This window comes from Phyllopteryx taeniolatus, chromosome 16, assembly GCF_024500385.1.
Source record: "Phyllopteryx taeniolatus isolate TA_2022b chromosome 16, UOR_Ptae_1.2, whole genome shotgun sequence".
Lineage (NCBI taxonomy): Eukaryota > Metazoa > Chordata > Actinopteri > Syngnathiformes > Syngnathidae > Phyllopteryx > Phyllopteryx taeniolatus.
The window spans coordinates 11,328,909-11,400,997 of NC_084517.1; the positions used below are offsets into that span (position 1 = coordinate 11,328,909).

The following is a 72,089-nucleotide window of genomic DNA, read 5'->3' on the forward strand; positions in this document are numbered from 1 at the left end:
AATTCCTGACATTGGCATAACATATGCTTTATTTCATAGTTGCTGATGCTGCTCTTTGTTCGGAACTGAAACTAAACAGGTTAAACAACGCAGACCAGGAAGTACTGTATGTCATTTGCAATGAGAGCAACAATGGTGGTGGTAAAAGCATGCACTTTGTACTTAAAATTACAGATACTTCAATTTAAAAAAAATTATTAAAAAAGACAAGTAAAAGTGGCGGCACGGTGGGCGACTGGTTAGAGCGTCAGCCTCTCAGTTCTGAGGTGCGGGGTTCAATCCCCGTCGCCGCCTGTGTGGAGTTTGCATGTTCTCCCCGTACCTGCGTGGGTTTTCTCCGGGCACTCCGGTTTCCTCCCACATCCCAAAAACATGCATTAATTGGAGACTCTAAATTGCCAGTAGGCATGACTGTGAGTGCGAATGGTTGTTTGTTTCTATGTGCCCTGCAATTGGCTGGCAACCAGTTCAGGGTGTACCCCGCCTCCTGCCCGATGACAGCTGGGATAGGCTCTAGCACGCCCGCGACCCTAGTGAGAAGCGGCTCAGAAAATGGATGGATGGATGGACAAGTAAAAGTAGTACAAATCATAGTTTTTTGTTTCAGTAAAATTTATAAAAGTACAGACTGAATTGTAAGCACAAATATAAAAATGATTTTTATTACTGTCAATTATACATATATATTTGGAAAAAATGCCCCTCTGCACACAAAATAGTTTACCTCATCATTTTTCCACCGTGCTTGTGATGAAAAGAAATTGTTGCCTCATGCTTTTTATGTTGTCAAAACAACAACAATATGGTTCCATAGCTTTGCCCATGACACAAAATGCTAAATTAGCTAATAATAAACTGAAAATATAATAACTGAAAAAATACACCTTACCCATGTTTTTTTCAGATTGATAAAACACATTTTATCACAGATATATTTTAAATAGTTGTAATTAAGCTCGGAAGTTGTCTCTCAACATACACACAACTCAGTTATTCAAATTATTTTTTATCCATCTAGAGGAAGAAAAAAAAAGTGAGCTGCATGACTCAGCAGAAATGACATCATCGAGCTATTTGCTCTGACCATGGTGAGACCTAACGTAAGTTCTCTTCTATTTTTCCACATTTGTATATATTACTAGAATTGGTGGCATAAAGTGACTGACCGGTGAGCACATCCCCCTCACAGTTCTGACTGAGGTTTGCAGTGCAAATCTGGGCTCCAGGCTTCCTTTGTGGGGTTTACATGATTTCCGTCACACTCCTTTTGCTTGTGTGGGTTGTCTTCCTCCCTACTTTCAAAAACATGCATTTTAGGTTAACTGAAGACTGTAAATTGTCCACAGCTCTGACTGTGAGTGTGAATGGTTGTATGTCTATATGTGCCCTGAGATTGGCTGGCGACCAGTCCTGGGTGTGCCCCGGCTATCACCCAAAGTCAGTTGGGAGAATCTCCAGCTCACCCGCAATCCTAGTGAGGACAAGCAGTACCAATAATAATAATAATAATAATAATAGTAACAACAATTATTATAACTATTATATATATATATATCAGTTTTTATTGTTTAACATACCGCATAGCTTAAATTTGATCTTGACCAGTTAGAGTGGCAGCTAAAACTTTAACATAACTGCAAATGTTAATGTTTGCAACTCTGTTGATGAGAATGAGCCAAAATTGAAAAGTCTTCAGAAAACGATACCTGAAAAATCTACTTACGTACAGTAACTAAGTATTTGTACTTTGTTGCTTCCAACTCCTGTCAAAAATTGCATTTTTTTTTTTTTTTTTTTAGTAATGTAGAGGCTGTACTCTGAAGAACAATGTTAAGTGTTACCGTGATTGTGTGTGTGTTTGTCCTCTTTAAACAAGCTGCCTCTGCTCATGTACTGTAGTGTTTGATTGAAGACTTTCTGGGTGACATGGTTTGCAAGGAAGGGAGGAAGGTCTTTGTGTGAGTCAGGCCGCGTCGGTCACACCCATACCCGGCTCTCCCCCTCCTACACCGCCCGCCATGTTCTGGAGGAGGGGAAACCTTTAGCCTGACGTTAGCATTAGCAATACTTTAGCTAGGCGGAGGCGCAACAAGCTCTTTGAACGCTGCAATAAGTACATTATCGTGATTTTAAAATTTTTAATTTTTAAAAATTATTACAACTCTAATTGGGGAATACATTTAGAGGTTTATAGCCCTGGACTCTCATTTAAATCTGGTCAAGTTCCGATATATACGGTAAGATACCGCCTGTCTTCAATACGTAGAGGAATTATTTAGATGTTTTCCAGAGTCCCTTAATCCAGTTTTCAGTGGCGATGTCTCCACCGAGCACCCGTCTCAGCTATTAGTAGATTTGCTACATAGCTTAGCATGCTAGTTTACTGATTTAGTACAGTTTAGAATGTGTAAAGATGTAGGGATGGGTATTATTTTAGTAAACACAAAGCAAGCAGTGCGATTAGACCCTGACTTGGGTACATTTGACGTTGTTAAATCGACCATAAAGAGAGAGAAGCCCTTCGGATGGCTAGCTTTGCTACCAACTTTTTCTTTTTTTTTTCCGTCAAAGTGTTCCCACACTTGGCGTGAATAAAATATCACTTGGCTCCACTTTCTTGTTTACCGAGGTGAGGAAAAAAGTAAATCCACCTTAAGCTTCCATAGGAGTACATTGCGAATAAAGTTAACTCGAGCAAGTTTACTCACAAGTTTGCTCGCATCTTGCTAACGTTAGCCTAACCGTCAGTTCGCCTCTAGGCTGTTTCGACTGAGATTTCAAAAACTTTGAACTTTTCTACGACTTTTTAAAAAAACAAAAAGCATTTTTTTTTTTGGGTCATCTCAAAACTCGCTATGGGAAAACAGAACGGGTGTATGTGAGTGAGCAAGCTACGTCAATGGTTTGTGAAAGCTCAGTCACGTCAGTTCAAGGAAACGTTGTGATTTGTCCTTTATTTAACAGCATCGCGTTTTTTAAAATTATTGTTTACGTTGTTATAGACTCCTACGGGTTGTAATGATGAATGAGCCCACATTTTCTTTGCTTTGTTGCTGTTTTGGGTCATTTAGCATTACGTTGCCAGGGCGCTGTCTCTGTACAGAATTGGCTGGGTTTCCTTAACTGAAATTGTAGGTAGGCACACAAGACTCTTTATCAGAGAAACTAATCTTGTGGCTGTGGACTGAGACATTGTGTATGTGTCACAAAGAAGGGTGGAAGAATGATGATGATGATGGTGGTGATCGTCATTGTTGTCATCTCTTGCATGACCAGGCAGTGGGTAGGGAGGATCAAAGCTGGACCTATTAGGACGTATCTTACCTATATTTCTAACTGCCATTGAGTATTATTAATCATACAGCACTGCCTTTCTTTATTATCTTTAATTGTTAATGATCATACCACACCGCAGAATGTCTATGACCCGAAGCCTGGTATACTGGAACTTCACCACACTGATAAGTGGTTGACAGTTGATATATTAATGCCATCATTGTAAAGGAAAATTGTTGCTCAAGTGTGCATGTCTTCAGTTTTGTACTCCGTCGACAAAGACAATCATTTACTGTCAGTTTCATCCGGGATGTATAGACAAGCATTCTCCCTATCTAACCACCCTAGCTTTCCATCGCTATGCTTTGTGGCTCTGTCAATGAACACCTCTTTTCGGTGTGCTGTATGTACCATTACGGGATAAGGAGTTGGTAGTTTCAACAAAGTTTTAATTCATAAACATAATCATAAAGAATACATCTTTCTAAAAGGAAATCAGTGAGAGATCTTTCGTTGTTCAGATTTCAAGTGTTGCAGTTTTTACAAACATCACTAACAAATTAAGTGTTTCCCAACTGAATAACTGGTATATAAAGGTTTATTCTCTCCTATACTGAATACTGACTTATTGAGTGATGACTAGGGATGCGCATTAGTTTAAATGTTCTTGTTGGATTATGGTGGAATTGCTAGTGAATCAAGTAAAAAAATAAAAATTATTTTGTGCTAATGTTCTGATCTGTTGTGTTGAGCAAAACAATGGTATGAGTTGTGCCATAGCTTTGGTATGCATGGGTTAGAGATGAAATGGTATGAAAATTTCATATCACAGTTTTGGTGACTAAATTATCACAGTTTTAACTATCATCACAATTTGGCTAAAATAGAAAAACAAGCAAAAAACAAAACTCAGATACCTGCATTGAAAATAGGGATGCACCGATACTAGTATTGGTGCAGATACTGTATGTCTGCACTTATACTCACTTGAAAAAAAATGCTCCGATACTATGACACGATACCACTTTACCAGCCTCCCATATACCTCCCAGGCATGTGGAGTAAGAGCCATATCAGTTGTGTGGAGATACTTTAAGGTAAACCAAATGAGAGCAATAGGTACCGCGGAACCAAATTTTTAGTCACCCTGCGAAATGGATGATGAACTGCTCTCTGTGGTGGCGGGACATCTGGCATGCATTAAGTTTTTTAATCTCTGCTCCGCGTTGCGAGCCAGCCGTGCTCCTGTCACAAAGCTGCGGTGGAGGAGGCCCAGCTGGCTGGGTAGAGCAAAGCAATGGATGGTGTGATAAAGTGTCACTTCACTTGTCCTGCTAATAGTTTTATTTTAGACCAAAAAAGGCCTTGTGTTACCTGCTACTTTTAAGTAAAATCTGTGGCAAGACTGTTGTTTTGAAAAACACACAGTTAACATGTCAGTTGTTACTCATAAAAGTTACATTTTACTAAAACTTATGCCCTGCTCAAGAAAAGTTTTGGTTTGTTTCTCAACAATATTTGATTAGAATAAAAAACATTTTCATCACAATTGCAATACATCAAGTATCAGTACTTTGTGTCAGCGAGTGCTCAAATATAAGTACTTGTACTCGTACTCCTGAAAAAAAGAGTGGTATTGATGCATCACCAATAGGTTTATTTACTTAGTTTATTTTTTGTAAAAGTATTTAGTTAGTTTATTTTTTGTAAAAGTAAAATGCGCCCCATCAGTCGGTTGAGCCAAAGTGGACTTCATGGGAGACGACCAAGGAGGACACCACTGTTGAAAATAAATCATAAAAAAAGCGAGATTGCAATTTACCAAACTGCATGTTGACAAGCCACAAAACTTCTAGGATAATGTCCTATGGCCACACGAGACAAAACTGGAACTTTTAGGCAAGGCACATGAGCTCTATGAGAACACCTACTGTATAACATGGAGGCTCTGGGGCTGCTTTGGTACATCTGGCACAGGGTGTCTTGAATCTGTGCAGGGTACAATGAAATCTCAAGACTATCAAGGTATTCTAGAAAGAAATGTGCTGCCCATGGTCAGAAAGCTTGTTCTCAGTCACAGGTCATGGATCATGCAACAGGATAATGACCCAAAACACAGCTAAAAACACGAAGAATGGCTAAGAGCAAAACATTGGACTATTCTAAAGTGGCCCTCTATGAGCCCTGATCTAAATCCTGTTGAACATCTTTGGAAGGAGTTGAAACATGCCGTCTGGAGAAAGCACCCTTCAAACCTGAGACAACTGGAGCATTTTGCTCATGAAGAGTGGGCCAAAATTCCCTCTGAGAGGTGCAGAAGTCTCATTGAAAGTTACAAAAATCATTTGATTGCAGTGTTTTCCCCAAAAGCTAAAAAATATCCATCCATCCATCCATCCATTTTCTGAGCCGCTTCTCCTCACTAGGGTCGCGGGCGTGCTGGAGCCTATCCCAGCTGTCATCGGACAGGAGGCGGGGTACACCCTGAACTTGTTGCCAGCCAATCGCAGGGCACATACAAACAAACAACCATTCGCACTCACAGTCACGCCTACGGACAATTTAGAGTCTCCAATTCATGCATGTTTTGGGGATGTGGGAGGAAACCGGAGTGCCCGGAGAAAACCCACGCAGGCACGGGGAGAACATGCAAACTCCACACAGGCGGGGCCGGGGATTGAACCCGGGTCCTCAGAACTGTGAGGCTGACGCTCTAAAGCTAGAAAATAGCCCAGTTTAATTAGTTTGTTTTTTTAAAAATAATTTTGTTGAACCACAAAGCAGAAGCAGCCCAGTCCCAGCTATTTTGGGACGAGAGGCGGGGTACACCCTGAACTGGTCGCCAGCCAATCGCAGAGCACATATAAACAAACAACCATTCGCACTCACGGGCAATTTAAAGTCTAAAACCAACCTACCACACATGTTTATGGGATGTGGGAGGAAACCGGGGTACCCAGATAAAAACCATGCAGGCATGGGGAGAACATGCAAACTCCACACAGGCGGGGCCGGGATTTGAACCCCGGTCCTCAGAACTGTGCAGCAGATGTCCTAACCAGTCGCCCACCTTCCTGCCGCCTATATTTTAATTAAAATTTAAAAGCGTCAGTTTTTTTTCTTACCACTTACTTATACCACTGTCATTTTGTCTACGCTTATCTTTTTCATGTCATGCTTCATATGAAGATAGGTGCCTTGACCTTTTTTAAGAAGATTGCTGTGTTTTGTTTGGTAAGGTCTCAGGCTTTGAAGACCAAAGAGCGTATGGCCCAGGTGTCCACAGGGAGCAGTCAGATGGGCTTTGGTCGAGGCTCATCCCAGCCCAACCTCTCTTTTCTTTCAATAACAGAGGGGTACCAACAATTTTGTCCACGTGTGTATCCTGAATTAGGTTGGACTTGAATGTTGCTTCATGGGTGCTGCACTTCCACACTTCCAAGTGCCGGCGTTTTTGTTTCTCCAGCATTCCTTTATTACCTTTTATAATCCATTATTGACATTTTGAATCGATTGAGAGATGCTTACAGCTGCACTGCGATCTAAGATTAATTTTTCTTTCTCCCACCCCGTGTCAAGTATTTTTAAATTAATGTTACATGTTTATCTTTACTTAATTTGCTGGTTCACTGCAGCCTTTCCAACTTGGTTCCAGCTTTGTTGAAGGTCTGACCGGCAGAATGTGCCTCTTAGCGCTGGATTGTGTTAACTTGTAAAAAATGTCCAGAGGCAAGTCTTAGTAAATGTATGCATGTTTGATGGAGCTGTTCCATTTTGCTGTCCAGAGAAAGAAAAATGACCATAAAATGTATACTCGTACTTTTTTGCCCGACCATAGGTTTAGTTCACTATAATGTAAAACTCAACACGTTAACTCAGTGTCTGCCAGGCAGAGCCAAATGGGCAAGTGGAGCAGTGTCTTGAAAGGGTGGGAGCACATGATGAATGTGTGTGTTCCTCCTCAACTGCAACCTGCTGTTGGTTTATGGTTGTCCTATTATTTTAATGGCAGGAGGTTGACTTGAGTCATGTAGTCTTTTGTTTTGATGATCCTCTATTGACACATTTTCACACTTCTTTTCTGCACAGACTTGTGGCTCTAGTGAGTGTGGCACAAAAAGGACTTAAGGAAAGGGGTCCAGCTGTGTTTTGTGGTGGGAGTTGTTCCGGTGTGTGTGCTCGCATGCGCATTTGTGTATTTGGGGTGGGGGTAATAGTGGGGGTTACGAATGGACAAGACAGACTCTCTTCTCTTCCTCCTGTCTGCAGTGAGTGAATAGGTGATTCTTGCAGCAGATGTGTAATTAGGCTTCAGTCGTATTCATGGGGATGCAGGGTGATGAGGGAAAGTTTGTGGGGTAGCGGGGGCATGCTCCACAGGAATCACATTTCACTGGCATTAAGTGAATTTACGGGATGTGCCAAGTTGTTTTCTTATTCCCTAAGCACTCTCACTCATCCTAGTTTCCTCTCCAGCTGTCCCTTCATGGCATGGATAGGCCGGAAGCAGCCCTCACAATGAAACATTCAAGTAGTGTCTTTGCAAATGAAATGTACAACTCTGTACACTCCCTACCTAAACTGTTTGCACCATCACTTAGTTGTAGGCATGCTGGTACATGCTTCGTGCACAATATGATATTACTGAATAGGACATGTCCACAACCCCCCCCCCCCTTGGGATGTTAGGTAGTAATGGTGTTGAGTCATAAAACCTAGTGTTCTCTTCATTATTGAGACCAACAGTAACAGTGATTCACATATTCAGTTAAAAGTGATTCACTTGCATATTATAGTTTATCAATTATTTTAGTTTTTTAAATTTATTTTAATTATTAGGATTAAGAGTGGCCATTGCTGAATACGGATGCTCTAGGTCAGGTGTGTCAAACTCATTTTTGTCTCGGGCCGCATTGTAGTTATGATTTCCCTCAGAGGGCGGTTAGAACAGTGAAATGTTTAATCACCAAATCATATTATTACCATTACACAACAAATTTAGGGATAACTAGTTTTGAAATCAGAAGACAAGGATAATAGTTTGTTCAAGTATTGTTTAAGTTACTGTAGAAGAAGGGTTTGGTAACAGAAAAATGCAATATCTCAACATTATTGTTTATTATTATGACAATTTGGAATTTGGGTACAGATTTGAGCAAAAATCACGGAAGTTGACGAGCATGAGTTGCTTTCGCGGGCCACATAAAATGATGTTGCGGGCTGCATCTGGGCCCCGGGCCTTGAGTTTGACACCATGCTCTAGGTGCACAAGATGAAGTTAATATTTTTAACCTAGCTATGATTAATATTCACCTCAGAACTAAATGACTTTAATTTGTTCTATTCTGCTTTTGAAATGTATCAAACATTACAGTCAGCAGAACTTGACCTAAAAAAAACAATCTGTATTTTTAAGTCTTAATTTGATCTTGTTCATCTTTTTTTTTTACCTTTAAACAAACAATTTCCGTGCCACAGACTTGACTCTCTTGACAATAACCGTTTACATCATGATCCTTAAGACCCTCTATCATTTGGAGTCTGCTATAGAAGAATCGAGATTTAAAATTTAACACGTAGTTCCAAGCCTTTCTTGGCTCTAAAGTTATCACTGTTCTAGTAAGGCAGTGTCTTTGAATGAAATCGTTTTTTAATCATTTAGATTCAGCAAATATCAGATCATATGCCATCCTCTTATGATTTTTATTTCACTTGATCTGTAATGATTTGTATGTTGAACATATGCTTCTAGTTAGGCCAAGAAAATCTGACAAGTTTGTTGTGACTGATTCTTAATGCGTCACTGTAACATGACATCTGTCACCTGTTTTTCATTAACTTTTATTTTGTACATCCTAGGTAATGGCACTGCCGTACTTTGTGTGTGGAGATGGTTTTAACAGACGTTGTTCTGGGGGACTCGGGAACACTGCACTGGCCTGAAGAAGCCTCATAAACTCTTATCCAGCACAAACGTTTTTCGACAAGGAGACTTCTTACTGAACACTCCTATGTGAAAGACAACACACCCGTTGCCTAAATACACAAATCTTTTGAAAGCTCCTATCCTCGCGAGAGTTCAAATTGTATTTATCCTCTTGGTGTCCCATCTCAGCATCTCAACGCCACAATGCCAAGCTCTACCATCCGTCGCCAAATGAAGAACATGGTGAACAACTACTCTGATGCAGAAAAGAAAGTCAGAGAGGCCACCTCCAATGACCCCTGGGGGCCCTCATCTTCACTCATGTCTGAAATCGCTGATTTAACTTACAATGTGGTGGCCTTTAGTGAGATCATGAGTATGATCTGGAGACGGCTCAATGACCATGGCAAGAACTGGCGCCATGTTTACAAAGCGCTCACCCTGCTTGACTACCTTATCAAGACCGGCTCGGAGCGAGTGGCGTTGCAATGCAAGGAGAACATCTTTGCCATCCAGACTCTGAAAGACTTCCAGTACATTGACAGAGATGGTAAGGACCAGGGCATCAACGTCAGAGAGAAGAGCAAGCAGCTAGTGGTCCTTCTTAAAGACGAAGACCGTCTCAAAGCAGAGCGGTAAGATACTCATCATCAGATTCAAGCATAGCAGGTGTTGAAGGATTTGTGTATGTCCTTACTTTAAAGTCTTAATTTTGTAAGCAGCCTACCCCAGAGTTATTGACTTTAACTAGTTTACCAGACATATTAATGAAAGAGAGGTATGAAAAATCTGTCATAAATAATTGATTGGATTATTAGTAGGCCTGTTAACTGTTTGTTGTTGCGAGCTAGCTTGCAAGCTAACAAGCTAGCCTGGGAGCTAACGAGCTTGCGAGAACACGGGAACATTAACTGTATATTAAGCATAACCTCAGTGGCACACATTCAGCCAGTAGTTAACAACAGTTAATGTCAAAGTATATTTGCTTGACAGGTGAAGGGCTCGTTTTCAGCAGACCAACCACACAGTCGCCAAAGGAGATTTTTTTGCCATTCTGATTGAAGATCTCTGGGCAACTGTTTACATGTGACGTGATATATTCCGATCGTCTGTATAGATGATGTGCACTACATTTAATCGGAACAGCTTAATAGATCATTAACTTTCAGTCAGTTTCAGTAAACTAAGGAAATACAGACTGTCTTCAAATGCGCAGTTTCCTCAATGCCCTGGGATTAAACCATGAAATTACTATTATTATTATTATTATTATTATGGTGATTGCTTTATGGCTTATTTATATAACTGACAGTTATTTTTTTGTATTTACCATTGTTGCTTTAGTGTTGTAGCTGTAAATAAATGCCATTTATTTACATTCATCCATTTTTAAGGGTCAGTTGGACTGAGCTAGTATTAGTAACAGCCTACATTTTATCCATTTTCTGTACCGCTTATCCTCACTAGGGCCGCGGATGTGCCTATCCCAGCTATCTTCGGGCGAGAGGCAGGGTACATCCTGAACTGGTCTCCAGCCAATCGCAGGGCACATATAAACAACCATTCCCACTCACATTCACACCTATGGGCAATTTAGAGTCTTCAATCAACCTACCATGCATGTTTTTGCGATGTGGGAGGAAAACCGGAGTACCGGGAGAAAACCCACGGGGAGAACATGCAAACTCCACACAGGCCGGGCCAGGATTTGAACCCCGGTCCTCGAAAACTGTGAGGCACATGTGCTAATCAGTCGCCCACCTTCCCGCCGCCTATATTTTAATCAAAATTTAAAAGCATCGCAGTTTTTTTTCCCCCTGGTTTTCCCCACATACTTATACCACTGTCATTTTGTCTACGCTGATCTTTTTCATGTCATGCTTCATATGAAGATAGGAACCTTGACCTTTTTTAAGAAGATTGCTGTGTTTTGTCTGGTAAGGTCTCAGGCTTTGAAGACCAAAGAGCGTATGGCCCAGGTGTCCACAGGGAGCAGTCAGATGGGCTTTGGTCGAGGCTCATCCCAGCCCAACCTCTCCACTTCCTACAGTGAAGAGTATGGCAGGTCAGAGGGCTCACCTGCCTCCTACCATGGCTGTGAGTACCATTAAAGCACACCATGTGCTCATCCCGTATGTTTTCTTTTTCTGTTTATGTATGTATGTATATATTTTTTCCCGATTTTCCATACCGCTTATCCTCACTAGGGTCGCGGACGTGCTGTAGCCTAGCCCAGCTTTTTTTCCCCCCTTCTTCTTATTCTTATTATTTATAATAATTTCTATAATACGCAAATACCCCAGTTACAGTGCTGTAAATAGTATTGGTCCCCTTCTGAAATTCTTATATTTTTGCATAGTTTACCCATTTTAATGTTTCAGCTCATCAAAGAAATGTCAATATCAGACAGCTATAACCCAAGTGAATTTAATTGGTGATTTCATTTATTAAGGAAAAAAACCTATTCAAAGTTACATGGGCCTGTGTGAAATATATCCCCCCACCCCCCTTGTAATTGTGGCTAATCACAATGTTAATGTTCACTAATCACACCTAAGCCTGATTACCACTAGACCTGTTCAATCAAGAAATCACTTAAATATAATCTGTTGTTACAAAATTAAGTTGGACAAAAGATCTAAAAAGCTGCACCGAAATGACACGATCCAGAAAAATTCCAGAACAGTCCAGACATAAAGTAACTGACATCTGTCTGGAAAGGGTTACAAAAAGCCATTTCTAAAGGTTTAGGATTCCAATGAACCATAAGGAGGCCATTATCCTCACATGGAGAAAACATGGAACAGTGGTGAACCTTCCAAGGAGTGGCCGGCCTACAAAGATTATCCCAAGGAACAGCAATAGCTCATCCAGGAGGCCACAAAAGAACTCAGGACAACTTCTTAAGAACTGCTGGCCTCCCTTGCCTCAGTTAAGGTCAGTGTTCATGACCCAACAATAAAGAAGAGACCAGGCAAAAATGGCATCCATTCCGACGCCAAAACCAGTGCTGACCAAAAAGGACATAAAGGCTCGTCTTACTTTTGCAAAAAAACATCTGAATGATTCTTAAGACTTTTGGGAGAATATTATATGGACTGACGAGATGAAAGTTGAGCTTTTTGTAAGGTGTGTGTCTTGTAGCACAGCATTTCAGAAAAAGAACATCATACGAACAGTCAAACATGGTGGTGGTAGCATGATGGTCTTGGGCTGCCTGCTCCTTCAGGACCTGGACAACTTGTTGTGATTGACGGAACCATGAATTCTGCTCTTTCACTGAAACTCCTGAAGGATAATGTTCAGCCATCAGTTTGTGACCTCAAGCTGAAGCACACACAGGTTCTACAGCGGGATAACAGTCCAAAACACACCGGCAAGTCAACTTCTGAATGGCTTAAAAAAACAAAATGAATGTATTGGAATGGCCTAGACAAAGTCCAGCCTTGACTCTGATTGAAATGCAGTGGCATGACCTTAAGGCTGTTTATGCTCGAACACCCTCCTTTTTTGCTGAATTCAAACAATTCTGCAAGGAAGAGTGAGCCAAAATATCTCCATAGAGATGTGGAAGACTCATTGCCAGATATGGAAAATGCTTGATTTCAGTTGTTGCTGCTGAGGATGACCCCACCTGTTATTAGATTTAGGTTTATTTTTCACACAGGGCCAGGTAACGGAATAGTTTTTTTTCTTTAATAAATGAAATCACCATTTAAAAACAGCATTTTAAGTTCACTTCGGTTGTAGTTGTCTATTTAAATTTGTTTTATGATCTTAAACATTCAAGTGGGGAAACTGAAAAAATATAAGAATTTGAGTATACTTGAGTAATTTAAGTATTGAGCCAATACTTTTTCACGGTACTGTATTTAACTCCTTAAATGCAACCCCAAATCTGCTTTATCACATATTCTCGCTCCCTGGCTTTTCATTGTAGAAGTTGAACCCTTTTTCTTTGGACTATGCTCTTTTAATGATATGCTCATTAGGGATGTCCCAATCCAACTTTTTCACTTCCGATCCGATCCTGATATTGCAGCCTTTAATTTTGGCCGATACTGATATCGGTCCGATCTGATATCAGTAATAATCATACATACTTTACTTATTTTTTAGAAAATGTTAGAAAAGGGTTGATGAAATGATATTACTCAGAGAACAATAATCAGCAACAGTAGGTATGAGAAAAACTGACCCATTTATTATTATTAACCAGTGGGTTAACTTTAAAAATAAGTGTGCTAAAATTGAATAAAATAAATACAAATTAGGAAATCCTGAAAAATAACTTCAATAAAACCAATAACAAAAATATACATTTAAATTGCAACGTATCCAATGCTTAACTTACACATCAGCATATTCTACATTTGAATAGATCAAATGCAATGTTAGGTCCTTAGCAACCTGTTATTGTGATCACGTGGGCTCTGCATGCCATCCGGGCGCTGCTGGATAGACGTGCTGGAGCGGAGCATGCAATGGACTGCTTGTATAAGAGTTGTAAAATAGGAGATTTTAGATCAAGTCCAATCCGATCCGATACTCGTTTTTTGTTAACATCGGACCGATTTCCGATCTCAAAGATCGGATCGGGACACCCCTAAGGCTCATATCTATTAAAATTAGTTTGGGTAGACTAGCTACTAAATATTGTGAGTGTGTAAAAAGAGAAGCAAGTACGGACATGCAAAGAAGAAAATTAAAATAAAGATACAGATCGAATCCATTTCTCTGTGAAGACAGTGTCTTGATGATAATTACAATACTTTTTGTTTCCGGTGAGTTTGTGATTCAGTGTTCTACAATACGCAAGTGACCAAAACACCCCACAATGGCATCTATGAAATTGAGTTAAAAATAATCCAAAATCACAGTCACGAAATTGGTTAACACACAGAGGTAAAGGCGGGCACACAGGAGAATTTGAAATGAAAGCGTGAACCTTAGCCTGTTTTCTTTATACCTTTTGACACCCAGCCGTTTGTACACAGCACCATGCTGCATGTGTGAGTCTGTGTGCGTTTGTATACATTTGGTTTGAGCCTGCACGGATTATGTGTGTTGCATGGAGTGCGTGCTCGACCTTAGTGTGTGGCCCACATTACTTCATGTAAGTAAGCTGCAGTATGTAGCTCTCAGGCGGAAGGTCCAACAGCTGAGTCATCATTTGAGAAAACGGAACTACACTCTGGCCAATAGGAATAAGACTGAGCTGTCGCTGTCGAGAGATTTTCGAGATTCCACTTGAGGTTCTGGGCTATTGTGTGTTGGCAGAGTGTCACTGAAAACAATGCAACTGTGGAGTTGACCTATCATAGGCCCCTTGTTCCCAAAGGGTCTAAAGTAGGGCAGAAACCTACAGTATTTGCAGAATAGAATAATGTACTGACTAATTGCATGCCATTTTATTTTCATTTGCATAAGGCTCTAAACACAGTACACAATTGCTAATTCTGTGTCAGCGAGTACACGAATGAAAGTATTTGTACTTGTTCTTAGTCTAAAAAAAAAAAAAAAGGTATCGATGCCTCCCTAATACTTAATTTGGCACACAATAATTTTTCAAATATCTCTGCAAGCATTAACAGTGTGCATATACAAACTACAAGTTGCTGGACTCATGCTGTGATGGATCATATGTTCCATCCTTGTAACGTTATCTAATTCAATATCTTTAAAAAAGAGTCGCCGAAGTTCTGAAGATACACCTACAGACACTTACATGGTATCTTCTGTATTGTTCAAGTATGATGTCTATAAATGTCTCTGTGTGTGATTTTGTCCATCAGCCACTTCTCCCAATGCGGGATCAGAATTAGAGCAAGCCAGACCTCAGACGAGCGGTGAGGAGGAGCTACAGTTGCAACTGGCTCTGGCCATGAGCCGAGAGGCAGCAGAGCAGGTACTAAACGTGTGCTATGTGGCAGATCATGAATACACATCTGGGTAGTTACTTCGTTTTATCAAATCAGTCTCATGTTTGACAAATGGCTTTGATTGGGCTTTGATTGGACTGGAGTTTCAGATTAGATGAAAATGTCTGAATGGAGCCCATGTATTTATTTGACAAAAAAGATAGAAATAAAAAATATAAAATAACAAAATAAATATTGTGTGTAGTTTTAGGTTTACAGGTACATGAATTATAATCCACAGTATACCATATTTTCTATACAATGACAAACCTAAGATGACGTTTAAGACTACCGTATTAAAAGTCTCAGTTACGGGGTCTATTTCTGAATTTAACACATACATAAGGCACACTGTATTATTGGTAAAACACACACTATCTTGAAACATACGGTAGCATGCATGCACGCTAAAACAATGTTTTTAAAAAGGGGGCAGGAGCAAAACTGAGTTTGGTTGTACTTTATTGAAGTATTTAACAATGTACTCACATTATTTTTTGATCAATCCTCATCCACAAATTCATCAAAGTCCTCATCTTCTGTATCTGAAATGAACAGCTGGGCAAGTACTGCATCAAACACGCCAGGTTCCCTCTCGTCATTGTCGGAGTCAGTCTCGTTGCCGTGCGGCTCCTCAGAAATGATGCCGGGTTTTACGAAAGCTCGAACAACAGTGCAAGCAGACACGTTAGCCCAAGCATCCACAGTCCATTCACAATTTGTGGCGTAACTCGCCAGGCGCTGCCTCCTCGTCTTAGTAAAGCTGTGTTCGCCATCTGTCATCCATGGCTCCCACACCGCTCTCAACTTCACTTTGAACGCCCTGTTTACACGGATGTCCAGCGGTTGGAGTTCCTTCGTCAAGCCTCCCGGAATGATGGCAAGCTCCGAGTTATTGCACTCAGTTGAATGGTGACTGTAGAGACGCTTCTCCCGGCTGTTCTTTGATCATTAATCCATTCCTCGAGTTGGTCTGCCACCTCGCCTTGTTTCCGCGGAAGCTCAGCTTTATCTTCTTGACTTGGGGAAGCTCGTTTTTCTGCTTCCTCCAATTGCGAACCATGGGTTCGTTGATCTTGAATTCTCTCGCGGCTGCTTGATTCCCATGTTCCTCCGCGTTCCTCTTAGCCAAACTGATGCACATACCGGAACTATATACCTACTGGGGGCGTGTCTTTAGCGTCCTCTATCACACGCACCCTTCCCCCTTTAACGTCCGCATGCTGTCCTCAGTCACGTCCGCCTTTCCTCTATATAAGCAGCGTGTCGGCAGGAAATGCTCCCAGTCAGTCAAGCGCAGCGCTCAATAAAGTCACATAACAACATTTACAGATTTTGGAACTCGGTGCACACACAAGGCGCGCCGCATTATAAGGCGCCCTGTCCATTTTGGAGAAAATGTAAGACTTTTAAGTGTGCATTATGGTCGTGAAAATAGGTAAGTAGCATGGGTGCAGTTTTTTTTCTCACTGGTGCCCATTTACAGGAGGAGCGGATACGCAGAGGGGACGATTTAAGACTACAGATGGCTTTAGAGGAGAGTAAGAAAGGAGGTCCAGACTCTGGCAAACTGGCACGCAAGAAAAAGGAGGTAAGTAACCATCAATAGCATGCACATGACTCATCACCATAATCCTAATTTAGTCCCTTATTTTGCCTGACCTGAACTCCCCCTAAAGCAGCAATGATTCCACAATGTAGCAGAAGATGGCCTAGTTAGCCCAACAATTTTGTGCCTCAGTAGATGGCTGACAGAGCAAGGCCAACATGACTGTTCATTTTATGAGATGACTCCAAATACGGCTTAGCAGTCGTATATTAAATGAACAGTTCAGAAAATCATTTTCCCTCATGTTGCTTATGTTGTCTCCCACCACAGTATTTTTCCTCTAACTATTTTCAAATTGACATTGTCTCATTTTAAGCCGCAATCATCGCTGATGGATTTGATGAACGTTCCACAGCCGGGTCCTGGTGGTGATCCCTGGGCCGCAGGAGCTCTGGCCAAAGGAGACCCCTGGAAACATTACGGTATACAGATTTGGATTTTCATGATGTTGACATACTGGCTATGGAGACTGAGTCTGGCCCATCACATAATTTGTTTTCTGGTCCACTAAAGCAAATAGTGTGTTTACAACATGTTATTTTAATTTTTGCAGAACGTCTGTCCCCAAATTACAGTGTTTCTTAAATCTTTTATGTATAATATAAGCATTTTTTTTCACCAACTCTCTTCTTAAAATAGTGCTGTGAAAATGTATTGACCCGCTGCACAAATGTCTATATTTTTGCATAGTTTCACCACACTGTTTAAGCTCATCAGACAAATGTAAACATCAGACAAATATAACCCAAGTGAACTGTTTTTAAATGGTGATTTCATTTATTATACACACGCACACACACACACACACACACACACACACACACACACACACACACACAGAGTGGAACCTCGATAAAAACGGACCATCAGGACTGAACAATGTGTCAAAAATTGTTTTCATTTGTCACTTAAAATGCCATTGACAATGTCTGTTAGTTCCAGAATTAGCCGGTGTTGTTTACTGGCGCTGTGGTGCAATTAAGGCAGAGAATGGGAGTGACGTATTTCCGGGTCACAGATGTACAATAATAATAGATCCTCCCATAACTACGAGGTGGCCATGTTGAATGTGGCGGCCATGTGACGATATCTCGTCTATTGTACATAGAGCAGCGAGAGAGAGTGGCATGGATGCAGTGCTAACTCTTGAGTAGTACAAAACACATCTTTGGAGTCTGGAACATGCTGTTTTTGGAACATTGTTTTTTTTGTCAAGCCGTTCACTTTTGGCAATGGATTTGGAACTAGGAAGCACACAAATTCCTTGCAATTCATGAAAGCGACTCGCCTACAGTGACTAATGTTGCTCAATAATGTCACCATGACCAAGCACACCGGCATAGTAAGTTTGGATAAAATGTGTACTGGGTGTTTTAGGCTACAAAAAACTTACAAAACAATAATTTTGTACTGTGCAGTAAATTGGGAGCACAGGGCCTAAAACAAAACAAAACTGCTTCAATGTAACAAACAATCAGCATGTGTGTGTATAACAACAATGAAATCCAGGGGAAATTGTGTATACATAATAATATGATAAGGTGGTTATACATATATAAATATGATTTCACAGTTATAACGGCCCTCTGTGGTAAACCATAAGTAAGATGTTGTCCGTGATGAAAATTTAGTTCCCTCCCAGGACTTTGTGAATGTACAATATAAGGCATAGCATGAGTGTGAGTCTGTGACTGTGCCTCACCTCTACCTGCAGCTCAAAGAACTGTTGGTTGACTCTTTGTCAGCTCGGAATGCGGCTCTGCAGGCCCAGTGACAATAAAGCAAAGCGTGGAGGAGGGTTTCCACTGCACAAGTTCACCCCTGACAGACCTCATGGCCCTTACCATGTTTGTGGGGGGGAGAAATAAGCGCCTATTTCTGAGTGGCTGTGAAAAACCACCAAGAACGGTTGCATCGCAAATTCTTTGCACTGGAACATATTTACCCAAGACCTCACACACAGTTGACAACAACAACTAGTTTGTTCACTTACCCCACTTACATTAAAAGTGAGGCAGTTGGAAAATTCTTACACAAACTTGAGATCCTACACTGTAATGAGAAGATACTTCATTTTGTAAGAAAGGTAGTGACCGAAGGACACATCGTTTGAGTTAAAGGTCCAAAGAGGGATGGGTTGGTCATGTGATTGCTGCCTGATAACCTGCAAGAACATCTCCTCTGAAACTTCCTACTTTATTACCCATCCACTGTTATACCTCATTTCCCTGTGAGCCTCCATGATTACCCTATCCATATTTTGCCACTCAGTAAAACTATCTCCCGCTCCCAAGGTTCTCCTCCCAAGTCGGCAGCATCAGCGGACCCATGGGGGGCTCCTGCCTCAGTTCCCCCCATGAAGAGCACTGATCCCTGGGCATCGAACTCCACTCCGGTATCCGATCCCTGGGGGTCGGCAGCTACTCGCCCTAAGGCTTCCAACCCAGGTAACCCATAGAGAAGCGTGCTAAAATGAATGTGACATTTTCAATGATGAGGTAATAGTATGACATCTGGAACAGTAGTGTGGAGACTTACATGCCCTTTGGTTGTGCCATTTGCCTTTTTGTGTCTGTCTCCTTTACTCTACTTAGATATCCGTACACATTCATATATGTTTTCTGTTATCATCTGTCCATGTGTTCGTGTTTGCGTTATATTATATGTGTATGTTGTCCCCATGCAGGTAGCTTTGACCTGTTCAGTGAATCCAATGGTACGTCCAAAGAGGACTTCTCAGAGTTTGACAGCCTGCGCTCCTCCTCCTCTGTCCCTGCTGGTACTCACCCTGTCCTTGTCTCCCTATTGACACAGTCTGTGTTGTTTTTCCTCTGTGCCCTCAGATGTCCAATATTCCTGTCGGGCACACACGTGTCCTGTCTTTGTATGGATGTACAGTATATACTACTGGACTAGGGCAATGAGCCATGGCAGCCGTGTTTCTTTTCCATGACAAATCTAAAGAAAGAAATGCCGCCAAAACAATATGATTTTGAAAAATAAGGCATTTTCCCTGGTCTGGTCTTGTATCACTGTTAGTCTTGTGGTGTCACAAACATTAGACCTGAACCTTGTTGTTATTGTAACACCCTTTTAAATCTGCTATTTGTACTTTTTTTTTATCGTACGATGATAATCAAGAACTCAGTTACCCTAAATTCCTAACGTACAAGTAGGTCTGCAAAAGGTTTCCAAAAATCAACTTGGCTCAGGTCTTGATGGTTTTCTCGCTTGTGGTTAGATTCTGTGGTGTAGGGTGGCACTGGATGCAGATCTGTGCTTCAGCTCAATACAAACATGCCGGATACCATCAAAGAACGGAACATAAACACTGGCTTGAAGATAGATTTCCCAAAACCGAAAGAAGGCCTTTATGGAAAATGTGTTGAGCATCTGTAAAAGCAGCAGTCAAATCCAGTCACTTCTGAAGTGACTGGATAAAATCTGAAGGATTCCTGGAAGAGTCAATATACCCTTTTGTCTTTGTCATATATGAATTGCTATTCTGAGATTAGTAGGTCCCAATGAGATTAGTTTGTCCCAATGACACATGTCGCAAATGGCTTTCTGGGTTTGGTGCCTCTCCATCACTCTTATCATCATTGCTACCAAAAAGGCTGTCTGGCTCTGATGTCCTCATAATAGTGTCTTCTTATTAATTTACTACATCAAATATGGATTGTGAAATCATCATCATCATTTTGAATTCAACTTTCAATGTTGAGATGTTGTTATGAGCAAAATACTACAATTCTGTATAATATATTTATTTATATTATAGCAGGGTCACCAACCTTTTTAAAACAGAACTACTTTTATTAGTATTTATTAATGCGAAGGGCTGTCAGTTTGAAACACACTTCGGAAATAACGAATTTGCTCAAATTACCTTTAATTGTATGTTGTTATTCATTATGATTCTCAGCTATTTGAAGACACAGATTATGTTAACGAATATCAAAAATGAACACGGTAGGAAACAAATACCAATAAGGAACACTTTTTCAATAAATCTCTCTGCAAACGTTTACATGTTCAAATAATCACTTCAACAAATTTCCGAGGAAATCCCAATGTCCCATCACTGATGAGCTATTTTTAGAGTAGGCCATTGGGGGGTAGCTGGTGCCCATGGGCACCACATTGGTGAACCCTGCTACATAGTTACAGTTTGTACCTTGAATGGCTTGTCTTAGTAGTGTATGTATACTGTAAGTTGTAAAAGAGTTGCAAATCGTTTTCTGCTTGTATTCATGTTTTACACAACATCACAACTTCACTGGGTTTGGGGTTTGTAATATTATACAGTATTGTTTTTTGTGTGTGCAAATATTCACTGATTTCTATTTTGATGGGTGCAACACATTCCACAAAAGCTGGGACAGGTGCAACAAAAGACTGGGAAAGTTGGTAAATGCTAAAAAAAAACAAAAAAAAAACAAATGTGAACAGTTAAGTTCCGCGTCATGATGATTGGGAATAAAGGGAGCATCCCTGAAAGGCTCAGTTGGTAACAAGGATGGGGTGAGGTTTACGATCATTCTACTACTACTTCTACTATTCTAAAAGTGCAAGTTAAAACTCTTAACAACACAGGATGACAATACCAGTCACATTCTGCATGTGTTACAACAGTATGGCTTAGTAAAAGATTGCGGGTAGTAGAATGGTCTGCCAGCAGTCTACGCGCATCTCTTGAGAAACTGAAGCCGTATATCAACCAAAAATATCTTGTCTTTGTAGTGTATTGATTTGAATGTATGTCAAAGTATTTATTGTACTGTATTCTGTTTTCATTTATATTCTACTCAACATCCCAGCTTCATCGTAATTGGGGTTTCTACATGCATAGTGTATTATTATTTTATTTTACAACTTGTATTTTCTAGGTGATGGTGTTATACCATCTTCTGTTCCCTCCCAAGCCAGTCTTGCTAGCAGCAGCAGCTTGGACCTCTTCGACCCCCTTCCCACATCCATTTCTACTTCTTCAAATCCAACCAGGAAGACTCCAGAGTCTTTCCTGGGCCCCAATGCTGCCCTGGTCAACCTGGATTCTTTGGTGACCAAACCGCCCCAACCTGCTCCAGCATTCAACCCGTTCTTGGCTTCAACAGGTAAGTTGACGTCAGCTTTTAAAATGTAATTGTTTTTAGCTGACAAAAAAAGAGAATCATTCCTGGTTATCATCTCTAATAAGAGGTGTCCACGTGTATAGCTGAAAGTCTCAAAAGCTTGAATGCACATGTTGGACACACACAGGAGTTAGAATTAGAATCTATTTAAGAGTTGCTTAGTCAGTAGCAGATCAATTCATGCTTGTATGTATTGCCCTTTCAATGGGCTGTTTTTGTTATGTAATGCTGAGAATGTTGTCACAAATTTTAAGAATAAATATTTTGAAAAATATTGTGTAACATTAAACCCCATGTTATGTATGGAAGGAAGCAGGAAATGCTGAATGTATTCACAACCCAACTGTAACAAAATTCTTCTTTGTGAGAAATAAAATGACGTGCTTGTAAAGGTAACCTTGTGATGATGTAGCATCACTCCATTTAAATTTACTACTATCTGTACAGCAATCTGTGCAGTCTATGTGAGCAGTAACGCAATAGTTGCTGCAATGTAGTGAAAACTGTTATACTCCTAATATGTAGTGCACACTCAGAATACATGGATACAAATGCTATATTTAAGCAATGTGACATAAGAGGACATGATGTACACACATCTTCATGGCTCTGATTCGGTCGCAAGCATGAGGCTGCAGGCTGTTAAGTTAAAAGTCCCAGTGCTGCTGTTGTTGCAACCCCAATTCCAATGAAGTTGGGATGTTGTGTTAAACATAAATAAAAACAAGACAATGATTTGCAAATCATGTTGAACCTATATTTAATTGAATACACTACAAAGACAAGCTATTTAATGTTCAAACTGATAAACTTTATTGTTTTTAGCAAATAATCATTAACTTAGAATTTTATGGCTGCAACACATTGGGACAGGGTCATGCTTACCACTGTGTTACATCACCTTCAATAAACATTCAATAAATGTTTGGGAACTGAGGACACTAATTGTTGAAGCTTTGTAGGTGGAATTCTTTCCCATTCTTGCTTGATGTAAAGCTTCAGCTGTTCAACAGTCCGTGGTCTGCGTTGTCGTATTTTACGCTTCATAATGCGCCACACATTTTCAATGGGAGACAGGTCTGGACTGCAGGCAGGCCAGTCTAGTACCCTCACTCTTTTACTACAAAGCCACGCTGTTGTAACACGTGCAGAATGTGGTTTGGCATTGTCTTGCTGAAATAAGCAGGGGCCTCCATGAAAAAGACGTTACTTGGATGGCAGCATATGTTTCTCCAACACCTGTATGTACCTTTCAGCATTAATGGTGCCTTCACAGATGTGTAAGTTACCCATGCCATTGGCACTAACACAACCCCATACCATCACAGATGCTGGCTTTTGAACTTTGCATCCATAACAGTCCGGATGGTTCTTTTCCTCTTTGGCCTGGAGGACACGACGTCCACAATTTCCAAAAACAAATGTGAACTCGTTGGACCACAGAACACTTTTCCAATTTGCATCAGTCCATCTTAGATGAGCTCGAGCTCAGAGAAGCCGGCGGCGTTTCTGGGTGTTGTTGATAAATGGCTTTTGCTTTGCATAGTAGAGTTTCAAGTTGCACTTACGGATGTAGCGCAAAACTGTATTTATTGACAATGGTTTTCTAAAGTTTTCCTGAGCCCATGTGGTGATAGCCTTTACACATTGATGTCGGTTTTTGATGTGGTGCCACCTGAGGGATCGAAGGTCACGGGCATTCAATGTTGGTTATCGGCCTTGCCGCTTACATGTAGTGATTTCTCCAGATTCTCTGAACCTTTTGATTAGGCTTTACACGATCAGGATTTTTGGGCCCGATCACCGATCAGCGAGTTTAAAAAACCGATAAGTGATCACCGATCCGATCACAAGATGGAGGAATGTGTCTATTTAAATTACCTCTTCAATTACTGTATATACTTGTGTACTTAATTGCTCAAAAATTTATACTTACAATAAATTATGTATCTTTGTTCCTCTATTTATGCCAGTGAGGCATAGTGACAGACAGAAGAAATGAATGGTCTTCTATTAGATGGCAGGAAGTAAATACAGTAATTAATGTATCCACTTTTTGTGACATTTTTGTTTGTTGGTGTGCCGTGAGATTTTTCAATTGTAAAATATGTTCCTTGCCTCCATAAACGTTGGAAATCACTGCTATAGTCAGATCGTGTATTCTAATCAGTCAGGTCAAACCAACATTACATGACAGAAATAATGGGTGCTAACTTACTGTAATTAAATTACTTTATTTTTAATTAAATTACTTCACCCACACTGAAACTTTAGAGCATGATTCGACAGAACGGCAGGATGTATACGTCCAACCGTTCATACTACCGCCTGTCCTGAGCACCGGTGACCACCAACACGTTTTTCCCCATTTTGTCCTTATAATACCGTCGGCTCGCGCCACTCTTGTTGCCGTCGCCACAGTAACGAGTGTATCCGGTCGCATTTGAGTTGACAAGATAAAGCCCAATGATCGTAAAGAACTGGATGTGGAATACAAGATTTTATTGCAGTAGTCTGACAGGGCAATCGTGAAAGAGCAAATTTGTCTTGTAGTCTGATCCGGGCATTACGTGCTGTCTGTCTCCGACATGTTGTCTGTCCCACACCGCTGTTTTTTTTAAACAACTTCTTTGGCCATCACATATTTACAGTACTACGTCAAAAGACACACGACAAGGCTAAAAACAAACTAACTTTTGGATTCAAATATACTGTACACGTGGCGACGCGAAGTAAATGTCTTTTGCGGTTGATCGGATTGGCGAATTATGACATTAAAGCCGATCAGCATAAAATGTTAAATATCGGCCGATACCGATCAGCTCGATCAAATCAGTGTAAAGTCTACTTTTGATGATATTATGGACCGTAGATGATGAAATCCCTAAGTTCCTTGAAATTGTACGTTGAGGAACATTGTCCTTAAACTGTTTGACTATTTTCTCTCGCCCCATCTTTGCTTGTGAATGACTGAGCAATTCAGGGAAGCTCCTTTTATACCCAATCATGGGACCCACCTGTTCAATTAGCCTCTTCACCTGTGGGATGTTCCAAACATGTGTTTGATGAGCATTCCTCAATTGTCTGCCATCTTTTTTGCCACCTGTCCCAGCTTTTTGGAACATGTTGCATCCATAAAATTCTAAGTTAATGATTATTTGCTAAAAACAATAAAGATTATCAGTTTGAACATTAAATATATTGTCTTTGTAGTGTGTTCAATTAAATATAGGTTGAACATGATTTGCAAATCATTGTATTCTGTTTTTATTTATGTTTAACACAACATCCCAACTTCATTGGAATTGGGGTTGTATATCATCCCTAATGGAATGACTTGTCCAAAATCAAATTGCTTGGTTGGAAGTAACTTCTGTTGTATAATGATTCCAATTGATGATAAAAGATTGGAATTATATTGAGTGAATTCTTGCGCTCCTGACTTCCACTTTTTATTTAGGTGGCGCCGCTGCAGGCTCCAACGCTCATGCCAATCCCTTCCAAGTGAGCCAGCCTGCTCCACCAACACTCAACCAGATGCGAGTAAGCCCCATGCCTTCGGGGTTCGCCAGCGGCATGGCTGATTCCATGGCCATATCATCCTTGCCCACCCAATCCATCACCATGGTCCCTTTGGCAGGCATAACCCCTGTGGGACGCCCGATGCCTGCAGTGGGGGTCGGTGCTATGCCCCAGCCACTGATGAGCATAACCCCCCAGGCTGGGGCGCAGACCACCGGAGCCACCAACCCGTTCCTTTTGTGAAGGGGATTACTGCGGACAACTTGCGCCCAGAATACCCTCACCCCACTTCTTATCTTCTTTTAAGCTATACAAATCTTCATCAAGGACTTGTCTTGTCCCATTTATCCTTTTTTCTAACCAACCTCCGCCAAGGTCGTAGACAATGTGGCAACCTTAACATGACCACGCTCTTCCTCCTCTTCCTCTCTGCTCTCTCAATGCTACAAACTGCCTAGTCCTATGTGTTCCACTTCGATCCGACACTGATGTAGATCACTGTCTATTTGGCATCAGAGTTAGAATAGCAGGGGTCTTTACAGTTCCCCCCCCCACACAGAGGCAAGTTTAGACAGTCAACTTGTCTCTCACTCTTCCTGTAGGATTGCGCCTTTCTTCTGTGGAGTGACACAAACCTACTAACGCCAGGATCTTATCTCATCACTAGAGCTAATCGTTTTTAAGCCCTGTCAGCTAACGAGTGTGTGCATGCGTGGGTGTATGTGTGTGTGAGTGGTTGCACATAACAGTGCTATTACACTGTTGTATTTTCCAGTAAGCTTTTCCTTCACTTAACTGGAGTTAGAATCATAGAGACCGTCAGATATGTTTATACTCTGTGTGTATGTTTGTGTGTGTGTGTTCGTTCCGAAGCAGGGATTTTGCACATTTTTTCTTTTTAAACAAATGATTACAGCGACTGTTGGGCTCACCATTACACCTTAGCGTAGGCAAGGAAGCTAGTTGTAAAACAGGATGAGATGGCTTAAACGTTGACTTTTTCTATACCACTCCATCACAGCGCTTATCTGGGCACCCAATTGGACCTCTCCCTGACCTACCACAAAAAACGTTGACCTCCAGGGGGTCACGGTATTAACATTGTGAATCCTTTTCAAAGGAGATGAACTCCCTGTCCAAGTTAAGTGGCCGCTCACAGATGCAGATCCTGCAACTCAAGTTGATGTATGACATTAAATCCCCACCCAAATGTGTTTAGACATAAATATATGAACTGTGATAGCGTCAGTATTCAACAACAGTGAGATGTGGGAATTTTTTTTGTTTGTACTAGGGTCAAAGGGAAGGGGGTGTGTGTGTGTGTGTGTGTGTTCAGCTTCCATGTGTTCTTGAATGATAAATGTCATTTTGTAAGTTCTCCCCTGTGGTGATGGTGTCTGCATTTTGGTGTTGGCTCACTCAGCCAATCAGCAACTTGGAGAGTGGAGTTACTTTGACATACCCATCTGGAATGATTTAATCTGCTGAAACCACACCTGTTTGTGCTGGTCTTTTGATCGCGGGAAGACAACGGCAAACTGTATTCCTGGGAGGTAATAGGTCATTTTTTTGCAATTATTTCTCTTGTTAATCCTTAGCAGATCCTTTTTACGTTGTTGAGGTGTGTTTACTAGTTGCATATTCTAAGGTCATTCTTTAGAAGCACAACTGTTACCAAAGTCACAGCGACTGATCTCCGAACCCCTCCCGTTTTTTTTTCTTCTTCCCAGAGTAGACCCAGCATCAGGGTCACATTTAACTGTTTTTCCTATTAGTTTGATGCACACTCCATTGTTACTATTTCCCATGTTGTTTATAGCTATGTTTAAGTTTGTGGAAAGTATCTCTATATTGGAGTATTATTTTGTAGAAAAAAATGAGCGTGTGTAATAAGAGAAGATGGAGACAACTCTCCTCTCTCTTCAATTGTCTATCACTGCCAATATTTTTACTTGTTTTCTGTCCTCTTTTAGTGTGTTGCCGCCCCCTCCTATCTGCTGTGCTATGCTAGCGAAACAGGATCATTTTTGCTCTAAATGCAGACATTTCTCTCAGGCAAATCATTGGAGGGGCAGCTTAAACTGTGCATGAGGTGGACTTAGCAGAAGGAAGCTGGTGATTGTTATTTTATTTTTTTTATATAATGCTTAGCTCATATATTGATGAATTGAGGATGCAATGCGTACGGCCCAGAAAACCTTGTTAATCACAAAAAAATATATGCAAACATTGCCGTAAGGTCATTTAAAAAAAGATAAATTCATTGCCTGGTGTGTTTTGCGAGTACTCTCGTTTACTTAACTCTGCCTAAAGTAATATAGCTATGAAATGCTGTTTTCTCACCCTCCTTGATTTAACTAACATTCAAGCGATGATGGATAAATGTAATAGCTGTATTAAGAGGAAAAAACGTACGGTAACTGTTGAATTATGCTTCAAATGACCACTTTTTCTGACAGTTTCCAAGTGATGGTATAGTTAAATGTAGCCTGCGTGTTGCAAGCTCATGATACATCACTTTGTATTCACTACGCTTTTATTGAGAGGAATAACTGACCTTAGACTGTGTTTATATGCATTAATAGCCACCTTTTTATTCTCCACGTCTAGTTACCCTTATTGTAGTACAGGGAGCAGGCTGCTTTTTATTCGATACGTGCTCAATCTGTCAGCATTATAACTGTATAATATAATTTATCATTTGTACTATTGTAACATACCTTTCTTTTGTTGAGCTTTATTATTCTGTGTAATGGGTTTTTGTAGGAAACGTCACCGTGGAATCCTAACGGCATCTAAACAAATGAGCACAGCAGGCCGCACCCTGTTGGATGAGTGTAGCTGCATTGGTTTCAAAATAAAAATGTATATCACTTCAGCTCTGTAACCCTTGTCAGTGTCTTCTTTTAACATTTCAAACAACCAAGATCATTTCTGTAAATTCAAACTTTATATAAAAGATGAGAAATGACATTACAAAAACATTTACAGCATAAACATGAATAAGAGTTCAGTCAGCATCATTTTGACATGCATTTGACTGCATTGGTTACACAATAAAATGTATATTACTTAAGCTCTGTAACCCTTATTAACAGTGTTAACATTTAAAACAACCAAGACACAATGTAAAAATATAAAAGATGGAAAACCTAACAGACATTTACAAAAACATTTACAGTTTTGGCATAAAATCTAAATATAACTGCATCATTTTGACATCTGTGGTAATGAACATAAACAGAATGTAAGGGTGGACACTATAAATTGGCATGTTTCCCCAATGTTATCAAAAATGTGTTGGTTCCTCTGTGGACCATCCAGATGCAGTGGCGCAAGATTGTGTGCTTGAGGAATTTGATGGTCCAGAATCGTAGCCCAGTTTCTTCATGTCCTTCATTATGATGCTAAAGCAGACTGTAACAAATCCTTGGGAACAAACCCGTGTCACTGTAAGAGAAAAAGAACAGGAAGCAATGTGAATGCACAAAAAACAAGTTCGATCTAGTTGCTCCTGTTCTCATTTACCAAAAAGAATTAACATTCAAACGTACCTTCTCGCCCTTCACCCTGGGCTACCACTTTAGGGTCTGTGTACTCTGGTCGACGTCCCCAAAGCCAACTAAAAAAAGAGAAAGACTTGATCTGCTACTATGATACATACATAATATGGTAATACAGTACAGTAATACTTTTAATTGAAACTCAGTGTGGGTTTTGATGGTGGTGCAAATGTACAATTAGGTCAATTAGGTTATCTGGTCAGTTTTGATTGCATTGCATTAATAGACAAAGGATTTGAAATGAAACTATCAAATGAAGTGTAGATGTTTAAGGATTCCCTCCAACCTCAAGAAAAAGTCATTTACTTTTTTGGGACTTGCAGCCTTTATTGCAATTCACCTCCATTTTCAGGAGCTTAATTGCATTCTACAGTATTTGGATCATTGACAAACTTCTCAATACAACCATAATTTATTATATAATATAATCATTCAAGTTTGGAGACCACGGAAATCACCCAATTTTGAGTTTCACCCTTTGACATGCTTTCCCAGGGCTTCACTGTGAAACTTCTTGAAGCTCATTCACATGTTGATTGCTTATTTTAAGTCCATTGTGGTCATGTATCACTGCCACTTTCCCAACGCTGACTAAACCATCAACTCACCTAGTGAACCTTTGAAGTCTCCACGTGGGTTCAGGAACAAACATGGGGAGGATCCGTGTATGTCTGTGGAGGCCACCAAATAGCTGATATGTTACACACATTTAAAAGTGCATATAATATACACTTGCAAGACACTTCGGAATTGTTGTAGAATTGCTGAGACATATCTTTTGATACAGCTCTTGTATCTCAAAGAGTGTTGCGGCAGGTGAGTATATATTCTACAGTCTTTTAAGAACAAACACCAGTCAAGCTAAAACCGGCATTTCCTGAATACAGTCGTCAAATAAGATTTAAAGTCAATAAGGAAAGCACTGACTTTCCAGGTGTTAATGGGATGTGTGTTGCTCCATAGCCTCTGACGACATCATTGCCAAACACGTCTGGTCCATACACACTCAGAACAAGTTGAGGCCCTGAGTTAGAAAGACCACATAGGATTTCTATAAAAATTTCCTCATATTAGGTGAAATGATTTCATAAATTATCTTATTTGTATGTGTGCGTGTAAGAGAGATACTCACATCCTGAGGGGTTTGTGCTCTTGAAGGTTATATCTAGTGGGAAGTTCCATATCAATTTATGTGACGACTGAATGCTTTTACATGTTATTTGGGTGATCCCTTCCTCCAAACCCTAGAGAGGCAAAAAAGAGAATAAATAACATTTAAATAGGTTAACAAGAACATTGAATCATAACTACTGCGAATGCCCTGAAAAAAAATGAAACAACGAATTCCCACAATTTAGCTCTTGGAAATGAATATCCATCGATCCATTTTCTATAGCACTTGTCTTCATTAGGGTCATACTCTTGGTGAACTGGAGCCTATTCCAGCTAATTTTGGGCAGGAGGTGTCAAGAAGCGGGGCTCATATCGTGAAGCAATCATTCACACCACGGACAATTTATAGAGTCTTCAACTAACCTAAAATGCATGTTTTTGGAATGAGGCAGAAAGCTGGGGAAATCCCATGCAAGCTCAGGGGACAACATGTAAATCCCAGTCCACACAGAGATGCCATAGCTAAGACTCGAATCCACAACCTCATTACTGTAAGACAGATCTGCGAACCACTACTGCACTAAGCTTCCACGCCACAGCATTACATATTCTGGTTATCTTATTTAAAGGTTTAAATATTAGAAACAGCTGTCAATATGGTGTAGTGTGTAGTATAGTCAATTTCACAATACTAAAAATATTGTTGACAGTATCAATCAAAACTGAGCATTAGCCTTTTTGTAAATACTGAATTGTTGACACTTACTGGATCTCAGATTGTTCACCTGTACCTAATATTGTGTCGCAAGTTAAGAATTTGTGCAAAATCTGGAAGCAATACTTGCCTAAAAAGCCAATCCAAAGACTGGGACATGAGTTGTTTCACTTGCAAAATTAAATATTCACGATTTTATTTTATTAATATAAAAAAAAAAAAAAAACGCATATTTTTAAAGCTTGTATCGTATTTTCATAAAACTTGAAATTTTGCTTCGAGTTGTGGTGGTACTCACAGTGGTGGGCATCCAGTCTTGACCGTAAACAAAGGAGTATTTGCAGTACAAGTCGTCATAACTCGGAAACTGAAATTTAAAAACACGTTTTGTCAATCCGATGAACTAAAGTAAACATTCTCCTTCCCGAACTTGCACAAAGCGTTAATGCTAGCTAGCTAGTGTTAGCCGTCACGAAGCAAAACTCACATCCGCTCCCTCAATCTGTCCGTTCACCGAGAGAAGAAACACAGATGGGTTGCTTGTAGCCATCCCGGCTTAAATCAGTATATGTAATTCTGTTTCTAGAAGGCAGTAGTTTAAGAAGATACATTTAGCCTGCTTGTTGTGTTAGCCAAAGCCTCTCTGTTGCTAAGGCGACGTTTGCTCCACCCTATGGTTCCCCGCGAGGGACAATACAAACCGAAAACGCAGAAGCAAGAAAGTTAATGCCGCTGAATGCCCACAAGATAGCAGCAGTGAAGCAAATATTCAATCGCAGATACCGGAAGGCGTTTTTAACCGGAATAATGACGCAAACGGGGGGGGGGACGACTTAAAATACACGTGTTGGTAAGTAATTAAGATAGTTAATCACACATTTTCAATTAGGGGGTTTGATGTCAATTGCTCAACAATGTTAACGCTGTGTATCAACCAGTGTTGTGTGCTTACTGTCTTCATTAGTTTCCCAGTTTACACAGTTAGTGTAAACAGTTTGACTTGAGCATTTAACACCGTCCATGTCGACACTGTAAATTAGTTTTCTCAATTTTTTTTAATGTTTTTTTTTGGGGGTGAACGGGTGATATTTTCCATGGAACATTTTCATCAGCCTAACACTGATTTAAAAAGTGTGTACACCTACATGGCATAGCACGTGCCAGATCCGACCCTCCACATTATTTTTTTGTGGCCCACTAAAACAAATCAAGTGTGACTCCTTCATGTTTTTTCTTTTTTTACTAAATGGGTTTGGCCTTTTCATTTTGGCAGAAAATCTGTATGATAACTGCAATTTTTGTTGACTTTTATATTACAAGCATTTTTTTCCCACAACATCCATTCTTAACATAAATTAAACAATAGTACCGGTATTTGCTGCTGCTAGACTGAGAGATTCTGTGCAGATCCCCTGCTATGTGTGTTGTTTTAATTAGGCATTTGGACCCAAACAACAAAAGCATTAAAAATATTGACAAATTTTGCGTAGGTGGAGGAAAAATACTTTGTATTGCCTAATATGACATATTTGAATAACATTTTTTTAAAGTATTGCTGTTGTAGAACAAGACCCTCATTTTCAATAGTACTCCCCAAAGCCACTCAGGGTTCTTTCATTGTACTAAGATGATTCTATTTTTAAGCCTTACTACTCCATGTAACTATTAGCTTCCTTAGTTGAGGTAATTTGGTGTAATTTGAGTTTCACCGGGGACAATCAAGTGTTCACACAGGCTATAGATAAATTAAAATGTTCCATCTCTGTCTGCCCACACCCATGTTTCCCATGTTTTTCTGTGTGTGTGTGTCAGACATGTCACTGTGTCCTGCTGTCACACAGCACTGTGCATCCCCTCTCTGTGTGAGTCTCTGACCTTTTACTGCTGCCCAAACATCTTACCATGGACGCTTTAAAAGAAGTGGACGTGTCCACATGCACACAGATTTTAACAGATAATATTGAGGGGAAGACGAGCTTGGGTGGGGAAAACTCACTCAAGCATGAGAAGAAATTACCTCACACAGAGACATCAGAGCTAAGATTTGAACCCAAAACCCGTTGACTGTGAGAAAGACACGCTGTCCATCTGTTGAAGAAATTATTTCCTGGAAAAAGCACAATAACTACAATGCTGACTTAAGAAAATGGGTATAGTGGAGATACTCTGTAATATCACCCTTGAGCATAAAGTTAAAAATAAACAAATTGCATCAGGCATGTAAGGAGCACCATCTCTAGTAGTCTATACTAGTATTGAAGCCTCATGTTGACCATATATGGAAATTAGTCAAACCAACACACTGTTCTAGCTTGTCAGGTCATAATAAACAAGGATAGAAGTTAAAAATGTCAGATTAGCACTGTAGCACATGACATAAAAAAAGTCCTCATTTTCCCCCCCACTTTGCTTCAATTTACAGTACTCTTCAAAATGCAAGACTTGCGTTCTATTAATTGAGGCATGGTGATAGAACGCGGGCCAATGTTTGAGGAAATACAGTGGTCAATAAAAAAATGTTAATAGACATTGACATATTCTTTTTGTTATGTTGCACACTATGATCTTTTTCAGATGCCGTATAAATTATAATACTGGACTCCTTTTAATGCACACTTTTCTACAAGGAGAGTAGCAGCTGATTAGATCCTTCAGCTGGACCAGGGCTCATGTGTGTTCGCAGTGCCAAAAGAATGTGGTCCCAAGTGGTGTGATCCTAATGGCTCCTATTATCTCGTCGGAATGGCCTCTAGACATAACTTGACAAGGGTAAACACACATAGTCAGATGACATCCATAAGCCCCTGAATAAAAATTTCCTTTTACTGCCCTCATCCTATTTCTGAGCTTTTTTTATTAACTTGTCGTGGCAATATACTAGCAAATCATACAGCCAGTTCAAGGGGGAGTTTGCAGTGCCATGAGTGTGCCCTTGAGTGCACGCTAAATGATTGACATGTCATCAGTCACGCCTTCTGTCTCTGATTGGTTGGTTTTCTTCGGGCGCGGTGGTTTCTTCAAAATTAATTAGCTGTACAGGATGGGGACAGTGAGGGCTGATTCTTTTCACAGATCATTTTACTCATGTACTACTGTCAGGCCGTACTGACAATTTAAAAAAAATGCAAACTCCCCTTCCTGAGACCCTGCATACTCATGTGAGGACATTACATTTTTGCCTCTCAGACCCATGATACTTAAATTTTTTAAACTTTGACCTATGAGCCACATTTGGGGACACTGCCCCCACCATCTTTTGGTGATATCACAAGATTACACCCATTTCAGTGACATTTCATGACAAAGGAAAATTGAGAAAGGTAAAACCCTAATCAAAATTTTCTAAATAAAATCAGTGTATTTGTGTCCAATAACATCTCAAGCTTGATGTAACATTCAAATTTGACACATTTTAGTAACATCTGCAAAGTAAAACATCAATAAATCTGATTTGTTTGAGGACATTGGGATTATGTAACGGCTTTGTTTGTGCCATGTGGTTAGCTAAACCTGTGATTTAGTAGAATTTATACCTGTAATTAGTTCCTTCAAGTGGCACATCTGCTTATGGACGTTAAATAAACTAAGATAGATTTAGAAATGTTTCAGGGTGAAGATGATTATTTGCAAGATGAGCGAAGTGATTGCCTGCCACTGGATTATGTGGAGCAGTACATTGACTCAGAGCCAATGAAACTGCACAACAAATGCCATGCCAAGCACAAATGCCATGTCCCTGGCTAACAGTGGAAGATCACTCAATCTATCACTTTTTTTGGAGCAGCAATCTTGATGTGTTGTGTGCCTTACCCACAAACAAGGATGTTTTGGTCCAATGCCCTATGAATCCTTGCCATTAGTTACACAATGTCACGTGATCAGTTCATCAAACAATCTGAAAGTGGTCATCGATGATGATGTTCCCAAAGACAATAGGAAAACCAACAAATTCTGGAAGGTGAGGCCTTTCATTAATCCAATGCTCAAAGGCTGCCAACTTCAGGCTCGACCAGAATGTGTCTCAGTAGACGAACAGATGATCCCATTTACAGAGGCATGTCCATTCAGGCAGTATGTGCCACTAAAGCCGAATCCAGTGGGAATGAAGAATTTTCTGCTGGCATCAGTAGATGGAATAGTGCTAGACTTTGATGTCTACCAAGGTTCAAAGACACTAGGTTTGCAGGTGCAGGGCTCATAAGGATTGAATTTGGGAACATTGGTCATCAAATGTCGCCCTGAAACCCTGACTGCTGGCACTAAAGTGTATTACGATCACTTTTTCACCAGCATAGAGATCACATGTTGAAAAATGAGGTGTACCTTACTGGTACACTGATGAAGAATCGGCGGGGCCTGGGATTGAACCCGGGTCCTCAGAACTGTGAGGCTGACGCTCTAACCAGTCGGCCACCGTGCCGCCAGCAGTAGTCCAAGAAAGAAAAAAGATACAGTATGTGACCGTCACAAGACCAAGTGCGTGAGTACAGCTCAAAGATGGGAGAAAGTTGACATGTCAGATAGGATGATTACGTACTACCCAATGGGTGTCTACCAAGTGGACCATTCGCATGCTCCTACACTTCAGAGACCTTGCTCTTGTCAACTGGTGGCTACTGTATCGCAGAGCTAACCTGGAAATTGGTAGCTCAACGTAGGCCATCATGAAGTTTCTGGAGTTTAGGATTGGTAGTGGCTCAGGTGTTCCTCCACAAGTGTGATCTCATTCATAAAGATGCTCATGTTGCAGATGCAGAGAATGACAATGGACACCTTCCACCACCAGGCAAAAGATCTCGGGTCTCTTCAGTCCCCCACGTCTCAGTCTGCTTCAGTGCTTCTCATCTCCCATAGATAGTTGCCTTAAAACAATCATACGCGTTGCAGAGAATAAGGCTGCTCTGGGATGTCTCGTGTGCAATGCATGACATGTAACGTGTACCTCTGCCAGCAAAGTGAACGTAACTGCTTTGCAGCATTTCACAGAGACCAATAGGGCTGGTCTACATAGGCAGACAGACAGGCTACTGGAGAGATTGCTTGTAAGAGGAAGCTCGTTAGAAGAAGCTTCAGATAAAAGGCTGGTCAGTTGACATTACTTTTTTGGTATATTTTCTTTCTGGAAAGATGTGTTCAGACACTAAGTACTTTGCACTTTCATTGTTGAATTTCCATGTTCAGGGCTTTGGATAAACAGCTGGTTGCACAGTTGATGTTTGCACTAATGTTTACATTTTGTAATAAACTGTTTTACACTATTCGGACCAATAGTTTCTTTTTGTGTCATACAGTAAGAACGATCCATGGTACTCGTATGAGGACCACTTATTGTTGAAAGCTAAAATGTTGTATGTACACCAATTGGGTCATTGTGGTTCCAAACAGAAAAAAAAAAAAAAAAAATATATATATATATATATATATATATATATATATATATATATATATATATATATATAAAAAATGTTATGCTAAGCCAGCTGTCCATATAAGGAGATCTTTTTCTGCAAAAACCACTTCCTGTACAAAGACCAAGTTTAGTTATGATACTTATTAGGTCTTACTTATCTCAAATAGCAAGGAGAAATAAAATAAAAAATGCACACCCGACAAAAGCTCCAGTCTCAGGAGGTTAATAATAAAACACAAAAAAAATAAAATAAACATGCATCGCATGGTGGACAGCCCCCTATATTTTGCCACCTAAAATATTTATTTAGCTTTTTTCAAATCAATTACAAGTCAACCAATTATAGTGGATTGTTTTCGTACAAAGTCATACTAAACCTTTACAGGCTGTTTTCCTTCCCCATCAACTGATCAATTGTCCTTCCCGTTTCATCCTTCTTTTTGACCTCTCTCATTTTCCTCCCCCTTCTTTTCCGTCACCTTCCAGCTATTCTCTCCCTTGCTCCCATCTGCCCCATTTTTGGTTACATTCTTGTCATCTTCTCATCCCCCAGTGATGAGGTACCACTTCTCCTTGTGTGTTCCCATTCCGTTTCATTCCACCATGTCCTCCTCCTCCACCACCACCTTCTTTGTCTGCCAAATGTGTCATTTCCCCACCCCCCACCCACCCCTGCAACCTTTCTTGCCAACATTCCAACCCCACCTTCCTTCTCAAAATGTCTTCTTCCTGTCAAGTCACTCCTTTTCACCTCTTCCTCGTCTCTCATGTCATAATCCTTGTCCTTATTCATATTCACCTGCCATGGTTTTGTATACACTTTCTAATCCTTCTCATCTTTACCTCCCCTTGTTCCTGCTCCATTTTTTTCCCTGCTAAATGCCTGATTTGGAGGCAAGCATTTTGCTGTTTTGCAGACTAGTCAAAAAAGGGTCAGATGGTTCCTACGAAATCTAGACCTTGTACCTGAAATACATGAGTTGAGATCCTTTGTATTTTAAAAGCTCATAATTCTAGCTTCATCGATTGACATATGTTGGTGTGGTTTGGCTATGAACAATTTTTAGCGCTGTACATGTGAAAACACCTGATTGAGGATGTAAAGGCCTCAGCTCTGCCCTTCAGAAGTCCGTGCACGAATGAAAGTGACTCTACATGTTCCCTATGTATTCCTCATGGTAATTTTTTTTTTTATGTCGCAGAGCACACATTGATTTAATGCCTGGCGGCCACTTAAAGCTGCTTGGAGAAGTTATCATGCTTGAGTGCCCTTCATGGACCAGGTTAGTGGGAATAATCTACAACTGGGATGAAATATAAGACAGAGAGAGTTTTGCAATGAAAAAAAATAAAGCACCATAAAGAAGGAAGTGCTTTTACCTTAAGCTATACAGCACACCTAAACAATCTTACTGTGCAGTACTAGCCTATCATAATACAGGAAACATCACAAATGCAGTGCAATGAGTCATATTATCTTGTTTAGGTAATTATGTCCACATGCAGACAAAACATCTGTACCCAGTGCTCATGTCGTTAGAAGGTGAGAAAATATAGTCACTTCATACACGAAATATAGCCAGATGACTAACAGCTCATGGGAGAATGCAAAGACTCTGCACTATGCACTTTCAGTGAAGAGGCAATGAGTAAAAACACCAGGGACCATTTGGAAACCTCAGTGTGTAATCTTGCTATTCCCCAGACTTTCTCCTGACTTGACACGTTTATAAAGCCTGGCGAACCCAAGAGGAACATCAGGTGTAGAGAGCAATATATAAGACAGACACTATTTAAAATATGCCTGTTGACTGTGATCTGTGGCTTTCCATCAAACCTAAAGAATGGCAAAGAAAATAGGCAAACGTATTTACTCTTAGACATGTACACACACTCGACACTGTAAGATACCGTAAGAGCGTTATTGTATCCCATCACAGGAATAAAAGTCACAGTTTTTTTGTTTTTTTGTTTTAAAATCATTTTCAAATTTTCTGTACTGGCTGCCTCAACACGGACTATAAATGACAGAATATCATTCAAAACACTGTATTATTAAAACTGGTTTTGTTGTCTTCACGGTATCATAAACAATGGGATGACACCTGGTGGGATACATTGTGCATTGTGGTCATCTATAACAAAGCATTTCTAGTTGAAAATATTGTTTGTAATTCACAATGGTCAAATTGCACACCACCACACAGAGGTGTTTCTTATATGTTGTGTTTCATGTAGCTAGGTATAGTAGCCAAAATAGTCAATTCATATAAATAATGTAATATATGTTCATGTAAACATATGGTTTAACTGTCTGCACACTAATATCATCAAAACAAATCTAAACTTTATTGTATAGTTGCATGCTGTATATGTTTGGTGGTGCGTTTGTGCAGTAGACCAGTGTATATGATCCTTCCTTTGGCCTGGTTAAATTTTTTTTTACAATACTATATGTCCTTTGGGAGAGGCACCAGATCGCCACATCATATTTTTTCACCAAATCCCCTACTCTGTTCCTACATGTTGTGCCCCTCTCAGACTCAGTCTCTGAGTACTCTCAGTTCCCAGGAGCCCATCTGCCCAGAACATAATGTTTCATTTCAGGCTGTAGCGTTCTCTTCTACGGCTCTGAATATTGCTTTGGATTTCTAGGGGAGAACATAAACGACACGCTAGACAGCCAGCTTGTTCACATGAGACTTGAGTCTGAAATTAAATTTTAAACAAATGTAAGGAAGCACTATATTATTTTGAATCAGGAGTAGGAGGAGTACATACCGTAATTTCTCGTGTATAATGCGCATTTCCCCCCCCCCCCCCCCAAAAAAAATTGTCAAAAGTCAATACTGCGCATTACACATAGGTATAGGAGAAAATGAAAAGGACTTTCACATTTTATAAATGTATGCCGCCATCTAGAGGTTATGAAAAAGCTGTACACTTTCATTCCACTATGCCACCGCCCCATAGAGGTTACGAAAAAGTTGTACACTTTCATTCTAGTATGCCACCTAGAGGTTATGAGTAGCCTTCACTTTCATTGCAATATGACAGGGGTACATATATCTGCATATATGTACAATTGTGCTCATAAGTTTACATACCCAGCCAGAATTTGTGTAATATTGTTCTTTTTTTTTTTTTTAAATACGACTGATGACTGAACAACAAACATCATTAATTTCTTTGTGGTTATGTTTTGTTTAATAATAATGCTTTTCTGAAATGGTTGACAGTTTAATTTGAATCCTGTTAAAATAAAATTAAATGTGTTTCGCCTGGTCATTCATGTTTTCTTAAAAGAATTGTACACATCTTACAAATTCTGGCTGGGTAATCAAACATATGATCACAACTTTGTGTTTTCTCTTTTAATAAATAAAAGTAGGGCTGTGAATTTCAAAATAAGAGCAAGTAAATAAAAAGAAAGTATGATGTGTTCAAATAAAGTGCTTAAATTCAGAATAATTATTTGAAAAAACTAACAAAATACAGATAATACTTCGTTTTAATCTTACGGGTAGAAGCAAAATCATGCATTCTAAAAATGCATTATACATAGGTAGAAGGGTTTTCCAGAATTTTTAGCTAAACTTTGGGGGTGTGCATTATTCTTGGGTACGCATTATACACGAGAAATTACGGTACCACAAACATGGAAACAATATATGATGGCAAGATAATGCCATGTATTATCATTGTTCTGAATTTGTTAGGGTAGGCGGCACGGTGGTGGCTGGTTAGCACATCTGCCTCACAGTTCTGAGGACCAGGGTTTAAAGCCGGCCTCGCCTGTGTGGAGTTTGCATTTTTCTCCCCGTGCCTGTGTGAGTTTTCTCCGGGCACTCCGGTTTCCTCCCACATCCCAAAAAACATGCATGGTAGGTTGATTGAAGACTCTAAATTGCCCGTAGGTGTGAATGTGAGTGCGAATGGTTGTTTGTTTATACGTGCCCTGCGATTGGCTGGCGACCAGTTCAGGGTGTACCCCACCTCTCGCCCAAAGATAGCTGGGATAGGCTTCAGCACGCCCGCGACCCTAGTGAGGATAAGGGGTTTGGAAACTGGATGGATGGATGAATAATGAATGAAGTCGTTAGGGTGTTAGAATAGTCTTCAAGGATCGAGACAAGTTAGGTTATGTTTGTGTTTTTTCCTTAGAAAGAACTACAGTACATGTACTGACAAACTCTTCGACCATCGTCTAACCAGAAGTGTTTTTAAATAAATAGTTAATGATATTACTCCATTACCATTGTTAGTATGTGGCAGGTCCACAGATATTTGCTTAATAAAATTAAGACATTATTCTTACAACATTATTATTTTCAGTGTGGCTTCTAGTAATTTTCGCCCCCCAAAAAATACAGTATGGTCTTTACTTTTTCCTGATAATTAATATTCTGGTTGCCTATTACCTTAATATCTCAATGTACTGTTTCAGAATCAGAATCGTCTTTATTTGCCAAGTATGTCCAAAACACACAAGGAATTTGTCTCCGGTAGTTGGAGCCGCTCTAGTACGACAACAGACAGTCAATTTACAGAACACTTTGGAGACATAAAGACATTGACAAAAAAAAAAAAAAAAAAAAAGTCACTGAGCAGTAAAGGGTTGCTAGTTATCTGGTAATGCCGGTACATTATTTATTTTTTTTTGACAATTGTGCAAAAAAAAAATGCAGAGTCCTCTAGCACTTAGAGCACTTTGAATGACTAATATTGCAATAGTCCGGTGCAATGGCCATTGTGCAAAGGACGCTGAGACTTCAAGGAGTGTATGCGGTTTAAAGTGACGAGTAGTGCGATAATCTGGAACAATGTTGGTTGTGCAAATGTTACAGATACTCCTCAATCAGTGTGCAAATGGAGCAGATGCTACTCTGGCATGAGTGGCCAGTATATGCAAATAGTGCAGCATGGCGAGACAACTACAGTGAGTACACGAGTAATACATAATTGGCCCCACAGAAATGTGACAACGAACTCAAGTAAAAAAATTGCCACCATGTTGTAATGGAATTGTAGGTTAGGTGTTTAAGAAGTTGATCGCAAGAGGGAAGAAGCTGTTGGAATGTCTACTAGTTCTAGTTTGCATTGATCGGTAGCGCCTACCTGAGGGAAGGAGCTGGAAGAGCTGGTGACCGGGGTGCGGAGGGTCCAAGAGGATTTTGCACGCCCTTGTCTTAGTTCTGGCAGCGTGCAAGTCCTCAATGGTGGGTAGGGGGTACCGACAATCCTTTCAGCAGTTTTGATTGTCCGTTGCAGTCGGAGTTTGTCCTTTTTTGTAGCAGCACCAAACCAGACTGTGATGGAAGAACACAGGACTGATTCGATGACCGCTGTGTAGAACTGTCTCAGCAGCTCCGGTGGCAGGCCGTGCTTTCTCAGAAGCCGCAGGAAGTACATCCTCTGCTGGGCCTTTTTGAGGACGGAGTTGATGTTTGTCGCCCACTTCAGGTCCTGAGAGATTGTAATTCCCAGGAACTTGAAGGTCTCGACGGTTGACACAAGGCAGGTGGACAACGTGAGGGGCAGCTGTGGCGAAGGATGCCTCCTGAAGTCCACGATCATCTCTACAGTCTTGAGCCTGTTCAGCTCCAGGTTGTGACGGCCGCACCACAGCTCCAGCCGCTCTGCTTCCTGTCGATATGCAGACTCGTCACCGTCCTTGATTTAGCCGATGACAGTGGCGTCATCTGCAAACTTCAGGAGTTTGACAGTCGTGTTCGCTGAGGTGCAGTCGTTCGTGTAGAGAGCGAAGAGCAGCGGAGAGAGGACACAACCTTGGAGCGCCCCAGTGCTGATGCTGCGTGAGGATGAGGTGGCCTCCCCCAGCCTGACCTGCTGTGTCCTGCCCGTCAGAAAGCTGTAAATCCACTGGCAGATGGCAGGTGAGACGCTGAGCTGGAGAAGCTTGGATGAAAGGAGTTCAGGGATGATGGTGTTGAACGCTGAGCTAAAGTCCACGAACAGGATCCTCGGGTAGGTCCCTGCACTCTCGAGGTGTTGTAGGATGAAGTGCAGTCCCATGTTGACTGCATCATCCGCAGACCTGTTCGCTTGGTAGGCAAACTGCAGGGGGTCCAGCAGGGGACCTGTGACACTCTTGAGGTGGTCCAGCACGAGACGTTCAAAGGACTTCATGACCACTGATGTCAAAGCGACAAGCCTGTAGTCATTCAGACCCAAGATTGCAGGTTTCTTGGGGACTGGAATGATGGTGGAGCGTTTGAAACAGGATGGAACTTCGCACAGTTCCAGAGATCTATTGAAGATCTGAGTGAAGACTGGAGCGAGCTGGTCCGCGCAGACTTTGAGGCAGGATGGGGACAAATGGTGTCGGTTTGTTAATCTTTTGTTGTTTGAAGATGCGTCTCACATCCTGTTCATGGATGGTTAACGCAGAAGTCAGAAGTGTGATTGTGCGGCCGGATGGGTGTGTGGTGTGAAACTGTCCTTTTCAAATCGGCAGTAGAAGGTATTCAAGTCGTTGGCTAGTGTGGTATTGTTCTCAGCTTGGGGGCATCGTCGCTTGTAATTAGTCAGCGATTGGAATGCATGCCAGACTGATTTAGAGTCGTTTGCGCTAAACTGTTTTTCCAACTTTGCTGCATAGTTCCTCTTTGCAATGTTAAATTTCCTTAGTCAGCTGGTTTCTAGCTCGATTATACAGGGCCCTGTCCCCGCTCTGATATGCGTCCTCCTTAGCTTGGCGAAGCTGCTTAAGTTTAGCAGTGAACCACGGCTTGTTGTTGTTGAATATGCGAAATGATTTTGTTGGTACACACACATCTTCACAGAAACTGATATAGGATGTAACAGTGTCCGTATATTCATCCAGGCTGCCAGCTGAATTTTCAAAGACACTCCAGTCTGTGCAGTCTAAACAGCTTTGAAGTTCCATCTTGGCTTCATTGGTCCACTTTTTCACTGTTTTCACTGTAGGCTTCGCACATTTAAGTTCTTGCCTGTATGTCGGTATTAAGTGAATTAAGCAGTGATCAGACGAGCCCAGGGCTGCACGAGGTATAGCACGGTATGCGTTTTTTAGCGTGGTATAGCAGTGGTCTAAAGTATTATTTTCCCTGGTAGGACAGTCGATGTGCTGCTTGTATTTAGGGAGTTCGTGATTGAGTTTAGCTTTGTTAAAGTCCCCGAGAATAATGAGGGGTGAGTCTGGGTGTTTTTTTTTCAATTTCGTTGACTTGTTCGGCGAGCGTTAGCAATGCGGTGTTCGTGTTAGCTTGAGGCGGTATGTAGACTCCAGCCAGTATGAATGATGCGAACACACGTGGCGAGTAGAATGGTTTACAGTTTAAAAATAGCGACTCCAAATGCGGGCTGCAGTGTGTGCTGAGCTCCGTGACGTCCGTACACCATTTTTCGTTGATATAGAGGCATATCCCGCCGCCCTTTGTTTTCCCCGATGATTCGATGTCGCGATCAGCTCGATGAATGTGGAAGCCGGGAAGCATGACGGCGCCATCGGGTACAGCGTCGCAAAGCCAGGTCTCCGTGAAGCACATGGACGCGGAACGTCCGAAGTCTTTACTGGTCTTTAACAGAAGATGAAGCTCGTCCATTTTATTGGGTAGGGAGCGTACATTCGCGAGGTGGATCGACGGGAACGCCAATCTGTGTCCTCTCTTGCGGAGTTTCACCTGAATGCCACCACACTTCCCTCTGTGCCACTTCGGTGAGTAACTCGGGGAAAAAACTGAGCGGATTTGCGAAAGTTGGTGACAGAAAGTCCGGAGTAGCCTCCTTGATGGTTAGCAGGTCTCCCCTTGTGTAAGTGCGTCGTGTAAGGTCTCCAAAGACGGACGAAAAACACAAAAACAAAAACAATACTAGAGAGCGCGTTACCGAGGCGACCACACTGGTAGGCGCCATCTTGGAATATTTCAGAGTATGCAGTTTTGTGTAGTGGAGTTGCTTGCAAAAGGTGTGGACTCAAGTGCAGGGAGGCAAGGTGGGAGTTCACAAGTGTTGAAACAGTATTTATTTACAAAAACAAAAAAGTTAACAAGGATCATGGAAAAATCTCAATACTAAATTAACAAGGTTCCAGAAAATCAATAATTAAAAGTAACAAAGAAACTAATAAACAACACTCACCACGTGACAGCAACGGCAATGAATAGACAAAGACTGAAAGAAACCAGGGAACTAAATAAAAGCTAACTGACGAGACAACGAGGCACGCCTGGACAAGACAAGTGGGTGGTGGGAGCTGATTGGTAGACACAAGGAACTGGGCTAACGAGAAAAGGTGGAAACGAAAACCTCATGAGCAAAACAAGACATGAACATGTGTCACAAGAAAAGATGTCATGAAACAAAACTAAATATAAGCCAAACCTCAAAAACACAGATCATGTCAACTGTATAGTACTTCAAGGTGATATGGTTTGATGCTCCCTTGTTAGAGAGCCGCTTCTTACTTTGAAGGTTAGCACGCATCTCTTTAACCTCAGTCCTTCAGCTGAGAGAAGATGATTGAGAGAAGGGGAACGTTGTAGGGGAAAAAATGATGAAGCCATTGCTTTAAAAAGGCATCTGGTGTAAAGTGTCATAAAGAGAGCAGAAATGGATCGGAAGGACTTGGAGGAGATCAAATTTATATATTCCTCACTAGAGTGTGTCTTGAGTTCAGCCTTGACTACTGAGTTCTCAGAATCAGAATCAGAATTATCTTTATTTGCCAAGTATGTCCAAAAAACACACAAGGAATTTGTCTCTACTACGACAACAGACAGTCAATTGACAGAGAACACTTTTGAGACATAAAGACATTGAGAAAAACAGTCACTGAGCAATAAAGGGTTGCTAGTTATCTGGTCATGCCAGTACATGTTTATTTATTTATTTATTTATTTTTTGACAATTGTGCAATAAGATGCAGAGTCCTCTAGCACTTAGAGCAGTTTGCGGAACGGACAAGAAAGTAATTATTGCTATTCATACTAATGACAGTCAAGTTTTAATCAATGTAAATATGACCCATGTTTTGAGTTGTTAGTTGAACAGCTCGTTATAACGAGCTCGCGTATCACTAGTTTACCATCAGACGGTGACAAATTCACTTCACTCCAATGTAATGCATTTTATGAACAATTGGAAAGAATTATTAGACAGCTAAGTCACATTCAGAAGCTACGTAGCTAATGTAGCGTCGCTAATAATGTTGCTTCTGAGTATACCGTGACGTTTGCTTTCCATGTAGTTAAGATGTACCCTCATCACTCATGTAATGCAGTATTTCATCGGCGTGAAGCCGTTAGCTGTGATTCCCCATTAATATCCTCTCTCTGACATCGGGTTTACTAAACACACATGAGACCAATGTAATAAATAACCGGACGCCTTTCCCTCCACAGAGCCGCGACTAGGCAACCGTCTTCTACGACAGCACACGACACTCCAGAACGACAAGCTCAGTGCCAAAATGACAATGGACACAAAATGCAATTCTGAAGTTCCTTTTAGAGGAATAAGAACAAAAACGACATGAGACTGAAGCAAAAAATACAGTTTTTAAAGCTTACCACCACCGAGGAGCTTTTTAACCATCTCGGTGACCTCAACCCCAGAGATAGGAGAGCCCGCCTCAGAGAACCCAGACTCTGCTTCCTCATGGGAAGGCGTGTCGGTGGAATTGAGGAGGTATTCTCCACACCGACTCACAACGTGCCGAGTCGAGGTCAGCACCGCCCCATCCCCACTATACACAGGGTTGATGGTGCACTGCTTCCCCCTCCTGAGACACCGGATGTGGACCAGAATTTCCTCGAAGCCGTCCGGAAGTCTTTCTCCATGGCCTCACCGAACTCCTCCCATACCCGAGTTTTTGCTTCAGCGACCACCAAAGCTGCATTCCGCTTGGCCAGCTGGTACCCATCAGCTGCCTCAGGAGTCCCGTCGGCCAAAAAAGCCAGATAGGACTCCTTCTTCAGCTTGACAGCATCCCTCACCATTGGTGTCCACCAACGGGTTCGGGTATTACGGCCACAGCTCCGGTCGGCTGCCTCAGCAATGGAGGCGCGGAACATGGTCCACTCGGACTCAATGTTCCCCGCCTCCCCAGGAACATGAACAAAGTTCTGTCGGAGGTAGGGGTTGAAACTCCTTCTGACAGGGGATTCTGACAGACGTTCCCAGCAGACCCTCACAATACGTTTGGGCCTGCCACATCAGACCGGCATCTTCCCCCACCATCGGAGCCAACTCACCACCAGGTGGTGATCAGTTGACAGCTCCGCCCTTCTCTTCACCCGAGTGTCCAAGACATGCGGGCTCAAGTCCGATGACACAACCACAAAGTCGATCATCGAACTGCGACCTAGGGTGTCCTGGTGCCAAGTGCACATGTGGACACCCTTGTGCTTGAACATGGTGTTCGTTATGGACAATCCGTGATGAGCACAGAAGTCCAATAACAGAACACCGCTCGGGTTCTGATCGGAGGGGCCGTTCCTCCCAATCACACCCTTCCATGTCTCACTGTCATTGCCCACGTGAGCATTGAAGTCCCCCAGCAGAACGATGGCGTCCCCAGCGGGAGCGCTCTCCAGCACCCCTTCCAAGGACTCCAAAAAGGGTGGGTACTCTGAACTGCTCTTTGGTGCATAGGCACAAACAACAGTCAGGACCTGTCCCCCCACCCGAAGGCGGAGGAGGCTACCCTCTCGTCCACCGGGGTGAACCCCAACGTACAGGCGCCGAGCCAGGGGGCAATAAGTATACCCACACCTGCTCGGCGCCTGTCACCGTGGGCAACTCCAGAGTGGAAGAGAGTGCAACCACTCTTAAGAGGACTGGTACAGAAGCCCAAGCAGTGTGTGGAGGCGAGTCCGACTATATCTAGTCGGAACTTCTCGACCACACACACCAGCTTGGGCCCCTTCCCTGCCAGAGACGTGACATTCCAAGTCCCTAGAGCCAGCTTCTGTAGCCGGGGATCGGGTTGCCAAGGTCCCTGCCTTCGGCCACCGCCCAGCTCGCATTGCACCCGACCCCTACGGCCCCTCCCACAGGGGGTGAGCCCATGGGAAGGGGAACCCACGTTACCCTTTTGGGGTGTGCCCGGCCGGGCCCCATGGGTGCAGGCCCGGCTACCAGGTGCTCGCATTCGAACCCCACCTCCAGGCCTGGCTCCAGATGGGGCCCCGGTGACCCGCGTCCGGGCAAGTGAAATCTGAGTCCAGAGTTTGTCGTCATCAGAAGGGGTCTTTGAGCCGTGCTTTGTCTGTTCCCTCATCTAGGACCTGTTTGTCATTTGTGACCCTGCTATGGGCATAAAGCCCCAGACAACTTAGCCCCTAGGATCATTGGCACACACAAACCCCTCCACCACAATAAGGTGACTGCTTCCAGGAGGGGCCTTAGTATCTTCAAATATCCTCAATAATACGTTTGCGTACATTTACCTTTAGTGAAGAATCTTTTAAAAACTATTTATTTTTCATTGTGTTTCACATACAGATGAAAACATTGTCAAATCAACCACTGTTCACACAGAGCTGCAAGAAGAACTGAAAACAAGTATATCGTGAACAGTAACTGAAAGGTTTACAATTTACATTACTCTGTTATATAAACTGGCAGCCAAAACACCACAATTTATATCCAATTTTAGTTAATAACTACCCTCACAGACAATTATCTAGACAGTATTCATCCATCTTTCCAAGCTGGTCCCATTAGTGTAACTTTTTGAAAGTTGTTTTTCTAATCCTTTTTCCTTGGAACTCACAGTTCCCAGCTCCAGAGGCTGATGCCTTATCCATTAGGCTACTGGAACACCACAAATGTATACTGTATATACACAAAGAAAACATTAGATACCACAACAACTCTTTATTTTCTGTGGTAAGCTTTGTAGAAGTCCTTAGTCCATGGTTTCAAGCCGTTGAGAGTAAACCATATTATGACTAATGATTATTTCAATCATCTGTATGTATGCATGAATGTGTGTGATTGTGTCTGATTCTACAGAGCATGTCCAGTAAAACATTGGCTAAAAGACAATAAATGTCCTCAATAAAACTTTAATTAACAGATGAAATGACTCTGGTAAACACAGCCACAGTGACTCTGCATTATTGTCTGATTGTGGCTGCAAAGAGCAAAACAAAGCAGGCCAGGTAAAATGTCATCGATTTACGGCTGGCGTCTAAACAAGGAAGATGCAATTTGTTACGGAGGCCCATTAGTAATGCAGTATGCATATCTGTGTGTACGTCTAAGAAAGGAGGTTTAAAAAAAATAAATAAAAAAAATAGGGGTGGGGAAAAGGGCATTATCATTAATATGACTCCACTACCATTAGCCTGAGTGCTTTCGTGACAATATAATGGCTGTCGCCCAGACAACAGGGTCACCGTTTATGAACTCGGCAACCACTGATGTCAATGTAGTAAAGTAGGTCCCGAAGTCCCACTTGGCAAAAGCAAAGGCTCTTCCAAGAATGCAGACACATTCAGCTTGGGCAGGGCAACTCTTGGGGATGTGAGAGGTTTTCTGAACCACCAATCAATAATGTAAGAAAGAATGATGAAAAAAATGGGTGGATGAGTGAGGAAGCAAGTGTCTGAAAATGAGAGAGAAGGAGGGAGAGAGCGAGAGAGTTCTCCCTTGTGAGGAGTTCTTTCCTGTTACAATGGAGTTATTTGGCCGATTTTCATCTCCTTGATGTTAATAACTGTTCCATTAGCACACAACTGACTGAGAAGTGCCTGAGATGTTCTTCTGGTCAACTTTGCATTCACTGTAACTTGACTCAAATGACTTGTGGGGTAATGCAAAGTGGAAAAGAGAGGGATGCATTATCAATAGTTGTTTTGTGGAAATGGATGGAGAAGATTAATGTTGTCCTCCCCCGAGAAGTGGACAATCTGACTGATTAATACAAATGGGGAAAATGATTGCCAATTAGCATCTTCATGTATCAAATTTCCCTTACTTCTGGCTTTTAAAAATTGAAGTTGGAAACTTGTGCAGTTAACTAAACTGAATTAAACTTTATTGCTTTGTTGAAAAAGGGTTCTCTTTCGCTCAATATATTTTTTAATGTCTTGATTCATAATTATTGGATGTGTGATAGATTTTTGTCTTCATTTCTGTGGTTCTAGATTCATGTTCCACTAATTTGTAAAAAGGTAAAAGCTGCATTTGTTGAGCTGTATTGACTTTGGCTTACATGAGTTTTACCCTTGTCACGGCACCATACATATTAATGAGGCATGATTTAGAACGCTGGAAGTACTGTAGTAGGGCTGCACGATATTTAGTTTGAACATCCTCATCGCGATGTATGTGTGTGCAATAGTCGTATTGCACGGTCTGCTGTAATGTAACTTACAATGAATCAACTGTAATATTAAAACTGACCAGCAGAGAGACGTGTTTGGACATGATTAAAATAAATAAAAAATAAATATGATTAAAATATTGTTCACCTGCTTTTCTACTATTTCACTCTTCAGAATGAAAGTAGGCAGGCACGCAGCAGCTGCGTGAGTGCGCCAGGTGCATTCAGGGACACTGCGTAAGTAGGAGTAAATGTATTGTTTTGTAATACACGACATAATTGTAAAAATTCATGACTAGTAAAATCATTTGTATCAGAATGTTTTAGTTAAAACACTGTATGATCACACTGTGATATGGAATACATTTTTTGTTATATCCTTCCACCCGTCCATCCATTTTCTGAGCCGCTTATCCTCACAAGGGTCGCGGGAGTGCTGGAGCCTATCCCAGCTATCTTCGGGCTGGAGGCGCGGAGTACACCCTGAACTGGTTGCCAGCCAATCAAAGTTTTTGTTATCTAAGAATTGATAATTATTTTGTTAATATAGTCATCCAGAGTTGCGAGGAATTCCTTTTTCTCATACTGTCTTGGATGCTTTTGTTTGCACATTAAGGACAAAAGTCCTGTTTTTTGTTTTATTCCTCATTAGAAAAAACACCATTCAAGCAACATGTTTTTCCCTTATGTTTTTGAGATAGTAGAGTGAAAGCTGCAGGTGGCTACTTGTGTGAACTGAATGTGTGGGAACAATGGGGAAATGAAATGCCAGTATATTGCGAGTAATAGACCGTCAGCAACATATTGAGAGGAAAAAACAAACAAACTATGAACTTGTTAAATTTTGGACCGGAGAATTTAGTTCAAAATTATGATTTATGAACTGAACTAGTTCATTTTTTGAACGACGAACTAAACTTTGAATTAGTTTGTGTAGAAAATGAACTTTCCCAACACTGATCCTGTATTATTTCATATGACAATATATATCGCAGGTTTCAAAATAATCACATGTAATTTTTTTTGCAATATCGTGCCGCCCTAATAACCGTTAACAACCCTACCTAGGTAGCTGCACAAGATATAATATATCATGCAATGTGCAAAAATCATTATTGCCATTCATCCATCCATCCATCCATCCATTTTCCACCGCTTATCCAAGGTCTGGTCGCGGGGGCAGTACCTTTTAGCAGGGACGCCCAGACTTCCCTCTCCCCAGCCACTTCATCCAGGGGGGATCCCAAGGCGTTCCCAGGGACACACAAATCCCTCCACCACGATAAGGTGACGGCTCAAGGAGGGGTATTGCCATTCACTCCTTGTAATTATCAAACAGCTGAAAAACTACACACGGCAAAATGTCTGTATGCATGTTTTAGTTGTGGTAGTGTAAAAAATTAATCTATCAAAAGTCATGCATAGCTATTCTTGCATGTTTTTGTTAGAGGTCTCAGGGGCAATAAAGTCTTTATTTCAAAAAGTAAGAGCTGGAACAGACTGGAGCCTGCTGCTTTGAAGACCAATGCTGGGTGTGAGGGATGTGCGTGCATGGATGCGTGTGTGCATGAGAAAGGATTGTGGGTGGTTGGTAGTCTAGGTGAAAGCTCCTAGGGTGCAAGTGCAGACCCAAGATCAAGAAATAAGATGAACTGGGTAATGAGGCTAAGGCAACTGACACATTTAATCAAAAACAAAGGAAGGGGTAAAGGCCCCTAAGATAATACTAAGAACAATAACAGTCAGCAGACATGCATTTTATAGGCCAGGGAAGCAACACAGTACCATCAGAATTAAGACTCCACAGGAACTTGGCACCGAGCACTTTGAAAACTAGCGAAGAGATTAAATGGAAATTATGACTCCCTTATCTGCTATTTCTTTCATTGACATCGTCTCATTGTCTGCAAATACTCCCTTCGCACTCTTTTGGCATGTGTTAGGGAGAATATAAGAGAGGCAGCATTAAAAAAAATAAAAAAATCATATATTCTGAATCTGTGACATAGCTCTGTAAGAGGTGGGAAACAAAATATTAAACTTTTTTTTATATTGTACATAGTCATTTTAAAGTTTAAATGTATAGCGTGCTATTTCTGTTTCCGTTATTTGTCATAAAGGAAATCAAGTGGAATCGAAAGGAAAGTTGCATGTCCCTAAACTTGTAAAGTTTAGAATTCAACTAAAATTGTGAAGAAAAACATCAAATAAATCTCTTGAGGCCCCTAAACTCAGCAAGCATTAAGGATTAATTCTGGAGGTATTCTGCTTTTTCTTTGGCATTTTGTCACTTTTTTAATTCCAAAAGTAGGACCAAGATTCACATTCAAATTAGTAATAAGTGTAAGTGAATGCCTGAGTATTTGGTTGTTATTACGTTAAAAAATGCTTTACTAGTTTTTATGTTTCTGTGACATTTACAAATGTTAAAAAGTTAAATGCTTGCGCCACACCAACGACTCAAATCACCCTTGCATTCGGCCAGGGGTACAGAAGCCCACTGGCCTCTTAATTGTAGCCCCCTAAACTTTTACGGCCCTTTCTAGGATCAAACGAGCTCAGGCATTCTCATCGTAGTACGGCTGCAAAACAACACTTAACTGTAACTTCGCACAGCTCAGTGCACAGTCAATTAGCCCATTCATTTTGTGTGTGAGGCTTGTGTGCATGAGGTTGGCGCCTACTGCATGGCAGGTGTGCCCTAATTGAAAAAATGTTTTCCTTCGCTCTGTGTTTTGGTTGATTCAGCATGAGTAGACCGGATCTTGTTTCCATGCCAGCTATACACAGACAGCCTGTAGAGGTGCCAAAGTCATTCATTTATGTTCAAGCGCAGTCCGAATGGGAGGTGGTGGGAAAGTGGGCAGTAACCATGTTTTGCCCCAAGTGTCAGTACCTTGGTCAATGAAGCTGCCAGAAAATGAACCTTACAAAAGCTGCAAATCAGGTGTTAAGGCCTGCCATGCGAGAACGAGACCCAGGACCTTGAGGCATCAGACGTCACCACTCTTCCACCACGCCCCCCATGAAACATGGTGGAAGGCAACCCAGGTGACTGTGATATTGTTTCACCTATAAAGAAGACTTGGGCAGAAGTGTGAGCCTATTTCTGTTATTTATTTATTTCTACTTAGCAATGGGTTCTAGGTTATCCACGACTGGTTCTGAAAACTATGCTTGTTTATTAGCTTTTTGGGCCCTTAAATCCACAGTAGCTCATTTCAAGCTTGGCTAAATCGAAGTGTACTGAACCTTACATGCTGAAATAACTTTTATTCTGTGGGCTGTTGTGACCACATTGTTTACTTGGTGCATTTGCAAATCTTTCTGCCCATTCACACTATAATATGAACAAAAAATTACAGAGGAGACAGCTGTGCTTGTTGCAGATGTGGGGTCTGTAATTCTGTACTCTGATATATATATATATATTTTTTTAAATTGGTTGCACTAGTAAACCCATGTGTCTGCTGGTCTATTTTTGTCACTGGACAATGCAGAATATTTTTGAGTGTTGTTTTTATTTCCTGCCATTCTTATGGTGACCACTCCAGGGTGTACCTCACCTCTTGCCCCAAGTCATTTGGGATAGGCCCCAGCACACCTGAGATATGAAGCCGCATAAAACAATTGATGTTTATTTCCAGGACAGAAAACTCCCAAATGGCCAGTATGCCCCTGGTTGTGTAGTCATTATTGTCAAATGATGGCATAAATAATAAAAGTGGATGAATCAGGTTGGGATAGATAGTAAGTTATGTTCAGCAATGACAGTGATAGTGAGTTAGTTATGCTCGTATACGACACACAGAGGATCAGTGTGGATTTATTGCACAAAGGTGCTTTGATGCTCCCCTTACTGACAATGAGGCTCTGAAAAGATACAAGTAGATAACGCAATAGATTGGATTTTTCCTCTAAGAACAAAGCTTTTTCATCTTTTGTCCTGGTGGGTCATGTGAGTGGTGACCTTGCTGAATTGAAAGTTTGCTTTATTGTTCCTTCTATTCATCTCAAGCCCCTGTTCTCGCAGGGACTGTCTGTCTTGGTGCTGTGGATAGAAATATAACCATCCACTCCTTGCAAAGTGCGTGGTTATGCTGGCAAACAGCGCAGTCTGGTTGCATAGCAACAGAGTCACCCCTCTCTCCCTTCCGTCCTCTTGACTTCTCTTCAGTGTTGCTTGCGAACCACCTTAACACTTCCACACGCTCACCCCTCAGTGCACCGCCTTGCTTGAATGACATCACAACTTGCATCTGGTGTGTGTTTGTATGTATCCATGTCTGTCGTGTGTATGTGCTGCATACGGATTCCTATGAGGTAGACACATTAAAGAGAGACGGGAAAGTGTTCTTCCATCCATAGGGCACAAAATAAGACAGCAAATCAGCATTATTCTGTTGAGAAAATATGAATTTCTTTTTCTCTTTTAACATCAGTGATAGCTTTCAACTCCACCCTTATACATTTGCATTTTTTTTTCCTTCTTACATTCTTTGCCCGTAGCAAATTTGAAAATCTTTACAATCAAACTGTGTCCTCGTTCTCCCTTGTAGGCTAGTTAAAGAAATGTGCAGAAGTCATTTATTCCCCCCTGCAGCGACAGTCGGTCTGTGGAAAATTAACAATAATAACAGATGCTGCAAAACTCAGTTTACATCTATCTGATGTGATACCACATGCTCCTGTCATGTTACGTTGTTGCCGCGACCAGCGGATAAGATGTTTTCTCATGGGTATACTGTATATGAGTGACACATGCGCAAATATCATTCAAATATCAACAGTAATCAAGTGGTGGATTGTGGGGGGGAAAAAAAAAAATTGGCTCCTTGTTAGGTTTATGTGCTGTGCTACTGTTGTGTACATCTGGTTTGTCATGTTTAGTATACTGCGGATAGACAGAGATGCCGGGAGTGGTCTGGGACAAGATGTGCAAATTTTTATGAAAAGACTGCATTTGAATAAACACGATTAGAATCATATTGTAATGCACCATACCAAAGTGCAGCAAAGCAGGATTGGTTATGTAGCCTTTTATTTTTGTATTTTTCACATCAGTTACACAGCCATAGTGCAACCCCAATTCCAATGAAGTTGGGACGTTGTGTTAAACATAAATAAAAACAGAATACAATGATTTGCAAATCATGTTCAACCTATATTTAATTGAATACACTACAAAGACAAGATATTTAATGTTCAAACTGATAAACTTTATTGTTTTTAGCAAATAATCATTAACTTAGAATTTTATGGCTGCAACACTTTCCAAAAAAGCTGGGACAGGTGGCAAAAAAGATTGAGAAAGTTGAGGAATGCTCATCAAACATCTGTTTGGAACATCTCACAGGTGAACAGGCTAATTGGGAACCTTTGGGTGCCATGATTGGGTATAAAACGAGCTTCCCTGAATTGGTCATTCACAAGCAAAGATGGGGCGAGGTTCATCTCTTTGTGAACAAGTGCGTGAGAAAATAGTCGAACAGTTTAAGGACAATGTTCCTCAACGTACAATGGATGCTTCGTATCTTGTTCTTGCAGTGTGATTCATACAACCCATGCAGGTTTCATCCTTGGCACTAGCATTACTCTTCACACCTCAAACCTGTCGAGATGCTTTGAGATGAAATGATGTGAAGGAAAGTGACAAAGAAGTAAGCATGATGTAAAATGATGAGGTGGATGGGGTGACCTGGCCAGCAGGAATTAGCTTTCTCTCATGGTCCTCTGAATCACACTTCCTGCCTTGAAATACACCACAAAGATATTCCAGGACCATTTTAGTGCGAGATCACTTTTGTTTTTTCATCCTGCACTTTCTGTGCTATGCTGTAAGTCCTTGTAAGTCCCTGGGGGATGTATTGTGTTATTCTGATTCTGATTTATTTCCAATCCTCTGTTGTGTAGTGATTGTTTCTGTCAGATTTTAGCCAGTCTTCCTGATAGGCAGCAAAGACTAAATTTAGAAAAAGGTTACACAAGTTGGGTGTTGACGCTTGGGAGAGAAGACTACCCGTGTTGTCATGCAAATGTAGTATAATGTTGTAGCGATTATGGATGAAATAAGAATTGTGCTTAATTTAGAAGGAAACGATGAGTTGGAAGCGGCGCCTTCTTCACTTCCGGGTTATCGTAATTTTAAATTACAGCGTTATAAATCAAGATATTTGATATATATGAAGGGCACCTCTTCATTTTTTTTGCAAGTTTAACTTGAGGCAAAATGACGACAAACCTTTTAATCAGTCTCTTATCGGAAGGTGGCTACACTTTAGAAACTTTGAGTTCTCGACTTTCCAGAGGTTTCGTTCCGAACCCAAACACACACACAATTAATGCAAGTGGTGAATTTTCTAGAAAATTTAATAATAAAAAGGGGTTTCTACAGGATAAAACACAAACTCAAAACAAACAAGGTCCAGACGAACATTGGCAAAGGAAGGGATTTGTGACGTGAGATGAGTAGAATGGGCGTGTAGTGAATGCGTATAGCTGAGGACTCCTGTTCTCGTTAATATAAACCCAAATATGCGCTAATCCGTACTTTTAGGAGACCGCAATGTTGGACTTGTCTGGAACATGTTTGAAGCAGGCGAGTCAGGCTCCTGAGTGTTTGGCCGGTCCGGTCCGCACCGGGAACAGGTGGATTCGACAGAAGAGAGGAAGGAAAAGAAGGAGGAAAAGCAGGAGGCCAACGAGTTCCCAGGCAGGACGTCTCTCTGGTGTCTCTGCTTGCCAGACGTTCGGAGCGGGCGCATTGCTTCCGCCTCCGTTCCCTCGGACTGAGCTCAGGCGCCAAGCAGGGTAGCTCAGAGCGCTTGCAAGATGCTCTGCAGACGGGGATGGTCCGATGAGTCCTCGTCAGCTCAGGTGAGGTGGGCCTCCTGCCTGGCCCGGTCGTCTGCGAGTTGGTCAGGGTGAGACTAAAGGAGGACCTCTCCACCAAAACTCCCCAAATTTCTCTCTGGTCCCAGCTCCGGCCCCTTTTATGTTGTGTTGTGTGGAGGACATTACTATTTTCCATGTGACATTTGTGGTGTGGGGTGGAACATTTCATCTGGTTCAGTTAACAACATATTCGACGTTAGGAGCAATACAGTCACTAGTGCCGTTCATGTAAAGTTCTCAAAATATTAAATCCCAGTTGAGTCACAGACTGTTTTATGAACTCCTGCCTGTAGTGTCTTTCTGTCGCCCGTGGGTGTCGCTGTTGCCTGTTCCAACTCCCAATTGGTGGTATTCAACAGAGTGGAGGCGCCTTTGTTGGTGCGCTCCTTCGACTGGCGGGGAGTTAATTAACTTAGCGTCCGGGGGCGAACTCGGCATTCTTGGGTCTCCGCTTTGAAGCGCCAGGCAGCCCTGATTCACTTAGCGTCGGCATGCCAAAGCAAATGTCTGTGTCTTGTTTTTGATGGTTCATGGCATTGATTCATTTAGAGTCTGCGTGTAACGCTGCATCTCGCTAGCAGTTATCGTCTACCTCGACGGGGAGCGGCGGTAGTGCGAGGCTGGGGTGCCATCTTTTGCGTGGCATGTCCGCTACAAGTATGGAGGGTACTGCATTTTACTGAAGTTAATTTGGAGGGGGAAAAAAACATTAGTGGTGATTTTAAAAAATTAAATAAATAAAAATCTCAGACTTAATTGTAGATTGGCGGCACGGAGAGTGACTGGTGAGGACTTCCACCTCACAGTTCTGAGGACCAGGGTTCGAATCCTGGCCCCGCCTGTGTGGAGTTTGCATGTTTTCCCCGTGCCTGCGTGGGTTTTCTCCGGGTACTCCGGTTTCCTCCCACATCCCAAAAACATGCAGGTTAGGTTAATTGAAGACTCGAGCAAACAGATCTGCGGATGATGCAGTCAACATGGGACTGCACTTCATCCTAGAACACCTCGACAGTGCAGGGACCTACGCGAGGATCCTGTTCGTGGACTTCAGCTCAGCGTTCAACACTATCATCACTGAACTCCTTTCCTCCAAGCTTCTCCAACTCAGCGTCTTGCCTGCCATCTGCCAGTGGATTTACAGCTTTCTGACGGGCAGGACACAGCAGGTGAGGCTGGGGGAGACCACCTCATCCACACGCAGCATCAGCACTGGGGCACCCCAAGATTGTGTCCTCTCTCCTCTGCTCTTCTCTCTCTACACGAACGACTGCACCTCAACGCACCCGGCTGTCAAACTCCTGAAGTTTGCAGATGACGCCACTGTCATCGGCCTCATCAAAGACGGTGACGAGTCTGCATATCGATAGGAAGTGGAGCGGCTGGAGCTGTGGTGCGGCTCACACAACCTGGAGCTGAACACGCTCAAGACTGTAGAGATGATCGTGGACTTCAGGAGGCATCCTTCGCCACAGCTGCCCCTCACGTTGTCCAGCTGCCTTGTGTCAACCGTCGAGACCTTCAAGTTCCTGGGAATTACAATCTCTCAGGACCTGAAGTGGGCGACAAACATCAACTCCGTCCTCAAAAAGGCCCAGCAGAGGATGTACTTCCTGCGGCTTCTGAGGAAGCACGGCCTACCATAGGAGCTGTTGAGGCAGTTCTACACAGCGGTCATCGAATCAGTCCTGTGTTCTTCCATCACAGTCTGGTTTGGTGCTGCTACAAAGAAGGACAAACTCCGACTGCATCGGACAATCAAAACTGCTGAAAAGAGTGTTGGTACCCTCCTACGCACCCTTGAGGACTTGCACGCTGCCAGAACTAAGACAAGAGCGTGCAAAATCCTCTCAGACCCTCCACATCCCGGTCACCAGCTCTTCCAGCTTCTTTTGTCAGGGAGGCGCTACCGATCAATGCAAACTAGAACTAGCAGACATTCCAACAGCTTCTTCCCTCTTGCAATCAATTTCTTAAACCGCTAACCTACAATTCCATTGCAACATGCTGGCAATTTTTTTTGTCTTGAGTTTGTTGTCACATTTCTGTCGGGCCAATTATACATACTCGTGCACTCACTGTAGTAGTCTCGCCACGCTGCACTATTTGCATATTTGTTGTTGACCAATACTGGCCACTCATGCCAGAGTAGCATCGGCCCCATTTGCACACTGACTGAGGAGTATCTGCAACATTTGCACAATCAACATTGTCCCAGATTATCGCGCTGCTAGTCACTTTAAACTGCATACACTCCTTGAAGTCGCCCTTTGCACAATGGTCATTACACCGGACTATTGCTATATTACTCATTCAAACTGCTCTAAGTGCTTGAGGACTCTGCATCTTTTTGCACAATTGTCAAAAAAAACAAACAAAATAAAATTATACCACCATTACCAGATAACTACCAACCCTTTATTGCTCAGTGACTGTCTTTCTCAGTGTGTTTATGTCTCAAAAGTGTGCTCTGTCAATTGACTGTTTGTTGTTGTACTAGAGCGGATCCAACTACCGGAGACAAATTCCTTGTGTGTTTTTTGGACATACTTGGCAAATAAAGATGATTCTGATTCTAAATTGTCCGTAGGTGTGAATGTGAGTGCAAATGATTGTTTGTTTATATGTGCCCTGGGATTGGCTGGCGACCAGTTCAGGGTGTGCCCTGCCTCTCACCCGAAGATAGCTGGGATGGGCTCCAGTACGCCCGCGACCCTAGTGAGGATAAGCGGAACGGAAGATGAATGAATGATTGTAGATTTCAGTGGACAGTACAGCCTTGAGTCTCTGGCCTACTGCACCAAAAGGCAGAAATAGTTTGCTGAACCTGCCAGAAATATAAACTGTGATGACAAGATTTAACAGGAACACCAACCAGACTAAAAAAGGAGCCCCAATGGTGCACTTTCGATCAGTTAGGTTTTTAATATCTTACTGAGTAGTTGGATGCCACTTGTGTGTACCGCCTGTGTGCGTGTGCGTGTGTGTGTGCGCGTGTGTGTGTGTGTGTGTGTGTGTCTGTGTGTAAAAAGTGCCTAGATCCATATTCATTAGAGGCTGCTTAATCCAGACACTGTGATGGAACTTCATGAATTAAATATAAAGCCAATGTGCAGCTCATTCAAAACATGTAATGTTACTTCCTGTTTCAGTTTCCTCCCACATCCCAAAGACATGCGTGGTAGGTTGATTGAGGACTCTAAATTGCCCGTAAGTGTGGATGTGAGTGTGAATGGTTGTTTGTTTCTATGTGACCTGCGATTGGCCAGTTCAGGATGTACCCAGCCTCCCGCCCGGAGATAGCTGGGATAGGCTCTAGCAGCCTGTGACCCTAGTGAGGATAAGCGGTAAAGAAAATGGATGGATGGATGGATGGATAGTCTAAATACCAATACCAATTCTATCAAGTAACTGCAATTACACTCCTCCCTCGTGGAATCAAAAATAAAAATAAACTTCAAATTTGTAACTGCAAACATACAATTTGATTTCCTCACAGCACTAATTTGTTTTGTCAAGTCACCACCTTGTCAATAAGCAAATGCGATTACTCTTAATGGAAGGTTAATGGAAGGAAGTGACAAAAGATCTTGTCTCTAGTCATTGTAAATATGATTATCATCGTCTATGTATTTATATTGTAGCCAATAACCAGTCGTGTTCTACATCCTGCAATTAAAATTGTAATCTGTCAGTGTGTGTGTGTGTGTGTTCAGTACCTGTATTCAATTGTCTTCTTGTTCCAGATTAAACTTCTCTTTCCTGCATAACCCTAAGATTTTTAAGGATTGCTTCAGAGCTTTTACAAAGCATTTGGGCCCCACAGAAAAGAAGGAAAAAAAGTACATTTATGAGGAAAAGTAGAATAAATCTTCTCTTTCCCTCTCTTTCCCAATCTGCCACATACTAATTGGGTAAAGTAATCAAATATCTACCTTCATACTAATCCATTTGCAACACATTTTAATGCTCATATTGATGGGGATATCTCAAAACATTTACTTGATTCTTTGTAAAAATTATAACAGAGTTTAACTGGTATAATCCTTGACAATCCTCAGCTTGACGCATGTATTTCTTATTTTTAATTGTAGAACAACTTTTATTTATTTTTATTTTTAGAAGAAATGCAACTATTTTTGTAGAATTACAAGTTTATTCTCATACAATTACGGCATGTTTACCTAATAGTCTTTCATAACAACTAATGCTATGAAGGTTAACAAGTCTATATGAATGAATAATAATTTATAAATCCAGGCCACTGGAAGCAACATCAAACAGCCTATCTGATGCATTGAACTGTTTGAGTTTCTCAGCTGACTAATGACACTTACGTAAGGAAAGGCCAGGTTACATAACGCGTCACAGACAGCAGGAAGAACAAAGAACAGATTTCCTGGTCTCATGACAGTGAAGTATGAAGATGTTTTGTTAGAAAATTGTCCTAATTGACTTATATTGGCCAGGTGACAAATCAATGGCTTTAATTCACGGTTTTAGAGAATTCACGTGCGGAGGTTTTGGGGGACTGAGTATATGCGGTAAAACAAAATGGATGGATGAACCTAATTCTTACTCTTCTGACTTGTCTAGTTCAGGTCTTTAGTCGGCCAAGTAAGACGCTTCTTGAAGCAACCTGTCAAACCATAATAAAGAGATAACTATTCATTGTTAATGTCGTTTTGTTTGTTGTCAGCATTCCGAAATCAGCACAATATATATTTTTACTGAACTGAGTCTGGTTGATGTGTGCATGTCAAAATCTGGTGTCCAAATTCACGTTTTGTGTAAATATGTTGTATGTTTTACCTTGCTACACATTGTTACCACCTGAGAGGAACATAAACAATTGGAAATATTGGTTGGTCATAAAGACCTCTTAAAAGTGTAACGTACCGCAGTTGTTGTGAAAAGAGATCGACTTTCCTATGTTGTATTTTTTTTATTTCAGTTTTTCAATTGCTCCTGAAAATGTGGTGTATGTTTTTCATCAACAACAACGGCACACATTTTAACTCTAAACTAGAATAAGAAACTGTTTCCCCATTGTTTTTTAAGTAATAAAAAATGATTGCCACAGTTTAAGAATATGATTTGATTTGAATCCCACGTGATACGACGAATGCCAATAGTGATTAGCAATTCATTTTTGGAAGGCTTTAATTAGAAACATCCTTGTCAGGTAATTGTTTTTTTTATTTGTCTTCTCCTGGACAGAAGAGGTGTCGAAAATTATCACCGTAAAGCAACCCCTCCCCCAAGCTGGAGATGGTTCACGTCATCAATAATTTATGCAGAGACCTGATCTTTACCTGTGACCTGAGTGTGCATAGTAGTAACACTAATGTATTTTCTCAGAATTTTGTAAACTATAATTCATATTTTTGGGGAAAAGGTGAAAGCATCACAATATCATTTTACATCCACCCCGAATTATGGCCAATTGTAGTGTTTTGTTGCAACATATTAATGTCCACCGTCATCAAAATAATAATGATCAAAATAGAGTTTTCTCCATCCATGTGTAGTACGGTAGCTCCCATAGATTTTCAGATTCCATCATGTGCGCACAAATGCATGGTCACACACTTCAATTAGTGAGATTTAATTAATCTAAGGGAGTGTGGGGTCAAGGTAAGGCAAATGCTTCCCATGAGATTTTATCGTCCCTCTGTGTGGAGGACAGTTTTTACACACACAATAAAACTTTCATTTCATTACGCATCCTGTAGAGCACAAATACACTCACACACTAAACACAGACCATAATTACAGTTCATTTATTATTGACAGCTGATTGACTGCATCTTTACAGGCCTGTAGTGTAACTAGAAGCTGGAGGGTTCAATGACAGGTCGCCCTGAAACCTGACATCATCTCCAATCGATGACTTTTGAGTGAAGGCTTTGTGTTGTGTTGTGTGTGTTCATTTGCATTCATATGCACGTGTAATGGAGAGGAATGCACAGTAAAGAAGAAAATAAGTCATTTTATTTGACACTATATAAGTAAGAGAGATTCAGGGAAGTCTGCCCGTAAGAGCGAGAGAGCTCTCTACTATAAATAACCCTAACTCCAATAATAATTCCTTCACCACCATTCTTTTAATGCCCCAAATCCTAAATCACAATGCGCAACTTTTAAGATGCAAATCCAGTTCTTGACTTGTCATGAAACAAATTCAGTGAAAAGTCAGTGATGGCTGTGAATACTTATTGCGTGTGCTAATACCAATTTATACTAAACACGCTTTGTTTCTGTGAGAGTTGACACTCTTCAGTGTGGCCCAAAGGGTTATTGACCTGGTACCTATAGGGCATAGAGGTCTGTGCAGAGCTATTTCAGTTAGCACTACAAATTTTGCAAAATGCTGCAAAAACTTCCATTTTAGCTGAAACAGGTGTGTCTATAACGAGGAAATAAAATGAAATTCCAGCAGAATAGTTATTTATTTTATTTTTTACTTTACTGACTGTATATTGTAATCAAGCTATGCACGCTAAACAGTCCGTAATGCATATAATCGTCAAGACGACAGCCGAAATGTCTGTCACCATGTGTAAAGTATATCATTGGAAGACAATTTAAAATCTTTTTCTTGCGATATTTGGAATTGTCTAACACTAATCAATACATAATTTCCCCAGAAAGTACCCTTGTCTCTAATCTGTCAAAAGGCACTTTCTTCCTATGATCTCTAGTATGGCTTATGATTTATTTTGACTTTGCATCTGTGCCATTTCACCACTTATATGAAATCCCATCCATAGTCTTGATTAACTATGAAGTCCTCAGCTGTCAGAAGTCATTTTGCCGCTTACATTTAGAACCTAACTGGAATTTTGTCAAGGGAGGACACAGTCTTTTTGTAAACCTTGATCTTCCCTCTTATCCGCTGACTCCTCCTCCATTGCTTAACACAAGTTCTCAGGAAGTCACACTTTTGTCTTGACACACTTTCTGACAGCTTGCACATGCCTCAATCATGTTTATGTCCTGATCTTTTCATTCCCTTTGGCTTTGCAGCCTTCTCTTGTTCCTTTCGCATCAGCTGGAAAGTCATCCAATGATGTATAATGTGCAGTCACCCATTTCAAATATCCATCCATCCATTTTCTGAGCCGCTTCTCCTCACTAGGGTCGCGGGCGTGCTGGAGCCTATCCCAGCTGTCAGGAGGCGGGGTACACCCTGAACTGGTTGCCAGCCAATCGCAGGGCACATAGGAACAAACAACCATTCGCACTCACAGTCATGCCTACGGGCAATTTAGAGTCTCCAATTCATGCATGTTTTTGGGATGTGGGAGGAAACCGGAGTGCCCGGAGAAAACCCACGCAGGCACGGGGAGAACATGCAAACTCCACACAGGTGGGGCCGGGGATTGAACCCGGGTCCTCAGAACTGTGAGGCTGACGCTCTAACCAGTCGTCCACCGTGCCGCCTCAAATATTATTATTATTATAATTTTTTTTTAGTCTACATCTAGTTCAAAGCAATTTGGTGCTCTACTGACCGGAAAAACTCTCCATTTGATTTAATAGGTTATGATTCCATTTTATTTATGGATACAATTGTTTTTTTGTTTTTTTTTGTTTACCCTTGGGAGATACAGCATTTACACACAAAATTTCTTCTTAATCTAATCATTTGTTAACTCTTTATAATTGGAGAATGAAAGTAGTCGTCTATACTATGTGAATTTACAACTTTCATTTTACAATACACAAAATAAAAAATAAGGAATTAAAATTGATAAAAACATATTTGGCATGAGCACAGTTAATTAGTGGTTAGCTGGTTTGCTTCAAGAGGTCCGGGCTTCAAATCTCAACACAGGCCTTCCACTGTGGAGTTTGTTTTTTATCCCTGTGGTTTTTAATTTTTCCCCAGAATTACGGCAGGTTCCTTCGACATTCCAAAAACATGCTTGTAAGTTTAATGGAAGACTCTATTGAACAATGACTTGCTATCAGTCCAGGATGTACCCTTCCTTTCGCCCAAAGTCAGCTGGGATAGGCTCTAGCAACTCACCTACAATCCTTAATGAGTACATCCATCCATCCATCCATTTTCTGAGCCGCTTCTCCTCACTAGGGTCACGGGCGTGCTGGAGCCTATCCCAGCTGTCATCGGGCAGGAGGCGGGGTACACCCTGAACTGTTTGCCAGCCAGTCGCAGGGCACATAGAAACAAACAACCATTCGCACTCACAGTCATGCCTACGGGCAATTTAGAGTCTCCAATTCATGCATGTTTTTGGGATGTGGGAGGAAACCGGAGTGCCCGGAGAAAACCCACGCAGGCACGGGAAGAACATGCAAACTCCACACAGGCGGCGCCGGGGATTGAACCCGGGTCCTCAGAACTGTGAGGCTGACGCTCTAACCAGTCGTCCACCATGCCGCTTAATGAGTACAAGCAGTATAAAAAAATGGATGGATCAAAAACATTTCTAAAACAAAATTGTCAACATCTGACATTACTGCTTTTATCACTCACTTTCTTGTACAATCATGCCGTGTATTATTCATGTGGGCAACATACCAGCAAACAAATCCATCTTTTTCCTGTTGTCCATTTAATAAGTGTCTTAACATCATATACTTTTGTTGCGCTGTGACCAAAAAGTTCCCATTTTAATACATTCGTGCATTGCAACAAACCTATCCAGTATATATTTTGTTGGAAGGTGTGAAATTATCCTGTGAGATGTCTCTCTTTCAGATCAAGGTAATCCGCAAAGGTTAAGGTTAAAGTGAAGAAGCCTTTTGGATTAAAGGTGAAACATACAAGAAGAGTCCAGTTGCCTCCATTCAACCTTTGCGGATATTATGAGATCGAAGAGATTCCACACTGTGCTATATTCAAATATGATTTATTGTACCTGACATATATAAACATGCTACATATAGCTAGATCATACACCACCTAATAAAGGACAACTAAATGTTATTGAAAATGGATAGATGGATAAATTTATCTAACCAATATACCGGTACGGTGTTATGAGCGAACCGTGCCCTCCTTTTCACGCCATCTGGATCAATGCTCTTTGGCAGAATTAGCAAATGATGCACCAATTGGATTACAAAAGCTGCATCACCCGCAGCAGGGAGATTAGAGTAAATGAATGGTCAGGAAAATAATGAGATGTTGCAACAAATTTAATTTAGAACACAGACTTCAATGTAGTATTCTTACATTTACAACAAGAATAAATAAATACAAATATTTAAGATATTTTAAGTTAATTCCCATTCATTTTTCGCACTAACTACCATAGAGCTGTTTTTTTTGTTTGTTTGAGTAACGTAGTTAACATTTATGTGCGATTTTCGACTCAATTGTCATGAAGTTACAGCCTCTGGACCATGTGGTAAATTTTGCATATGGTACTTTATAACATTTACTACGCAGGATCACTCTTGAACTGCAGTGTAACTAAGTATAAGGTAGCTGTAGTTAAATATGTACACCAAAGTTTAAACAGTATAATTTGGCCGGTCCTTTGCAAAAACACAAACAGCAATGCTCGAGAGTTTTCTAATTTTCGCCACACAAAGGTATCTCATTTAAAAAATGGGAGTCAATTGGACACTTCTCTGCGTTTGTTTTGGTCATTGATTGCATATATTGTTCTTGTTTAAAACCCTCTAATCCTTTCTTTGTTGCTTTCACTCTGAGCTGCGCTGGGTCTTCTGACATGTGGCTTCTGACAGTTTGTTGTGGTTGCAAACTGATCCGCCAGAGATCTTACCTCATCCTCTTCCAATGGGGCTGAAACATCCTCCAAAGTTCAATGATTCAAGGCAGCTGACAATCAGCGAAACATCTTTATTAAGTGCTCCTAAGTGCACCACCAACCTCGAGTGTGCTCCCAACCTCCTACCTTCCTCCTTGCCTCCTGTCTGGGGATGCCGTTTGATCTGTGATATGACAGCAGCTGCACCGTGTAGCTCCTCACAAGCTCATAAATCAATTGACAAGTGCTAGTTGCCTCGACGCGCACACACACACACACACACACCCCTACATACACACAAACATTGGTTATAGGGCACTAAGGAATGCACCAAGTTGTCTGGTGGCCCTTTAGCCAGTCGAGTGAAGACAGTATAAATAACCCTTTGAAAGTGCATGCAAAGTCAAGGACAATTTTCAGACACAGGCTGGCACCACTTTATAAAAACAGTGTTGTCTGTGAGATTTGTTACACGGATTATTTTACCCATGGCCACTCATGTCCCCTGCAGTCTACAACTGTGACCCAGGTGGTCGAGATGGGAGTCCATCATCAAAGTGTCCTTGAGAGAGGTGCTGAAATTGTGGAATGTTGATGTGATTCCATGCACTCCGGTTTAGATGTACCCATTTGCAAGTTTATTGTCTTATAGCCCTTAAAAATGAAAAGAATGAAATTTCGTGTAAAGCTTTCCATAGCACTATCAATCTAATAATGAGCTCCAACAGTGAAAGCTTGATATAAATTATGCTTTCGCAAAGATAATAATGCTACGTTTTGATCGACAATATCAGAGAGGTATTTTATTAACAATATGTGTATTATTGTACTAGTGGAATGGAGGCAGCACAGTTGATGAGTGGTGTAGGAAGTTGGGGGTTCGAATCAAGGCTTCGGACTTATGTGTGGAGTGACTTTGCATGTACTACTTGTGCTTGCTCGGGTTTTCTCCGGGTTCTTCAGGTTCCTCCCACATTCCAAAAAACATACAGTACGTCAGGATCATTAATTAACTCTAAATTGTCCTTAGGTGTGATTGTGTATGTAAAAGGGTTTTTGTTTATATGTGCCCTGCGATTGGCTGTCGACCAGTTCAGGTTGTACCCCACCTCTTGCCCAAATTTATCTGGGAAAGGCTCCAGCTCACCCGTGACCCGAATGAGGACAAGCGGTATAGAAAATGGATGGATAGTGGAGTACAACTGTACGACAACAAACCGAGAGGTGTTTCAAATATTCTCATTGCTTAAGAAGGTAGCCGAAATGTTGATACTACGCATTATTATTTTAGGCATACTTTTTGCTACATGTACTGGATTATGAAGGTATGTCAAAGGAAGTATCAGCATACTTTTGATGTCAGCACGACATTCCCGCCCAAGAAAAACTACAAATCAAAGCTCAAAACAAAGTCATACACCAAGATTGGTGAGTGAATTCCATCTGTTCCTAGATTCAGCCCTCTGATTGGGTGGATGGATTTGATGATGATTATCATTGGATGACGTGTAGGTCGCGTGACCCAGCTGTGCCAACCTCACAACTTCTGTAGGTCAGGACTGCGTGCGATTTGTGTATATATATATGTGTGTGTATAAGCCAGTGCCATCTGAGTGTAAGTAAAGTATAAGCATGTTGTTATTCTGTCAAAGCAGTATTTAGATTAAAGGACAACACTGGACAGTAACCCTTTCTCAGAATCAGAATCAGAATCATCTTTATTTGCCGAGTATGTCCAAAACACACAAGGAATTTGTCTCCGGTAGTTGGAGCCGCTCTAGTACAACAGACAGTCAATTTACAGAACACTTTGGAGACGTAAAGACATTGACAAAAAACAATTGTGCAAAAAGATGCAGAGTTCTCTAGCACTTAGAGCAGTTGGAATGACTAATATTGCAATAGTCCGGTGCAATGACCATTGTGCAAAGTCTTGATGAACATATGTTTTAATCTCAGAAACATGCTGAATATGACACGTATCAAAACAAATCCATCAATAAAATGATTCCCGTAACATGAATAAAATAAGACTGAAAGGGATTGGGACTTTGAGGGGCCACAGGGAAAGAGATACATTAGATGGGAAGATTAACAGTGAGACACGAAGGGTACATGAACCCCTCTGCCCTCATGTGCATGAACACTTACAGGTCAGCGAACGGTGTTTTAGTCAGCGGGCTCATTTGAAAGCACATCAAATGAAATGCTATTTCGCTACGTGTCTGTCCAGAGACTTTACAAACCACTGCTCGGGTGTGTGCACGTGTCACTGTCTCATTAGTGAGAAGCTGTCAAGTGAGCGATGTCACCACTGACCTTGTTAGGTATCCACTCAATGCAGAACACACAAACTCACTCAGATATGCATTTTGGGTGAGTTTTTCCTAACTTTATGTCACATTTGTCTGTTTGGGTCCATCCAGAACTAAAATATTTTAGTCCTCATTCTTCAGTGTTGCGCCAATTTACTGTATTATACCAAGTTTAAAGATGGACATTGTACAAACAGTCAGATGCTGAAACCGGACACAGTTTTTACACTTGCAAACTCATATAACACTGCTAAGGTTAGTGGGTCAGTGTTAGGGCATATTTTTTTCCAATAATAATAATTGAAATGAGAAATCCATTGACCCATCTGTTTTCTACCATTTATCCGGTAGTTTTCAGAGTCACGGGTCAGCTGAAGCCAATCCCAGCTGACTTGGGACAAGAGAAAGCATACACCCTAAACTGGTCGCAATTTAACCATAAATATATGTATATAACGACTTGTGTATATTGCAGGAATTATTATTATTATTAAATTAATATTAATGACATCATACAATGAACATAATACTACAATTACTAATAAAACAAAGGAATGATCTAAGAATGTATGATACGTATACAATTGTATGAAAGGTTGGATCCATATCAAGCACCTTGATGTGATATTATGATTCATCCAATACGTAATGTCTTAATCAGTTTATGATTTCATGACGCAGAAGGTTGTCAGGACCAGATTTACCCAGTGACCATTTTTAAATTTGGAAACTTATGTTCATGAAAAGGAAGTAGATGTAACACAAAGCAGCTAATACCGCTTTCAATAAACCTTTGCGCAGACAGACAAACGCGTAGACACACGTATCCTGACTGGTAGCAGTGACTGGCCCAGATGGTGGGAAAGCAAGCGGGTATTAGTGGATAATGTGACGGCGACGGTAGCGGGTGGGGCTCTGTGGCACACGTAGGGGCGAGAGGGTTAATGCTCTTTGATTGGAATGCGCAGCTGCCCCTGCACACACACAACTTCATATGCACATACGTTGTCACACAGCTGAGTATGTGAGGACTGCACAGACGTTTTCAGGAAGCTTGGGGAGGCTTCAAAGGGCTGCATGAGTCAGCAGCTCATGGAAGCTTTTTCATGTTTGTCTCATGATTGTTTTTATTTATCATTCCAGTGTTTGCCCAACTCTCGCCTTTTTCTGTTTCGCAATCCCCTTATGTAGCAAAACTTTAAGATCACACTCAAATCTCCATTAATACTATATGGACAAAAGACTGGGGATTCATTTAACACACATTTTCTTTCAGTTTTATTTTCTGTAGATTTAATGGCATGGTATTCTGATGAATCCCAAAACTCCTGTCCATATATTGTATTGTCTGTCACTCTCTAAAAGATATTTTGATGCTCCAGGGGACATACAGTATTATGGAAAACTGACATTTTATCGTTTGTATACAAATTGTAGGGCCTAGAGTACCTGCTCACCCGTCAAGTGTAAAATCTATCTGAAAGTTTGTCTGTAAGCAAGCCGTTCTGCACTTCTGCCTCAGTGTTACAAAACATTGCGGATAATTGACATAATAGTCACTTTAATGTCAAAGCCAAAAGGTAAGCAAAGCTGCAGTGTTAGCACAGATCAGCGCTGGCTAACAGTCTCACCAGCATTAGCATCTCATAATAATGTAATCATGTTCAGCTAATTTGTGGACGCAGGAGAGGAGAGTATTTGGTTTTTGCGATTTAATACTTCCACATTGCTTTGAGAGTGACTCAGTGGCCTGGTGATGAAATGCTGCCTCCATCAGTGGCAATGCAATTGAATCTCTATATATGTGTTTGATTTAAATCAGTGGTTCTTAACCTGGTAGTTAAGGGGTTTGATGAGGCAGTCACAGGGGTTCAACGGTGGACAAGACACACAGTGTGTGTGTGCGCGTGGTGTCCATAAAAGCACGGCGTTCAAAACGCAACATTGTGTCATGTCAAGGTGGGCGTATTGCCATTGCGACGCTGCACCTTGAGCTGAAATGTTTTATCTTATTATTATTATTTTTTAAATAATCCATCGATTTTCTTCACCGCGGCACGGTGAACGACTGGTTAGAGCGTCTGCCTCACAGTTCTGAGGACCGGAGTTCAATCCCCGGCCCCGCCTGTGTGGAGTTTGCATGTTCTCCCCGTGCCTGCGTGGGTTTTATCCGGCCACTCCGGTTTCCTCCCACATCCCAAAAACATGCATGGTAGGTTAATTGACAACTCTAAATTGCTCATAGGTGTGAATGTGAGTGCGAATGGTTGTTTGTTTGTATGTGCCCTGCGATTGGCTGGCAACCAGTTCAGGGTGTATCCCGCCTCTCGCCCGAAGATAGCTGGGATAGGCGCTAGCAGCCCGCAACCCTAGTGAGGATAAGCGGTGAAGAAAATCCATCCATCCATCCATTTTCTGAGCCGCTTCTCCTCACTAGGGTCGTGGGCGTGCTGGAGCCTATCCCAGCTATCATCGGGCAGGAGGCGGGGTACACCCTGAACTGGTTGCCAGCCAATCGCAGGGCACATACAAACAAACAACCATTCGCACTCACATTCACACCTATGAGCAATTTAGAGTTGTCAATTAACCTACCATGCATGTTTTTGGGATGTGGGAGGAAACCGGAGTGCCCGGAGAAAACCCACGCAGGCACGGGGAGAACATGCAAACTCCACACAGGCGGGGCCGGGGATTGAACTCCGGTCCTCAGAACTGTGAGGCAGACGCTCTAACCAGTCGTTCACCGTGCCGCGGTGAAGAAAATCGATGGATTATTTAAAAAATAATAATAATAAGATAAAACATTTCAGCTCAAGGTGCAGCGTCGCAATGGCAATACGCCCACCTTGACATGACACAATGTTGCGTTTTGAACGCCGTGCTTTTATGGACACCACGCGCACACACACACTGTGTGTCTTGTCCACCGTTGAACCCCTGTGACTGCCTCATCAAACCCCTTAACTACCAGGTTAAGAACCACTGATTTAAATCAAACACATATATAGAGATTCAATTGCATTGCCACTGATGGAGGCAGCATTTCATCACCAGGCCACTGAGTCACTCTCAAAGCAATGTGGAAGTATTAAATCGCAAAAACCAAATACTCTCCTCTCCTGCGTCCACAAATTAGCTGAACATGATTACATTATTATGAGATGCTAATGCTTTCTCTTTAACATGGACTTGGTATAAAATGGTCAATTTCATAAAATAAAAAAAAACACACTTTGGTTTTGATATACGAGTGTCCAGAAAAGGCCCGTCTGACAGCTACTTCTGTTTGACCCAGTTTTGTATTTGCTTTGTCCATATTTGGCTAAGACAGCCCTCTTTTCGTCTGATTGGTTGCCTCCGTAGAAGACCTACTTGTAAAAGCACACGTGTTTGTCATGTTGACAGCGCTTGCTCGGGAGTGGAAAGGGAAGGTGAATATCTTCACTAGTGACCTAGATAAGAATGTCATTTTAATTCATATTTCACTTGTTTACTGAGGCCCCATAGAGACAATATTACATCCCAAATACTAGAAAAAGTTGGTTTGGCAAAATATATCCCCTTTAAAATGTGGGTCATTACATTTGAATGCGCAGACACCCACCTAAAATAAGTTCAACTTGGAG

At 41.4% G+C, this 72,089-nt stretch overlaps 2 protein-coding genes across 12 annotated transcripts; one reads left to right on the forward strand and one right to left on the reverse strand.

The window, feature by feature from the left end:
* The first annotated feature begins 1,951 nt into the window (after positions 1–1,951).
* On the forward strand, positions 1,952–28,267 carry epn2 (epsin 2). 11 transcript variants are annotated; one of them, XR_009784642.1, is made up of 10 exons: positions 1,952–2,237; positions 9,136–9,837; positions 11,145–11,299; positions 14,998–15,110; positions 16,610–16,714; positions 17,049–17,154; positions 19,027–19,179; positions 19,327–19,511; positions 21,658–21,849; positions 25,328–25,466. XR_009784642.1 is itself a non-coding variant. In XM_061748377.1 (10 exons), the coding sequence occupies exons 2-10, from the start codon at positions 9,407–9,409 to the stop codon at positions 25,630–25,632; spliced, it is 1,653 nt and encodes a 550-aa protein (XP_061604361.1). In that variant the 5' UTR covers positions 1,963–2,237; positions 9,136–9,406; the 3' UTR covers positions 25,633–28,267. The 11 variants fall into 11 exon arrangements, 7 of the variants coding, with proteins under 7 accessions (XP_061604365.1, XP_061604361.1, XP_061604359.1 ...); XR_009784641.1 differs by having other exon boundaries at positions 1,953–2,237; positions 21,622–21,849; XR_009784643.1 differs by having other exon boundaries at positions 1,954–2,237; positions 19,327–19,448; positions 21,622–21,849.
* Positions 28,268–28,379: 112 nt separating this feature from the next.
* On the reverse strand, positions 28,380–31,511 carry b9d1 (B9 protein domain 1). The gene is made up of 7 exons (XM_061748382.1): positions 31,268–31,511; positions 31,079–31,147; positions 30,085–30,196; positions 29,880–29,976; positions 29,561–29,623; positions 28,944–29,011; positions 28,380–28,839 (listed from the first exon to the last, which is right to left on the reverse strand). The coding sequence occupies exons 1-7, from the start codon at positions 31,328–31,330 to the stop codon at positions 28,679–28,681; spliced, it is 633 nt and encodes a 210-aa protein (XP_061604366.1). The 5' UTR covers positions 31,331–31,511; the 3' UTR covers positions 28,380–28,678.
* Positions 31,512–72,089: the final 40,578 nt, after the last annotated feature.

Coding starts and splice junctions, on each gene's coding strand:
- epn2 (XM_061748375.1), top strand. CDS start 9,407: ATGCCAAGCTCTACCATCCGTCGCCAAATGAAGAACATGGTGAACAAC. Junction 19,180..19,418: donor CCCTAAGGCTTCCAACCCAG/GTAACCCATAGA, acceptor GTCCCCATGCAG/GTAGCTTTGACCTGTTCAGT. Junction 21,850..25,327: donor CCCGTTCTTGGCTTCAACAG/GTAAGTTGACGT, acceptor CTTTTTATTTAG/GTGGCGCCGCTGCAGGCTCC.
- b9d1 (XM_061748382.1), bottom strand. CDS start 31,330: ATGGCTACAAGCAACCCATCTGTGTTTCTTCTCTCGGTGAACGGACAG. Junction 29,012..29,560: donor AGACTTCAAAGGTTCACTAG/GTGAGTTGATGG, acceptor CTCTTTTTTTAG/TTGGCTTTGGGGACGTCGAC. Junction 28,840..28,943: donor CCAGGGTGAAGGGCGAGAAG/GTACGTTTGAAT, acceptor TTTCTCTTACAG/TGACACGGGTTTGTTCCCAA.